The sequence below is a fragment of the Saccostrea echinata genome, unplaced genomic scaffold (genome assembly GCF_033153115.1).
Source record: "Saccostrea echinata isolate AGI-Se365-2 ecotype Australia unplaced genomic scaffold, CSIRO_AGI_Sech_v1 ptg000057l, whole genome shotgun sequence".
Classification (NCBI taxonomy): domain Eukaryota; kingdom Metazoa; phylum Mollusca; class Bivalvia; order Ostreida; family Ostreidae; genus Saccostrea; species Saccostrea echinata.
Genome location: NW_026889806.1, coordinates 6,053,997 through 6,126,085, shown reverse-complemented (window position 1 = coordinate 6,126,085; position 72,089 = coordinate 6,053,997).

Genomic DNA, 72,089 nt, shown 5'->3' with positions numbered 1-72,089 from the left:
TTCATTTATCGCCAACGAACTTGCTGAAGTATATGAAAATGACTTTGATAAAGATATTGACGACGTTGTGATTCAGTTCTTATATAGTAAATTCATCGTATGAGAAAATGTACCAACAATTGAAAAATTTTACTAAGGTACAGTTACACAATTTAAATTGATTTTAGAAAACACTTCTGTTTAAGTAAGGAACTTTTCATGGAAATGTACGAGAAATTTGTCCCAAAATTTCCAAAGAAGACACACCAAAAGGCAAAGCTAAAAAGGAAAAAAAAGTGTCAAAATAATGTTGTAGACTTTTTCATGGACGTTATAAATTTCTAATCCAGACACTGACAAATTTATGCAAAAATAATTTTCACACTTTTTCTCCTGCATGTTACTCCAGGTAAACTGAGGAGAATACTCGCGTAATACGGGTTGGCCGCTCGTGTCAACACGTCCTTTTTTATTTATAACACCAGTAATTCGTATAACTCGTGTCGCTGAATCGAAAACCCTTTTAGATAGAAAGTAAGTCTACTGAGTCTTCTAAAAATATGCAACTGGAAATCCCTGACTCGCTTTCGACTATTTTAATGTACTGCACATATATATAAATTGCTGTATTCAAAATTTAGCAGAATCACTTGGTATGGAAGGAGTTGTTGGCGAAATCATGAATTAGCGCTATACATGTCCGTGCCGTATATTGCATTTATAAATGATTTCTTGGCGGTATTCATGAATTAGCGTATCGTTGTCTGCGCCAAAGCCGCTATAATATAAAGCACGCTTTTTTAATTACACATACAGTAAGTCAAAGTTACGTACAGTTCTAATAATAGATGTCAATTAGAAGGGTAGAGATTAACATGTACGAAAATCTGGTGTTAGTGGATAAGGGCGGTGCTTATCTCTGTACAAATATATCAAGGGACGTAATTGAATATTCAATATCTATTGATATGGAATCATCTTCAGGTAGTGTAAATAACACTTTGTTCAAATCATTACCTCTGGAGATAGGGTGGGGCACAATGGGCGATCAAATTTTTACGTGGGGATGCATAGAAATTAATGAAATATGAAGATGACGAACATTATCAAGGCTAATGATCCATTTGAAGGTTTTAAACTGAAGCTACTCTAAAAATGTTGTAAAATTGGAATCAATTGCCATGGTGGAGTAAGCATCCACTGATGGCCGGCCACATTCGCTCCTTGTCATGAGTGGGGCAAGCGGAAAACTCTGTAGACAATTTAGTGTGTAACGAGAAATTGTATGCTAACAAGGTCATTGAATCGACCATAGAATTTACGAAATGTTGATTTTAACCGAGACTTTTTATATCCGTGTATCATAACTTTATTGTCAATAGCTTCCCTCGTTTTTGAAATTGCTCGTACGTAGAATATGTTCTTGCGTATCGAATCATCTGGATACATAAATTCCATATGCAGCTGATAATCATATATTAACTGCTACATAGATAAGGGAAGACGACGATAGAAAATTTGAAGTCATCAGTTTATCATAATGCTTTGTCAATCCATAAAACTTTTCTTCCCAAGAACAGCACAGGCATGATTAATCGTATTGATAAGGAAGCATTCTCAGGTATTGTAGATTCAAATTTGGTCAATCCATGACCAAAGAGGATAGGGTGGAATCAAAATACGTAATCACAGTTTTTCATAGGAATATAGGAAAAAAAAAATCTGAAAATGAAGAAAATCCAGACAAAAGTGACCCTTGTGGCCTATACACCTCTTGTTTCTTTTTTTAATTATTATAATTGCATATATGAATTAACAAATGAAAAGTTATTAAAAATGATCATTTTTTACAGCAAGAAATCTTCATATTTCTTTGGAATGTTGATGCTTTACGTGCTGTTTTGCTTACTGTGAGTGAATTATCTCTTTATTGGAATTAGAATTTCATAGCCTGTATAATAAAGTTAAACCATAAATGAATTTGTAATGACTTTTTGAAATTGATGTTTGACAAATAATACATCTAGAAGAATTAAAGAAATTCTTAGTTGCACCTATTTAAATGAGCTTTCTTATAAAAATATCAAATTCATTTCTTCTTTAAATTGTTACCCTATAATACATGTAATTGAATTTTTGAAATCTATGAAAAAATAGCTACAAAGAACAAGGTACGGTTTCAATACAAATCTTGCCCTATGTTTTTCTTAAAAATGAACTTGATGTAAGACATTAAAACTCATGCTTTCTGAATCATTGAAATTCCATGCGGAAAGATCATACAAATCATTTTTCTCACATGTCCTTCTAAATGCTAATTGTGACATCATAAACTTGTGCATTTTCCCGTATTTTCTTAAAATGTTACAGAAGACACCAATTTTCAATGAAATTTTCTTTCAGATAATATTGTCCACAGGCATCGCCCACAAAGATTTTGAGATATGTGATTTTTCAAAGAATTTTACACAACATATCCGAAAATTAAAGTGGGCGATGGCTGTGGACATCATTTTCTTAAAGAAAATAACTCTTGAAATGGGTCATTTTGAGGCTTTTTCTATTTGAAATAGAGAAATGCATCAAATTTATGACGTCATATGTCCAGAATGGTACTCATTCATGCCATATTCTTTCTTGATATATCACAGTAATATACTCAACTAATATTTAAGCCTGTTTCAAAACTTCTTGAAAACATTAAATTTTTAGGGCACAATAAAGCTAAAACCGTACCTTCTTCTTTATTGATAAAACTAATACTCAGCTGAAATACACGTGTTCGCAGAAAAGTAAATGTAGGGTAATTCCCAAAGTCAGGGTATGCACATATATCAAACAATTCAATTCCTTTCCTTACAAAGATAACATAGAAATGAAAATGATTTTGAATGTGGAATTTTCTCTTATTTCATACATATCAAGCATCTTTAGTTCAGATGACCTACTTATTTTATATACTGCTTGCAAGTTAAGGAACTATTTCATTTTAGTGAACTAATTTCTTGATTCTAAAAATAATTAGAGGAATGTACCCAGATAGCAAAAAAGTTATATTATCAGTCATAGATTCTATGAAACTTTGAATTAAAACTAAATTGTAGATACCCATGTATCATCAACATGTTTGTCAGTAGCCTGCTTAGTTAAAAAAATGTTCTTGCCAAGAACATGCTCTTGTGTATCGAATCAACTGTGAGACATAAACTCCTCATGCAGATAATAATAAAGTTGACGATAGCAAAGTTGAATCATCACGTTTATCATAAGATTTAGTTGTTGGTTTGCTTTCTCTAGTAGAGTATCTAAATACGTAGCAGTTGTGTCAGTTTTGTGTCTTCATTCTGAATTCAAATGGATATATCGAATAATCTTATTCATGAAGATAATTATTATTATTTGATAAAATGTCACCATTATTGATACGTCTACATGTCAAAATGAAGACCACAGCAAGAGACTTCTTTTTCGTGTAAAAGTTTTTGAATAAATTCTGCATCATTAGAATACAAAGACAGGAATGCTAAAAACTGGGCACAATAATTACTTATGCGAATACCAATAAATTGTTGGAAAACCTAGTTCCCAACACCACATAGAAGTACACATTAAAACTATATATCTCACTAAAAAAAGCCAAGAAATAAGTTGAAATTACGGAGGAAAAAAATACGAAGTCACAGATAATTATTAATTTATTGAACATGAGAAGTAGAAAGGCTTTCTTTTTTCCGATGCAAGAAAAAAAAAAAAAAAAAAAAAAAAAAAAAAAAAAAAGAAAAAAACCTCCGTCCTAGATTGTCACCCAACATTACATATGCTATACCTCCTGAAAACAGTTCTTAGATGTGGTATAAAGATATATGGAAACTTAATTGAACTTATTTTTTCTGGTCTTTCAGGTTTTGAATATAATCGTGATTGTCCTTGTTTGGACTTCAAAGTCCAGTATTCAACAATACAGAGATACTGTTCGAAATGTCCAGATGTCTTTCAACAAATTGGGAATGCAGCTTTCTTCCACCGTTCTAGATGATGACAAGACAGCAGCTACCATCTTAGTCGTCATAGAATCTCTAACGATTGTATTTAACATAATGCACATTATGTTATTATTCTGGATGCTCAATGATAGAACTATTGCCAGTTGGAAAATCAAAGCTTTATTTTCAACCGTAAGAATACTCACAATACGTTATTATGCGGTTCAGTCATATGAAAATTGACTTAAAAGGTAACTCAATGGCAGAGCCTTGTCGTTCAGTCACCCTTCTAGACTTTTCAGTGACTAGTTGAATGAATGGTGCAGTTTCATTTTGTGAATTTAATTGAAACAAGATTAAACGAGCTCATTGTTAGTTAAACATAGATCAATCAACAGATTTATTTTAGGCGTAATTTTTTTTCAATGTCAGTCCTATCACAAGATGGTTTTCGAGTGATGACTCGGATTGTGATGGTGAAGAACTGCAATTTTTCATAAACGTGACTGAATGTCATGTCTTAAAGGGTAATGCTAGGTCGTTGGAAGAGGAAACTTTATAATTTATATTTTTTTCCCAACAAATTTATTAAAATCAATTCATGTAATTCTGATGGTTTGTCTCTTTGTCTCTTTGAATCAATAACTGCACCCTCTCCGATTAAAATAGTATTCAGTTCCTTACATATGCAGATGGCATCCACAGCGGGAGGTTTTTCTATATACATAGAAGAACTTTTCATCAAGGTCATTTAATGTTAAGAAAAAGGTATAAATAAGGAAGCGACAAGGTCTAGCTTTCTACACATACGACCACAAACATACACAATCACACTCACTTCCTCGTTTTGATTTCACTTGCGAAATATATGTAGTTTATGTTGAAATTAATTTCGAAAAGAAACCCTTAGTTTTAACGAGACGGAAAAATTCATTGTCATAGTTTATTTCTATATATATAAATTACACTTTTGCTTGTATAACTGATTTTGTAAAACGTCCTCCAGTAACTTTTAATTGTGCAAAGCCATACTGAACTTCAGGCGAATTTTTGAATTTGGAATGTTTGTTATGAATTTTTAACCGTTATTATTAATTCCATAAATTTATAACCCAACGTCTAAAATCACCAACTCAACCTCTAAAATCATTCAAATACCCAATTAAGGCTATGGATACTTGTAATTAGAAATTCCTGTGATCATGATATTATTTTGTTAACATTAGATTGGAAGCATGCACTCAGGTTTACTCATTGCCAGAGTTATATGTGTGGACAGATTGCGACCACCAGATTTTAGCGAGGTAAGTCAAAGAGTTTTATGTAAATTAATATTTAAGGTACAGTGATTTAAGAAACATGTATCATATTATCACCTTTTTATACCTCTGTCAAATGTTTTTCCTTTAAGAAGTTAAGGAGGTAAAATTTCATAGTCTGACAATTGTTACTTTGGCTAAGCTATACAATGAACGGAGTATATATCACTTAGAATATATTTATTCATATTTTAACCGTACTTCTATAAACTGTTTTTGATTGTTTTGCAATTTTTCCAATATTGAAAAGTGGCCAGTTCATAACACTGATTTCCAGTGTCACTGAAATTATGTTGAAATTATTACTCTAATATTATTATGTTAATTGACATTTTTTTCGAAGTCTAAATTTTTTATTTGTTTTTGTTGACAAATAAAATGTTATTATAAATTAGAAATACTCTCAGATAGTGAAAGAGTTAAAATATACATCAATATTCAGTCTCAAGAAAGGCTGACAAGTATTACTACTGACTAAGATTGGGATAGCTCTTGTATCAAACCTTTAACAGAAACTACACAGACACGTTAGAAAAATTCATGGGAAATAGTTCCTGTCACGTTTTTAAGATGGGGCTGTCACACTCAGAGATAATGGATAAGTTTATACTGTTTATTTTAAGCTAAACAAAGCGACATTGCTTAAAAGCCTCCATGATGGATATAAGGATGACTCTTTTCCATCGCCTGGAAATGCAGATTCAGACACATGGAATAAAATATTTATTGATGTAAGAATCTCTCTCTCTCTCTCTCTCTCTCTCTCTGTGTGTGTGTGTGTGTGTGTGTGTGTGTGTGTTTTGTGTGCGTAATCTATTTATTTAGCAATCTTCAATAGTTATCTATCTATCTAGGTACATGTAGGTAGCAATCTGACATAACCTTTATTTGATATTAAATTGGTATTTTATTGTTTTGAAGTTCCAATGTTGTGCTGTAAATCCAGTGACATCTACAACAAATGACTTTGACCTGACTCCTTGGTGTACGACTTCCGGATCCTGTCAGCAGACCAACTCTCAGATACCGAAAGCCTGTTGTAAGGGTGTAGATATAACTACTTATACATCGGCTCCCAGTGAGTGCCATGAACATGTCAACAGTGGGTATTATAACAAAAAGGTATTTACTTTGAAAGAATTTTATTTAGAAAAAAGACTAAAATAACGCTTCCTTCTAAACCGGGATATAGATTCTTTCACCTAGAATCTTGTGCTTGTAGAGTTGGTATAATGAAATACATGGAGATAACGAACAGTATTCAAACTCAAAAGTCCATTAAACAATACAAAATAGGTACAGAGCAAACACGGACCTCCAAAACGTCAGAGGTGGGATCAGGTGCCATGGAGGAGTGAGCATCCCCTGCCGACAGGTCACACCCGCCGTGTGCTCCTTGTCATGATTGGGAAATAACGGAAAAATCCGTCCACAATTTAGTGTGTACATAATGGCCTAACAATTAGTATGAAAAAAAACGTCAGTCAGCATTTGACTCAGAGATAAATTGTATTTGATGACAAGGTCATTTTGCAGGTGATGAAGGTATATTGTTGCATAAGTAAGGGAAGTTGACGATTGAAAAGTTAAAGTCATCACGTTTATCATAAAGCCTGACTGTTAGATTACCATTAACGTCTTTTTCAAGTAAAATATCCAAATATGAAACAGATGTGTCAGGCTCTGTGGTATCTTTTATCTCAAGCTCACCGGGATATATCGTATCGACGTAAGATTGGAAATAACCATTGTTAATTGACAATACGTCGTCCATATATCTAAATGTCGAGTTGAAGGCCACAGCAACTTCAGAGTACTTGTGTGTACAATCAGAATGTTTTTTAACAAAATAATTTTGCAAATTACCAATGACAAGGTAAGTAAATTTACAAGTTCCATTTTTATTGAAAAAGCAGCTGTCAATGATATCAAAAAGTCTGGACTTTAATTTATCGTGGGGAATGGTTGTGTATAAAGTTGAAAAGTCGTAAGTGTTTAAGCTGTTGATTTTGGTAAATTCTTGTGATTTCAAATTTTCCAAAAGTTCCTTGGAATTTTTAAGCATCCACATCTGATTTACACCCCTTGTCGAATATATTGTTGCACAGTACTCTTGAAGTTTCTCCTTCACTACTGTTAATATCTTAGTGAGGAGTAAAGAAAGGGGTTTGGTTTAACATTTACTGGAGCCCGCTATGTATCTTTGTTTGTAAGGATTTTTATGAAGTTTCGGAATCCAATATAGATATGGTAATTCAAATTCATTTTGGTTGTTTGGAATATTAAAAATATTCAAAACTGACATATGATTTTGAAGAATTTCTTCCTTAGAAAGGGAACTATAAGTTTGATTACCACTTGTAGAATTAAATCCAAGTTCCTCTAAAATACATTTAATATAATGAGCCTTACAAACAAAGACAATGTTGTTACCTGCTTTGTCAGCATGGACCAGTACGTACTGATCATGTAATCTATCTAATTCTTTTTTCACTTCTGGATTATTGAATACAGAAGGATAGATGGTTCTCATATTGCCTCTCAATCTTTTAATGCGCAATTTGCTAGGTAGATTTGCTCCTAAAATGCTAGGTAAAGATATATCGTCCTAGATCTTTCTAGAGGTGTATCTCCGTGTTATTTTAAGGAAAGGTTGTAAAATGAATTTAGGAAAATAAATTTAGGGTAAAATGAATGTTCTACCTATTTCAAAATAGTTTCATTAAAAACAATTGAGGGATTGCAAGAATATTTACGGAGATGTTTGTTTACTAACAAATGTGCTTGAAATTAAAATAAATAAATAAATGATTATGAATAAACAAAAAATGCAAAATATAAATGTTAAATGGTGCTCTTGCTAAGGTAAGGGGGGAAATCATGGAACATATGTAGAATAGACAAAAATTTCTGATGACAAGAACGTTTTAAGAAAGAATTAGGATAAACGACCAAAGAACTACAGTACCTTCCATTGAAAATAGCATATATTTATTGCGCACAAAAAGGTGAGCTTTTCTCGATGTATATCTTCGTATATTTCCAATTGCCTTCTCAAAATATTACTAACAGTGTGTTCCTAACATAAGTTTTACTATTTCCACAAGAAAATATTCCTTATAACCGTTGTTAATAGCCCTCCTGGGTCTGAAATTGAAACCATTGAAAATTTGCCTATTTATGTTGCCAATTTCGGTGGCATTAGATAATTTGGTCCAACACGCTTCGTGTAGACTTCAACTTTGAGAACAGTTCATTGAGGTCAGAGGAATGTTATGTAATCGAGTTTTTATGCAATTGAAGTAAGAATTTGGAGATATAAATCCTGAATCGATCGCAACTTTTTGTGCGTAATAACTACATGTATATATATATATATATATATATATTTATTCTACGGGGAGCTAGAATTCTACAGCTACTTTGAGGAGAGATGGGTTTAACAATCATATTCGTACTTCCTTTAAAAAGGGTTGACATAACCCTAGAGATCGAACACATAAAAGCTAGTTAAAGCATTTTTATCAAGTATGTAAATTTCTTTAAAATGAATCACTTAAATATTTTGTGAAACTCATAATTGTCGTTTAATTATGAAATAATTTTGAAAACAGTCAGAATTAAGCAATAAAATAGAGTTCTCGAAATAAAAATCTCCACTAATTAGATATGAGTCACGTGGTACTAAAACGTCGTAGGTTTAAATGGTCAATTAGAACTCGTAAAGATATCGTAAGAAAAAATATATCAAATAGATTTTGACGTTAAATAAATAGATTACACAATGAGGTCGGCATTTTGAAATCGACAATATTCTTTTGCATATGGACGGTCAATCTTTTATGTATGAACGTCTAGCAGAGAGAAATAACCAAGAAAATATGCCGACAATAGGAGAGGACACCGAAGACGAAGGCGTTAACAACTCGGAACTTCGATTAAATAGAACGAATTAGTAAAATTTGACTTCGTAAATATTTATAAATATGAAAATTTCAAATTATATTTATTTTGAAAAATTATTTAAAAAATAAGGTATCATTTTTAAACATCTTTCGGGATATAAATTCCAAAAAGCCCGAAGGACTTTATGGTAAAGTTTATCTCGTACCAACCCGTATTTATATCCCAATAGATGTTTTAAAATGATACCGTATTACTTATGTTTACTTTTGAGACTTATTTATTTTATATTTGCCTGATTATAATCTTTAAGTCGTGAAATGTTTATTTTTCAAACTCAACGGCAAGTGTTTGATCCATTGATTGCGCGTCGACCCTTTACGACGTCACTGAGAAATTACATTGAATATTTATGACGTGAGGAACCAGTGTATAGACGGATATAGATACTATAAAAGAAAACATTTGCAAATGTAAATATATATAAATGTATCCTGTATATCTTCTATCTGTTCCAGTGAATATCAAGTTCTAGAACTGACACTTCTTCAGCAGTGTTCAATGGCGCCGTACGCCATTACGAAGTTCACAACATCCCTACTAGATTTTGTGCGAGCTAGTTTGTTTGTTTGTTTGTTTGTTTTTTTTGTTTTGTTTTGTTTTGTTTTTGTTTTGTTTTAATCATGTCCTCTAAATATTTCATAGTACGGAAAAGAAATCGTGATCGGGAATAAACGATTGTTCTGAATAGAGATAAAGCCCTCGCGTTTTCAGAATAAAAACCCTTTCACCAGGTCCAGGAAATGTTAAAAAATTCGACCTTAACCTTTCTTTTTATGCATTTGTGCATCATAAAGTCACAAATTATACCTTACTAGCTGTCAATTATCCAATTATGACCTGTTTATTTCCTAACAGGTTTAATAGACACAACAAATGAATCGTTTTGTATACACAGTAAGAACTTTGCTTGACCAGGTTGACACCTATGACGTCAGAGCAATGGCGCGTACCATCGGCGATCAAAATATGCAAACTTTGAATCGCTGAATCATCAACACTATTAATTTTCTAAAAAAGGATTTTTAAATATGTGATTTGAGTAACATGTTAACGTTTTCATATAAAATATTTTGAGACGTGAAAAAAATTCTTTTATATAGATGGTAAGCATCGAATTATGGATAGTATTCTTCGACCGTCCCGTAAATCGCCTTCAAAACTTCATATAGCCGTAATAATATTAGTGCACGTGCCTACTTCTAAAATTGGGAATTTTGAAATAATATCTACTTAATATTTTTCTTTGCTTAATCTAGGGTTGTGCTGTTGTATGGTCTGATGCAGTCAAAAACTATAAAGATGAGAAACAGACCGTTTTCCTCTCTGGACTTGTAGCTGCTATATCACATGTAAGTTTAGATGTTATCGTTTTTCTACATCTCGTGTATGCAAATGAACACAGCATATGATTTCTGAAGATTTTGTAATGAAATTTCAAAAACATTTCAAAATTTCAGCAATTTATTTTAAATATAACATACATGAACTTCAAAACATTATTTAGAGAAGATATTATAATTTACGGGTAACAAGGCAATTGACTAAATTGTTGATCAATTAATCTGGTGAAATAAGTGATAGTCTGCAAATGTTTTGGCATCACTGTAAAGAATTAATGTTTTAAGATGTGGAGTATTCAATAAAATGTTCGTGAAATTGAAAAAAAGAAGATACATCATAAAATAAATCATCTTCAAATGTTAAATGTCAACAGCTATTAGCCAACCCACAAGGCGCAGTGGTTAGAACGTTCGGTCTACAGGATGTTGAATTACGTTTTTTCGTACAAATTGTTAGGCCATTATTTTCAAACTGAATTATCTACGGATTTATACGTTTAGTCGATTATGACAAAGAGCACTTTGCGGGTGTGACCGGTCGACAGGGGATGCTCACCCCTTCATGGCATCTGATCCCACCTCTGTTTCCGGATGTCTGCTCTGCTCACAATTTGTATTGTTTGCTTGGAATTTGAGTATGATTACTGTTCGTCATCTTCACATTTCACATATATGAGAGAGGTAAAGAAAACGAACAGAGACGGATCTCAAATCCTGTAAATTATACAAATCGCAAAAATCATGAACTGTAGAAAACACTTACGTGGATAAGGTGTCTGGGCATCTTCCATCAACCAATCACACTCACCATGAGTCCTCTGTATTGATTGAAATAACAGAGTAATTTTTTGTCAAAAAAAAAAAAAAAAACAATGCCCTAACAAAATTGTCTTCATTTTCATCATAAACCATTATTACTTATTTAATATTTAACAAATCTTCTAAAAAAGTGAAATTATGTATTATTTCCTGCCATTTCTAGCCGCATATATTGGTATTATTCTTTTGCCATCAACTTTTCAATTTTTAAGGAAATAAACCAATATCAAAACTCACACATAGAGAGAAATTTATTTACCTATACATATACTGTACTAGTAATTGCTATTGTGTTCCCCAAAGGAACTTTGGGACTTTAGTGTTTTTACTGTCTTTCTTCTTCTTCTTGGGTAGTTTTTGATCTGCAGGTAAACTACTCATCTGATTGAGGTGTAACCTTCTGAGGGTTAATAGTTAATAATGTTGTGCACGCATGCATGAACGTGCGTGCGCGTAAGAAATGTGAAGTAACTGGTATACTCGATATGGTCGTTTCTTATATATATATATATATATATATATATATATATATATATATATATATATATATATATATATATATATATATATATATATATATATATATATGTTATGATGAAATGCTTTGCAATTCAGAATATAAGACATATTAGTACATATAGTCTAAACAAGATGACACAGTCAAACTAGCATGAACCAACGTGCATGCACGTGCGCTATACTCTGATTGGCTGAAACAAAAATCGCAATAACTTCCATGATTTTTTTTTACAAAATACTTTGAAATTTAAAATAAAGGTATATATATAAAGTACTACAATATGTAATATTCGAAAATTCTTGAAAACAGGCAGATGCACGTGTGCTGCAATTTGATTAGCCGAAAATTAGATGGCTATATTTTCCTAGGTTGTCGACAAAACTGGATCATATTTAGAATATTGATAGGTATAACGCATTCTTGCAATGTGCTACTATCATAATTGAATGCAATGTCATATATGCCTAAAACACTAATACCGAGTGCAGATGTAAAGTAAATAGAAAGGGCAAGAAATAGAGAATTATGGACAAAAACAATAAAAGGTCATCGGAGGAAACACACTTCTTTTGTCCCTTTAAAATTTGCAGGAAGAAACAGCTTTATATGTTATATGTTTCGCAGCTTATGGGTATATTTTTCTCATAGATTAAGCTCTGATGTCAAAATATTGTTCTTGTTAAGAAAAACACATCCTTGAAACCTCAAAATAATAATCATTTTAATAATAATAATAATAAAAAATCAAAAGCAACAAAATGTCCTTACATGATTCAAGACAACTTGGTCAAGACATATTATATATTCAGCCAAATAAACAGTTTTTAAGCATATGTATTGACATTAAAAAATAATACTGACTAGAATGCTTGTTTTGTTGTAAATGTTTAAATATTTATGGTTTACAAATCCTCATTCTGTGATTCGTTTTAAGGTAATGGTTATTCAGGTAATTTAATGCAATAAATTTCAATTCATTTTTTTCACTCACGGCTGCACATAACATGAACGTGTTTAACTATCTGCACTTGTTTCCTTATTAACATGTAAGTTGTGAATCTGATAAAGATTTTATGTTCCATTTTCAGGCTGTATCGATGATATTCTCCCTGTGTTTAGTTCTTGCATTATTGATAACAAACAATATACAGGTAAGACAAAATGAAGTAGAGAGCACAGAAGAAGGAGCGAGAAAAGGAATGGGTATCACAGAAGAAGGAGGAGGGACATAAGAAAGGAGAAACAAGGAACTGTATTTTGATACTTCAATGTCACATATTTGTTAAAGAACTGATTTCTGTCGAGATTGTGTTTTTGACACAACTTATTTTCATTAAAGATGACGTTCTGTTGAATTATGAATTCTTCTATTATGATTCAAACACTTTTGCTTTGAAATTACAGTAGCATTCTATATTTTAAATTTATTTGTGATGAGTGAAGGGAAATGTACTATAGGAAATATTAAGAAAAAGAGAAATATCATGCAACTAACAACTAGTTTTGTAAAACTTGTTTAAAATAAGTGTTGAAATTTGAAAAAAAAATACTCCAGTAAACAAACTACACCAACAACTCATAACCTTATGGGGAGAAGATATAGCCAACAGCCTCAAATCTAAATGGAAAAGATTTCTAGATGACTACTTTATTTTATGGGATGAAAGTGTCGAAAAATTAGAAGTCTTCCATAAAATATTAAATGAGTTGATTGATTGATTGATTGTATATTGTTTTACGTCCCATTCGAGAATTTTTCACTCATATAGAGACGTCACCATATACCGGTGAAGGGCTTCAAATTTTGACCTTTACTCGGCACTCAGGGCCATTGAGCAGTGAGGGATCTTTATCGTGCCAACGCCTGCCGTGACACGGGGCCTCGGTTTTTAAGGTCTCATCCGAAAGACCCGCAACTTTCACTCCAAAGTGCCGAGCGCATGGCGAAGGAACAGTTGCTACCTATTTTTTATCGACTTAGGTCTGTCGCGGCCGAGATTCGAACTCACGACCTCCCGATCACGGAGCGAGCGCTCTACCGACTGAGCTACCGTGAACGGTTTAAATGAGTTGAATGTCAACATCAAATTTACAATAGATACCAGTGAAAATCAATTACCATTCCTAGATGTTCTCGTTATTAAAAAGGACACACGGATCATTACTGATATATATTACAAAGTGACGGATACACACTAATACTTTCATTGTGGTTCTTGTTAAGCACATCATATCAAAACATCCATTCCTTATAATCTCGACAGACGTTTATGGGCCATTGTCAGTGAAAAAAGATACAAGGGACATTCGTTTATGTGAACTTAAAACCTATCTTTAAAAACAGAAATATCCAACTTATTGATAATGGAATACTTAAAGCCAAGGAACATGAAAGATCAGAATTACTTTTAACCAAAGGACGTGAGGATAGCGAGAATATTATTCCCTTTGTACATAAATGTACTTAATGAAATGATTTAAAATAAAATTAGTTTAACAGCGAAGTTTTGGTTTAAACCGTTTTATGAAATAATGCTCTTTGGCTCTCCGTAATTGTTCATTTTCCTCTTTTACTTATATATATATATATATATATATATATATATATATATATATATATATATATATATATATATATATATATATATATATATATATATATATATATATATATATATATATATATATATATATATATACATACATGTGTATATATATATATATATATATATATATATATATACATACATATATATATATATATATATATATATATATATATATATATATATATATATATATATATATATATATATATATATATATATATATATATATATATATATATATAAAGCACTAAAATTGACCAACGACACGAACAATAATAATTGTCAAATTTTTTTGGGACGACCTGTCCCTCCCTAAAGACAAAGAAAAAAGTTTAGAAGTCATAAAAACAAAGGAAATAGAGAAGCAAAAACAACTAGCACTACTACTAAACTACCAAACACTAAATATTTACAATGTTACATGTTTAATTTGGAGTTTATAAACAGTTGTGAACAAAGAAATCCGGAGCGCTATGAATTGCGTCCGGTCTATCGGGTGTACTCTGGTGAAGTGTGATTTACATAATTGAACGAATTAATTATCGCTAATTAATTACGACCAACAGTAAATCGTACATTGTCTTATTCTCTCAAAATAGCGTAACTCTACATGATAAAAAGAAATTAAAGAAAGATAATATGGAAGGACAATTTTGAAATATGAATTTGGATATATTATAAATTTGGAATCGGAAAAAGGAAATAAACAAAAATGTAAGCTGTAAATAGTTGGGTAGGTTGTTCCAGGATTGCTAATACGAATTAACGGTAAAGTTTACACTACATAGAGAGAATTAACTTGTTTGTTACAATCCGGGATTGGATGTAGTTCACGTTCATCCTGGTGAAGTCATTAAGTTTGTTAATACCATTAGGGCGGAATGACTTCAGCCTGTGCATCCAGAACTTTTCCTTGCCTTTTCTCTGCGCGTCTGTCCATCTTGGATTATGGTCAATAACCACTACTGTCATGTCCTCCCATTTGTGACCTTCAAGGTTGAAATGTTCCCCAACGGGTTCATTGAGTTTTTTGGTCCTAATAGTAGAACGGTGATTATTGACTCTCCTGCGGAGATCTCCTGTTTCACCAACATACTGTTTGGAGCAAACTTTGCAACTGATGAGATAAATGCAGTTGTCTGTTTGACAGGACAAATTCCCTAGTATTTTGTAGCTGCGGCCTGTAATGGGGCTGTTAAAATTGTCTGTGTCAGAGCTGTACTTACAGAGAAGACATCTTCTGTCAGAGCAAGTTTTAAAGCCCCCGTTAGGTAATGGATTGTCCAATCTGGTTCTTACTACCATGTCCTTTAGATTCCTCGGGCGTCTGTATGCAGCCAATGAGGGCTCCTTAAAGACCTCTGCCATTCGTTTATTTGAGTGGAGAATTGGCAGATTCTTTTGAAGGATACCGCTGAGGTATTTAAGGACGAGATGGTATGTGGTTTGAATGTATCTTTCATAGTGTGCTTAGTTTTATTTGATTTTAATCAATGCTTTATATTTTATTTCAGGAATTTCATTCATTCATTAATGCATCGATACATTTACAAAAGCGCTGCGCATTACTAATTATATCGTTATTTATTTGTATGTTTAAAATCTTAAACATCCCTATTTAAATAATGGTTCAATCCAAAGACTATGGGTTAAGTTAGATATATGGATTAGTCTATCTATAAATAAGGGTATTGTTTATTTTCATAAATTCTATTGGTTAGTTGGCATTGTTTGGTCAGAGATATCCATTCAGGCGGGAAACATTTGTTTTATTATTCCATTCAGAGATACTGTCTAATGAGGGTGTAGCTAGAGATCTGTGATTGCTTAAAATTTAATATTTGAATTTTGGAATATATTAAACACCCATAAATTTAAGTAAACCTTTTATAAAACACGTCTGATGATCATAAAATAAAATTAAAGATAATGAATGAAATAAAGTATTTTAAATTTAAACTTGCTAAATGAGTATGAATATGCTAGAGTGAATGTTCTAAAGTTATTAAAGTTAAGATTGATATTGTAAAGTAGGAGCATGTTATGTTTTAATCTAACTCATGTAGATATTTCGAATTAAGATCTGGGTGTGAATTATTATAATTAAATAATTTATTAAACCATTAGATCATCATGTAATAACTCTAAATCCTGATCGAGAGAATACAATGTCATAACTCGGTTCCATACAATGGTATGTTAAACTCGTATTTTCAAAGTATTGCAAATATTTCAGTATAGAGAAATATATTTTATATTATTTATTCAATTAGAGTTTCAAAGAGTTATCGCCCTTTGAATGCGTTTGTATGAAGTGTAAAGAAATGGCCTAAATGAATGTTTTATGTATTTAAAATTGTAATGGTTTTGTGTTTTAAACTGAATGTGCTTGTTTATATGTTTGTCTGTGTAGCTATATGTTGTTATTATTATTTTAGGGTTGAAAAGAAAAGATAAATATCTACTTAAATAGTATCTTCAAATTCTGTCTGTCGGCGCTCGGACAAAATCCGGAATAATTTACGTATGTAACTATTTCAATTGCATCTGTTTCTCTAGTAATATGTAGAACAGAAATTGTTTAAATAGGCCATGTGATCTTCAAAGAAAGGGTAAAACCCGACCGAGAAAAAGTTGAAGCAATTATCAACATGCCACCACCAACGGATAAGAAAGGAGTTGAGCGTCTGCTAGGAACTGTTAATTATCTTGCCAAATTTATTCTAAACATGTCGGTAATAAATGAACCAATCCGAAACTTACTCAGAAGTGATATATGTTTAACTGGGAGAAACCACAAGAGGATGCATTCAAGGCTATCAAGGAAATTTTGTCTAAGGAACAAGTCCTTACTTTTTTCAATGTGAAAAAACCTGTATGTGTTAGTGTATGTAATGCATCAAAAAGTGGACTAGGCGCAGTGCTTATATAATTATTAAGGACAAAAACCAGTTGCATATGCCTCAAGAGCATTAACAGAAACGGAAAAACGTTATGCACAGATAGAAAAAGAATTGTTAGCTGTTACTTTTGGTCTAGAAAGATTCCACCAGTATACTTATGGAGTAAATGTAACTGTGGAAAATGACCACAAGCAATTGGAAAACATTCTTAAGAAATCATTGGTTCAAGCTCCACCAAGACTACAAAGACTCTTACTTCGCATTCAGAAATATTGCTTTGAATTCAAGTACACTCCAGGAAAAGAATTGATAATAGCGGACACGCTATCTCGTGCTTATCTACTTTCAGTGAAAAAACAGAAAGAAGAAATAGATGATGAAATTGAAGCTTATGTGAATTCTGTGTTTCTTGAGGGAATTTCTATAACTAGGGATATTCTACAAGACATCAAGAAAGAAACAATGAATGACACAATTCTCAGGGAAATGATACAACATATTGAAAATGGTTGGCCTGAATACAAGAATCAGTTGTGTATATCATTACAGGAATATTGGAGGATGAAATCAGAGCCTACATGTGTTGATGGAATTATCATAATGAAGTTTTTTAACCAGAAATTCTTAGATTCTTATATGTAGGACTTTTTGGCATTTAGAAAACGAAGGCGCGTGCAAGAACTGTAGTTTATTGGATTGGAATGAATACAGACATTACAGATATGATATCCAAATGTAACACCTGCATGGACTTTAGGAAAAAGAATCCAAAGGAACCATCACGACCAACACCTATCCCAAATGGGCCGTGGCAACTAGTAGGATCTTATTTATTTACACTGAACAATGAAGATTATTTGGTGATTGAAGATTATTACTCCAAATTCTTCGAATTAGCCAAATTTGAAAACACCAGAAGCAAAACTATCATCATACACATGAAGTCAGCATTTGCTCGCCATGGTATCCCATTTGAAGTGAGGAGTGAAAAGGGACCGCAGTATATATCCAGAGATTTCAAGGATTTTGCCAAGAAATGTTCATTCAAACATACTACGCTAAGTCCTTATAATCCACAAGGAAATAGAATCGCTGAAAAAAACTGTCCAGACAGTAAAACGTATGCTGGAAAAAGCCAGAGTTGATGGAAAGGATCCATATATATCAGTCTATTGGAATATCGCAATACTCCAACAGATGTTGACCCTCCAGCGCAACTACTGATGAGTAGACAACTTAGATCTATTCTACCCATCACCAAAGAACACCTCAGACCTAAAGTTATTCCAGCAAATAAAAAAAAAAACTTATGAAAAGAGAAGAAACTCACAGAATCAACAAAAGAACTACTTTAACGGTGGATAGAAAGACCTTCCATATTTGAAACAAGGACATAAGGTGCGATTCCAACACAAAGGACAATGGATGCCAGGATATATGAAATATAAAATTCATGTCAGATCCTATAGCATTAAAAACTTGAATGGTGATAAATTTCGTCGAAATCGGAGAGACATCATCAAATCAGAGGACACTAGCTCTCGAAAACTTATCCCAGAAAATGATGATATAGACGACTTCAGTGGGACAGAAGTACCCGAGCAGCCAGTACTCAATGAAACAAATGTACCAGAACAGGCATTAGAGCCAGTGAGACCAGAAACATATAGAACGAGATCCGGTCGCGAAGTACACCCACCAAAAAGATTTTAGGATTATGTGATGTGAAGGGGCATAATAATTCCCAATATAATAGTGTCTTTCAAAGCAGTCTATTGTTATTAAATTGGAGAACCTTACCGGTATATTGAAAGTTCATGTATATATCATGTAAATATGCTATATTATAATCTCTAACTTTCAGTAAATTATAAATTTGAAATTTTCTATCAAAATTAACAGTAGAAATTTATTTGTACATTTAATCTTTAAAGGGAAAAGATGTAATGATATGTAGTCCGTTTTTATCAGATCCGTTTTTGTCAGATTGTTAATATTTATACCTTGTGATATTGGGAAATCTGGGATATAAAATAAAAAGGATGCAGCACGACTTGGATGTTGTGGTTTTAAGAGGTAAGAACATTACACATTTCAGCAAAACTAAACTTAAAAAAAAAGAATATCAGGATAATTTTACATCAAAACTCAAATGGAATTCACCTTAATTGACATTAGATATACAGTAGGTAGCGTCAGCATATCACTAAAATATGTAAAATATACATTCCGGAATTTTCAAGCCTCCATTAATTTTTTTCGTTACGAGTGACGTCACTGGAAAGAAGTCTGACGTCTGCAAGTGTCTGGAGCTAGACTAGGATAACGGTGAGGAATATATAACATCAACAGTTATTTAATTACATTATATTTCAGACTGTGTTGCATGTAAACGAACGGGTGTGTTTCTTTTATTTCAGTGTATAACATAATGTAGACTTAGTTACCAAAGAAGTAAGAAAATATTGACGAAGTCAACTATCTTGGTCAGCATCCCAGCCCAGGTGTGAATCAACACTGGCACATTATATCAAAATGCAGGTGAAGTTTAAACCATACTGTTATAACAAGTATTTATTGAAATATTTTTAGCCTACTAATAAGATGCAAATAAAACCCTTCTTGGAAAAGTTCCACCCCCTCCATGTATTTCTTTATAAAGCATGTAGAAGAAATCAATGTCCTTTAGGGCAATTAGGATGTTACACTTATTTTTCAGATATTTTTGCCTTTTCCATCCTTATGAATATATATAATGTATTCTGAGATTGGGATTTTTTTAATGTGATATTAAATGTACACTCCAGGATGGTGACTGAAGGCAGAAGCTCATCTCCTATGTAAACATTAAAAATAAAAATAGTAACATATTTTCAGTTCAAAACTTCTTTGTAAACAATGTTTTCAGTTGTGTATTGTCCATTGGAAGATGATCTCTTTGTTAAAAGAAATGTGACTACCTGAAAGGAATGAACCCTTGACAAAGCTACATACAACTGACCATGACAAAAAATCGGGTCTGAAAGATTTAGTCCTATATAGTCAAGAGTTTGGCCTTGGGCTTTGTTAATGGTCATAGCAAAAGCGGGACGCACTGGGAATTATCTATACGTTTAAGATCAAATGGTACATGTAAACCGGAGTCGGATTGAATGATGGTGATTCTTGGTAGAAAAACAGAATTTCCTGAATGCTGACCTGTTACAATTTTGGCTTCAATTACTCTCTTTCCCAAGTGAATAATAGAGAGTCTGGTTCCGTTTAGTAGTCCTTCTATTGGATTTATATTCCGTAAAAGAATTACTGGAGCATTCGTTTTCAAGTACAGTCTATGTGGTGGCATTCCAGAAGGTGTTAGTGAGTTGAGAAACTCAATTGGGTATAAGCATCTGTGGTATCTTTTATCTCAAGCTTACCGGGATATATCGTATCGACATAAAAATGGAAATAACTATTGTTAACTGACAATACGTCGTTGATATATCTAAATTTCGAGTTGAAGGTCACAGCAAGTGCTTTCTTCTTTTCATGTATGGGATTGTGGACAAATTCTGCTTAATATCAATACAGAAAAGGGTCTGATGATAACGGGGCGCAATTGGTACCCATGGAAATTCCGATAGATTGTTGGAAGACCTGGTCTTAAAAAAACCACATAGATAATGTCAATCAGAAACTCAAGCATCTTTTTAATGTCAACTTCAGAGTACTTGTGTGTAAAATCAGAATTTTTTTTTAACAGAATAATTCTGCAAATGACCAATGACAAGATAAGTAAATTTACGTTAAACTTAATTTAAATTAAGTTTCGGATCCAATATAAATAAAGTAATTTAATTGATTTTGGTTGTTTGGAATATTTAAAATATTCAAACCTGACATATGATTTTGAAGAATTTCTTCCTTAGAAAGGGAACTATGAGTTTTAGTTGGATTTCCACTTGTAGAATTAAATCCAAGTTCCTCTAAAATACATTTTATATAATGAGCTTGACAAACAAAGACAATGTTGTTACCTGCTTTGTCAGCAGGTACCAGTACGTACTGATCATATTATCTATCCGATTTTTTTTTTCACTTCTGGATTTTAAATTTAAATCTCTACATTTGTAGAGATCAGAACATTTTTTAAAATCTGTATCAGCCATTAATCGACGTATACAATAGCAAATACATGGTACAAGAGCTTTCACTAAATCCAGAGTGAAGTGAAGATTAAATAGAATTCCCGCCACCGCGAATTTAATTCAATAACAATAGCTTCTGGATTCTTTCTCGGAAATAATCATATATTTATTATAGGATTGACTAAATAAATTATTTTGTTCATCGAGAGATGAATCTAAAAAACGAATCGCACACTTTATGAAAGCCGAAGGCTTTCATGTAAAGTGTGCAATTCGTTTTTTAGATTCATTTCTCGATGAACAAAATAATTATATAGTCAATGCTTATAATTCAATTTCAGCGAAAAACATGTTACTTTTCATGTAGATACTCACTATTTAGCTAACTCAAAACATTGTGCACGAAATTTACATGCCGACTGTGGCGTAGAAATATAACGATTGGAAAATTACACGATTCTTGGGAGCGGATCTAAAAGCCTGTAGTACACAAGTCGGGTATAATTTTCCTTTTAAAAATGTTATAAAAATAAAGAATTCCCCGTTATGTTTTATTGTCTTTATAATGATTTACTAAGTTATCGATTACACAAGTTATGAAAATCTGCACGTGAAATTTTTAAAAGCGATTACACATAAAGTAGGCAAGCTTTGTTGTCAGGGAGCAAACGGTCAACGGTAACACGTCGAGTGGAGTTCAATGGAATATTAGAAAGAGATATCTTCAGGTTAAAAATATCTAGAAATAAACTTGCTTGTCGATACACCTTAATACACGTACAACTTGATTGACAATTAACATGGTTAACACCCTGTATAAAGTTGATGTGCAGACGAAATACGTGAGAATGTGATAATAACACTCACATCAGGAAAACTTTGTCTAAGGTCCTCCTTATCATTTGATAATATACATAATAATTTTTTTCTAGTTTGGTTTTCAATTTGTACTAAATTTAACGTAATTCTTTCTTTACAATTAAAAAACGCAAAACACGTGCTTCTTACCAGAGTAAGCCATCCCCGGCATTACCCATTAACAACAATAACCTCCCTTGATAATTTATTTGAATATTTTTCTTTTCTCTACTCAACAAGAATTTTTATTGTATAATTTAGAAATAGAAACATATGATTAAAATATTTCCTTTAAAGCACACGGAGAGAAACAAAAGATTTACAGAACCTGAATTTAAATCATGAAAAGATTATTATCATTCGTTTGAGAGAGTATTAGTTTATAACTCAGTCGCGTTCCTATAGCATTTGGAAAGACATAAACACTGACAATTAACGTATCAAAATGAAAAATAAAAAAGTAGCTCGGTTACTATAAATTGAATTTACATTCATCGGAAAATGAACAGAAAAAATTATCCGTCCGTAGAAATACAAAGTGATGAAATTAAGGAAAACTGAATTATATCGATATGACTATATTTTTATTTTTACATATCGACATTACTATATCGGTATGATTAAATATCTTGCTTTGATCTTGAAATCAATATTTTTTAAAGTCGATAATACATATAGCAATAAAATCAATTAAATAAGATAGGGTGCCTTTAATTGTGTTAAAACATCTAAATACAATTCAAAGTATGTTACTGTATAAATAAATAGTAATAACATTTTATATGTTGATAAGACAACATATCAGTTCCAACACGACAAGTGTAGAGTCCTATACGCTTCCGTATTTTCTACAAGGTGAAAATAAAGAATAATGATCAATCTCAAAAACTCTTCAAAGATACATATCTAATAAGTAGTAGCAAAATAGGGCGCGTCGCACAGACTCGCAGACTCGAAGACTTTGGAATGTGTGACGTCATAGGAATGTATGATATTTATATGGTATTTCATTGTGTGACGTCAAAGGAATGTCGGGTATTTTTAGCTCTGGCTGCAAGGTTTTGGAAAGGAATGCAAAGTATTTAAGTATCACGCGGAAGGTGAAAATGAGCGCCAACATTCAAGCACTTTAAATGTTAGACATTGACCCGTGGTCAGTGCAGAAGCTATATTTAACTCAGACCTTTAAATCACACCTTAAAGAATGTATATGCTACTTTGTAAGAGAACTTGAATGAAGATTTTCTTGTCATTAAAAAAAGACATAAAACTGTAAAACTAAAGAAAGCAAATCTAATAAATGTGTTCATTTCGCAGATAAACTTTTTAAAGTGTAGTTTATTGAGAATTTAGAAGTAGAAATTGTTATAAAGCCTACTTCAAATTAAGAACATAGGAACAAAAAAAAGTATTGAAGACCGGAATGTTAGAATGTATAAAAATGTATTAGAAATATGTAATTTAGGAATGGGAAGTCTGAAATATTTCACCAAGTCACGTGAGAGAATGGAATGTAAGAAAGAGTATAAATGCATGCAAGAAATTATCTTTTTTTTATCATTTACATTTATCACATTGAACATGGAAGACGTACATAGAGAAATTTTGAGAAGAAACCATTCGATGTTGGTGAGGGAGATGTCTCCTGAGTTAGTAGCGGAAAAGTTATACAGTAACTGTATTTTAACTCTAGAGATGAAAGAAGTTGTGTTAGCACAACTTACTCGATTTGCCAAAGCTAGAAAGATCTTAGAGTATCTACCGAAACGAGGGAAGAAGGTTTTTTATTCATTCTGTCACACACTGGAAGAAACAGGCCAAGCTGAACTTGCCAGTGCATTGCGACAAGGCGAATTCAACAACGCAAGAGAACCTGCCAACAATCCTACAAGTTCCAGTTCTGATGACAACAAGAAGACATCCAAGAACTATACACAATTATGTCAGCTTCATTTAGGAGGTGAAATCTATGTCACTGGCTACTTATGCGAGAACGACAAAGTTGTACAGATTCACATTCGTCAGTATGGTGGGGAAAATCAGAAACCGTATCCTACTAAGAAAGGTGTTACACTATCCTTGAAAGAGTGGCTAGTGTTAGAGGGATTTCTAAACGGCATGGAAGCAGCTTTGATAAAGTATTTCGAACGTGATAGCGAAAAGACATGGTACCTGGGCAGTAATATTTACATTACTGCTTCGAAAGAATTTCCACTATTGGATCTCCGTCATTACTGGAAACCGGATCCTAATGGAGACTTCGTACCTACTACAAGAGGTGTGAAACTCAACCGTACAAAACTACAAAATCTGAAAGACGTGACGTCTATCATCAGAGATTATATTCCTCAGCTAATGTTCCAGGAGCATGTAGAGTACCCCATCCTTCCTACCGGGATCGACTTTCAGTCTTTGGAAGGACTTCTTAGCATAGAGCAATAGAGACTATAAATATGACTTTGAACACTGCTGAAGAATGAGTGATTATTTTCAAGATTGGCTATATATTACCATACTCTATATGCGTACACTAGTACTTAGACCTTGACATTTTATCTTTGATTGTAGTAATAGCAATTCATATATACTGTTGGATTTGTTTCAAATATATGTATCGACAACCCAAACAGTGGTGTTTTCTTAAAATTGGAGAATGTTCTTACAACTAAGGCTCAAACGAAACCTGCATTTATTTTCTAAGAAGTGTGAATATATGCAGACATGTTTCAAGGTATTCAAACTTGAATAAACCCATATGAATCGCATATGTTCTCTGAATGCATATCATATATTTTCCTTTTGAACATAATGAGCTAAAATTGTTATAAATAAAAAAAAAAAAAAAAGAGTATATAACACAATTTTACAAATTAACAATTTTAATCAACAAAGTAAAATTTGAAATATACAAAATGATTTTATAAACAATCACAAAAACAATTTATAAATGCATATATAAAGTATAAGAAAAATACCTGAGTATTTGGTGATTTAGCACTTTAATACTGGCCAAATTAATATCACAGTAATTTTTTTTTAGATATTTGAGAATTTGGAATGACAAAAGATAAAAATGATAAAGTTTTAACACATAGTATGATATATGACCTGTAAAAAAATGATTTTAGAGAATATGTTGAACAGAGAATGTTTGCAAAACTCAGTCATACTGTATTTTAAAAAAAAATGTGACACAATGGGGAAAAAAAGGTGGGTGTTAAAGAAAAAAAAAGAGTGTTATAAATATATGTTATAAATATATTGTTTCAATTATTAAAAGGACTTTGTTTAATATTGCAGGAAATAATATGTATTTTTTTAATTTTAGAACTTTAGAGAGAGAAAAAAATAGTGTTTGCATGCATTAGTCTATCTTGACTTAAATTTTTAGAAGAAATATCTACCTGGCTAATTTGTTGTATAAAATGACACATAACACATTTAAAACATTATCAAAAAAAAGTCTACATCTATAAAAAATTTACATCTATAAATCTATATCTGATGTACAAGAAAAGTACTTGAGTATTTAACAATGTTTAAACATTTTAATAAAATACTAACCAAATTAATATCACAGTAATTTTTTTTAAATAGTTACCTGAGAATTTGAAATGGTGATTAAAAAAAAGTGATAAATTTTTAACACATAGTATGATATATGACGTGTAAATGAATGTTGATAAAAATGATTTTTAATAATATTTGAACAGAGAATGTTTGCAAAACTCAGTGATACTTTAAAGTGTTATAAATATTTTGTGTCACATGTATTAAAGGGACTATGTTTAATACTGTTGGAAATTATATTTGTAATTTTAGAACTCTAGAGAAAAAAAAGTGTTTGTATGCAGTAGTCTACCTTGACTCAAATTTAAAAAAAAAAAAGCAATTATATCTACCTGGATAATTATATTGTTAAAAATAACATGTAAAACAATGAAAATAAAAGTTTACATTTATAAATCTTTTCCTAAAGCATACAAAACATGAATTAAAAAAAGAGAAAATGCACACCAATATGAGTATTTTCAAGCCTAGTCTTTGGTGGGTTTTTTTCTTATTCCTTGAGAGCACCTAGTTAGCACCGAAATAGTACAAATCAAATACACACATGTATATTTGTGCTGGGACTAAAAACAACAAGTTGCAGTTAAAGGTCTAATTTTTGAGGTTTTCTTCTTATTCTTTGAGACATTCTTAAAGGTTGCACAATGAGTTGTTGATTAGGTACACTAGGTTGCACAACGGGTTGCTGATCATTAGGTACGACGGGTTGTACAAAGGGTTGTTGATTAGGTACGCGAGGTTGCACAAGGAGTTGTTGATCATTAGGTACACCAGGTTGCACAATGGGTTGCTGATCATTAGGTATGACAGGTTGCACAATGGGTTGCTGATCATTAGGTATGACAGGTTGCACAATGGGTTGCTGATCATTAGGTACGACAGGTTGCACAATGGGTTGCTGATCATTAGGTACGACAGGTTGTGCAAAGGGTTGTTGATTAGGTATAGTGGGTTGGTGGTTAGGCTGGGGTGGAACACGCTGTGCAATCAAAATATCAATATTCTCATTATGACGCCCCCTTCTGATGTTTTGAATGAAAAAGCACACAAGCAGAAGATATCGCAAGGTTGTAAGGACAGTTTTTATCCAAGAAAGGAAAACTTTCGAAACACTTAGTAGGACGTCTAGAAAGAAAAAAAAAAGAGAAAAAAATAATGCACATTTCCTATAGATTTTCCACAACTTGTAATCTGGCATAATAAATTGTATTTTCTCCACAACAGATATCTGTTAAAAGAATTCTGAGTCTGTTTCTTCTTCTGAGTACAAGGAAAGCTGACCCGAGTATTATACCAAATACTGTAATAGATACATATATATATATATATATATATATATATATATATATATATATATATATATATATATATATATATATATATATATATATATGTGTGTGTGTGTGTGTGTGTGTGTGTGTGTGTGTGTGTGTGTGTGTGTGTTTAAAAACTTACCCAGTAAAAGTGTAATGTAAAGTGTATTTATATGAGAATTCAACAGTAATGTTGATGAATTTGTTGCAGGGGTAAATTATGATCTAGTGTTGTTCGTCTTTTCTTTAGGCATTTGAACATGTTGAAGAGTATGAAGAAAATGACCATAACTGTAAAAAAAAAAAAAAAAATATTAAAAAAAAAAGGTATTGAAACAGTTATTGTACTGAAAAAAAAATTACCAAGAACAGCTATCAGCGTAATTGCTAGGGATTTCCACCATGGAGAATTTTCTGTATCTACTTTGTTGCTGTCGTCATGGTCGTGCATCGTTGTAGATGCTTTGGAGGACGTAGATCCTGATGTTGTATACTTGGGTGGTGTGAAGGTTGATTGTGTGGTGGTAGGTCTACCGGTGAAATCAGTTGATGTCATCTCATCAAGCTTAGAAAAAATATTTCGACATAAATATTTCATACTTGATGCATATAAAAAGAAGAGACTATTGTTTTCATATTTAAACACAATATTACTTACACATATTTTACCATTGATGAAAACATGTACATCGCATGGAGCGATTACATTCTTGCACGGAATGTCCCCCGTCCGAACTTCAATTCGGGTGATGTTACCCACAAACTGCTCTGGTACAAATACGCTGGAATCTTTCAACAATTTTTGAAAGAGAACAATTTCAACATTATTCATAACTTTCTTCAGGGAGTAGGCTCCTGGGCCTTTCCAACTACAGGTCAAGATCCGCTGTTTCAACTCACAGTTTCTCCCATCAATGGGGTGGGCCATGCCCATGGGATTTTGTAGGATGAAGATGATCGTGACCAACCAAACAATCATGATCACAACAGTAAATCCGTATATATATATGTATATAATTATATCTCCAGATTTCTCTTTACACTAGATCTAACATTATACAGTTACTCCAACTTCTCTGTTATTGTTAAAAATGACATGTACTTTAGCAGATGTCATCGTTAAATTGTACATGAACCGTTTCGAACCTGTGCAAAGTTTATTATGGTTGGCGGATCCAGGACATAGACTCGAATTTACTTTCATGAAAGTAGTGGGAGAAGGAAGATTTCTACCATTTGTTTGAGATTGTTAACCCTTCTCAGGGTTTTTTTTTTTGTTTGTTTGTTTGTTTGTTTTTTGTTTTTTTTTATTTTGTTTGTTTGTTTGTTTGGTTGGTTTTTTTTTTCACAATATATAATTTTACTCAGAATTTGGTGGAGTTATGATAGCTGGGGTGGGTTTTGGAAAAATAACATACACCAATTCCCCATTAATGGGGACTAAACACCCCGAAGGAAACGGATTTTCATCCGCCTCCTTCCCCCAGTCCTCTACCTCCATTTCATTTTCATTTTGTGCCATTCTGAATAAAAATGATTTATGTCACAATGTTGGTAACTTGACTCTGGTTTATATGACACCACCATAATAACAGCAGTTCTTCAACCAATGAAAATGATTCTATTCCTATTTGAAAAAATAAATATTGACCAATGGTCACTAGAGGACTTGAAATTTTGATTCTTTTTAGATCCAGCAGCTTCTATCTTAAATCAACAGTGTGAGCAAAATGTTTGGTTTTAAGTATAATACTACAGTACTTCAAAAAGGAACCGAGACTGGAGAATATGTTACTATTATACTATGTTTATCATCTAATCTGAATTGTTTGTGCTTGTTTTTAAAATGAATCTCACAATTCTTCATCTTTAATTCAAATCTTCCTGTTGGTAAAGGAACCATTCTCAATGTTTTTTCATGGGTTCACCTAATCCGGAAAAAAGAAATTCTTTCAATCCATGCCATAAGCAAAATTTTTATAATAATTTATTTTTGTCATACAATTTTTTAAGTGTGATACTACTTCAAAGAAGGAACTGTAACTGGAGGAAATCTTAATGTTATGTTAGTCTTAAATTCTTTACGTAATTACTGATTAAAAAGAAAATTCTTCGTCTTACTATCAATGTTTCATTGTGGGAAATGCAAACTTTTTACAATGATTTAATTCTTTAGAACTCTACTAATTTTTTTTTAAAGAGGGGAGGTTACTTATCGTTCTTTCCGCTCTCCAAACATTTCGCCTTTTTTGAGAAAAATGGCCAATAGTCTTCAGTATTTATGTAATGTAACCATCGCTCGACCAATAGTCACACAAGTTTTAATATACATAGTGTCCATCACTTGAGCAAAGAAAAATATGCAAATTTCATACCCAATAATAATTCGTTAGGTGGTATAAATAGCTTGAATTTTCCTCAACTTACCACTTGCAATTTACAAAATTCTGGGAAAAAAACACGATTTTTAAAAACAACAGCATCAACTAAAGAAAAACAACAACTATGAGCGCCATTTCAACAACAAGCATGGAAATGCAATATGCAACTGAAGGAGATTATAAGTTAAAACAGTTGGCAAAGAACTTTGGAAGAGAGAAAAGAGTAGTAGTGAAGTACTTCGGGGATTACAAATATGTTCACATCTTCGACAATAGAAAAGATGCCAAATTTAAAGGCATAACGCTAGGGTTTGATGAATTCATCATTTTACAGAAAATCGTAGAGTGGATGGGAAAAGCAGACGTTTTTTTCAAGGAGAAGGTAATAGACTCTTCTTTTTTTTCAATATTCTCCATATCGCATAAAAAAGATCTCTTATGTCTCCTTCTCGTTCTGATATCTTTTTAATTTAATTTGCATTTTTCAGCCTTTACCAAAGGATGAGTTTAAAAGGGCCGACATCATGACAATAGAGTCGGTCTCTGTAGACCTTTTTCTGCCAAAGGTCAAGGATTCTTCAGAAAACGTTTTGAGTAATGAACAGGAACAATCAGAACAGAAACATTCAGAAAACGTCAACATTTCGAGCAAACAACAGGAACAATTAGAACAGAAACAGGATGTTCTGGAAAAAGATGAAAACCAGGATGAAGATTTCCAGTCGCTTCTAGACATCCTTCAGAGTCTGGAAAATTCGCCCAAACCTGTGGAAGCATCGCAAAGCCTTCCAAACTCCACATCACCCAAACCAGTAGAGGTTCAGCAAAACCCTTCAACTTCTACATCACAGGCCTCCTCATCACCTAAACCAGTAGAGATTCTGCAATACCCTTCAACTTCCACATCACAGACCTCCACATCACTCAAACCAGTAGAGGTTCTGCAGAACCCTTCAACCTCCGCGTCACTAGCTACAAAAGAATGTGTGTCGACTTCACCAATATATGAACCTTTAGTGGAACCGATCACTCCAGTAAAGGTGAAAAAAGACCTTAAAACAAAAAAGCCGGGATTCAAGAGACATCGCTCGTTCCCATATCCTTCATTACCATCATATAAGTACTGACTGTGTAGCACATTGGGAATTTTAACTTTAAATGACATAAAAGTGAGTAAGAAAACAAACATTTCATCAATTTATTAATCACAATTATACAACTCATAGTGTAGGAAAACTTTGTAAGTAGACATGATATCTACTAATAATATTTTTGTACAGAAAGTCTTCCCAGAATTATCCACTGAATAAATCATTTAAATTTTTTAGAGTTTCTATATCACAATGTCCATAAGCCAAGGTCTCTACTCCGCAAGACTTTACAAAGCGTTTATCATCGAAACACGATAACGAGGTTTTATTGACTTTATCACAATAGAGTTCGTGGTTATCACTGTGGATTAGAGTCATGTTGTGGTTATATTTGGATCGGTTGAGTAAGCAGTCTTTATACATGGAATGCTTTAATTGGCTTTTGATGACAGGTTTTGAAACACCCTTAGCTGTCTTTTTCTCGCTTCCATCACTCAACAGAAGTGAGTACATCTTTGGGCGCAATCCTATAAATTCTCGAATCGTGAAACCTTGAAATTAAAAAAAAATAATAATATTAATGCAGAGAGTAAAATTAAGAAAATAATAACAATCAGATAATCGCTTACATAAAATCAAAGCATTTACCTGCTGTTTCGTTTTTGAACTTCAAGACAGCTTTCTTGTTGGTATTGTCATGTAGTGGGTGTTCTGGAGGATAATTCGATAGGTCAAAAAGGTTTCTTTGCTTTGAAATGTCTCCATCTAGGTCTGGTGTCTCGATCTCGTACATGAGACTATCCGTGTCCGTAAATAAAAGATGAATGTGATCACCATACATTTTTTTCATAAAATTGTAATGAAAGTCGTACATGACGAGTTTGGACAAATCCAATATGGTCTGTCCAATATAGACGGGTTTGTTTAAGAGAAGCTTAACTTTTTTGTTTTCAACTCCCACTAGGTCCTCATTGAATATTTTGAATCGATCGAAAGAGGGTTTGGCGCATAATTTCTTTAGCTTTTTTTCTGTATGAATTAATTTAATATCCACACGATTTCTCAGGTTTTCCATGGTTTTTCCAAAAACGGCATTGTTCATTTATTTGAAAAAATCCTTCTCAAAATCATTTTGAGCGTTTTTTCTCTTATTGGAATTGAAGTCAATGTAGGTCATCAGCCAGGGTTCTTGCCGAAATTCTAAAATTCTATGTACTTTGGAAATTTTCATTCCTAATGACAAATAAAGTTGTAAATTTCTGTAATGAAGGATATAATGTTTCTTATCCTCTAATGTGGGAATTAATTTTGATGATCTGCTGCGCTGTCGCACTCTTAACCCGTCTACAGCATACAACTCCTCCCAAAGTTGTTGACTGTAGGGGGAAAGTTCATCATCATTCACGACTTTGTGTTCTGGGGCTAGAGGATAACAGTTGTGATCATCATGCAGTTTGACTGGGTTTTCTAAATCAACTTCTAATGTATAGCCTAGTCGACCGTCTGTAGGTATTTTCATAACATCAAAACAATCTTTTTCTTTATTCTCTAACCATTGCATGAATCCAATGGGGAGGGGAAAACGCATAACACCTCCATACAAATTATTAGCATCTAAGTAAATAAGTTCTTTAATTGGTTTTGCGGAACTGTACTTTTCCAGGTTTGGGTGGTTTGCTACGCTGTACTTTTTGCTGATCATAGAAACCCCACCCCGTAATCCTAGTTCGAAGAAATTATACATGAGGGGGTCTGTGATGAGATCTAATGAAACCTTCGTCATTTTTAAAGCAGCATCCCAAGCGAGTCCCGGAGACGTGAATTAATGGCAAGCATCAAGCTTATAATAATCTAGAGTCATGTCACGAAATCGCTCAAAGACATCTGCCAATAATAAGACATCAGTCAAAACGTAATGATCGTGAAGATCTCCGAGTGTTGTCATATTGAATTTTGACCACACTGCTTGAACATGAGCATAATCCTCATCTGAAATATGCTCTTTTTTAAGTCGATTGTAAAATGCTTCCCTGGGAGGTAAATCAGTCTCTTCAAATCGCTCATAGTTGTCGAAATAATCATAACAGTAGACATTTTTTCTCAATAAAAATTTTGCAATGTCCTCATCTTTAAAAATGTTAGTGAAATTTTTAAAATGTGAAAGTCCTTCACACGCTAAATTTTTTACTAACGTTTCTAAAGAACTATTCATAAATTGGAACGAATCAATAAAGCGTAAATCTCCTACGGAAAAGCTGACATAACGCTCCATGTTTTGTGCAATGACTTTTATTTTCTTATCCTTTAGTTTTCCAATACGCTGACAGAGGAGGTGTCCATCAAATCCGCGTAGATCATGGAAAACAATGGGGATAAATTTGGGTTCTTGAAAATTGAAATTACAAGAGTTACAGGCTGCACCTCGAAAATTACTATAAGCGGGGGAATCTGGACCCCCCTCGACCCCAATATGGAAATGATCACGAACTTTTCTAATTTTATCGTTGAAGGGTTGCTCGCAGATGTGACAATGGCTTGCTAAACGGAATTTCTTTTCTGTTTCTTTATTCATGAATAAGGATTCGTTGTCTCCTAAGATGTCCTTGATGTTTTCTTCTTCTCGTAGTAATCTATCGAGAAAATGCTCGACTACATTTTCCCCTAATTGCCCTCTGTGTACGACTGGGGGTTTCGTGTACTTTGAATTGGTGCAAACGACTTGATAAGCATAGCCACAGGGGTTAAAGTGGGCTTCATGTGTGGTACTAGCATTTTTAGGGTCAGGGGAACATGTATCCACTTTCTGGACAAGCGTTTCAAAATCACAATAAATGACGAAAGGTACTCTCATTTTTTTGTGAAAGTTTTCGAACTTTAAAATGTTATCTTTGCCTTCAGTAGGGTATTCTACTTTCTGACAGTCAAATTGTTTACAGTAGGGCTTATGGTCATAAAGGAGATCTTCTCGAGTAAATCCGTGTAAACACCGCCGACAAAAATAATGCTTAATTTTTGCACGTTTTGTTGACCCCAAGACACGATTCAAATCCCTAATTAAGCAGTAGTGGCTATTTCCATCGTCTTGAATGTAGAGTAGATCTATTTCTATAGTAGCTTGATCTAACTGGGAAATGTATAACGGGAAAAGATCCTTTTCAAAAACAAATACATTGATGGAGATCTTGTTTTGTTCTTCAAACTTTTTGATTTGTGAAAATGGTGTAGGAAATGATATTCCATTTACATTGAGTTTATTTTCAAAAGGAAGGTAATGATTGACTCGTTGTGGGTTGAGACTTATTGGATGTAATGCAGCTAAAACACACCACAAGAAACACTTTTCGTCATCGTTTTGGATGTTAATAATACCTCTTAGGTGTTGAATTCTTGCTGGGAGAGGACTGTATTTTGCCGCTGTAAAAGGTTGGTAAGGCACTATTTTTATTTCCAAACCCAACACACTATCCATCCTCCAATTAGACCCTCGATGTACAAATTCTTCCATAGCATTTTGCATCTGTTGAAAAGCTTGATTGAGGAAATGATCAACATTATTATCACTGAGCACTTGAAACGTATTGCTTCTAAAATGGGGGATAATAAATTCTTCTTCATTCGCCTCTCTCTGTCGCACCATTCTTACCCGAGTGTTCAGATAAAACTTAATGTTGCGAAATTTGTTTATATTCTCCGTTAGAAATGATTTTACTTTAGTTTTCAACGCACTGTAAAAACGAAGCAAGTCAAATTTTTCAACTTCATTTCCGGGTCGAATTGTTATTTCCTGAGCTGTACTGTTGAGAGCAGATCGTTTTACTACATTATTTGAAGGTTCTTTGTATTCTGTTTCCTCCTTAGAAGTAGATGCTAGGTTTGGAGATGATACATCCTCTGCTCCTATGGGTACTCTTCCTCCTTTTTGTGAGTGCACAGTGTCTACGTGAGATTTTAAATCTTGAAGTGTTTTGAAATGTGCATCACATTGATGACAAATAAAAGAGGGTTCTTTCTTGATGCACCGCTTTTGATGAGTGTGGAGGTTTCTCTTGTATCGAAATGTTTTCCCACAGCGACAATTAAATGTACAAAAGTGTGATTGTAAATGGTTGTTAAGACTTTGATTATGCTTAAATTGCTTTCCACACACGTCACATAAAAAGTAATCCTTAGATTGTTTAAATTTCTTAAGTTTCCGTTCGGTAGAATCTAATTCAGCACATAACACTTCATCATCACTACTGTTAAAATCATCGATTTCGTCTTTCTTCCTTTTGTATTTAGTTTTTCTTTTTTCATGACTTGATAGCTCCATGATTGGTAATAAAATTAAAAAAAGTTTCACTCCAAATCACTATATATACTCTATGTATCACATTCCAACATAAGGAATGTTGCATATGCGCAGTGAAAGTTTTTTTTTTTTTAAATATGTACCACATTCCAGCGCCATAATGATTGGAAATACCATGCATACCTTTCCACTTTGCTATCATATTCCGCGCTAAAATTGTTGGCTATTGTAACTAACGCATTCCTCACGACAGAAAAAAAATATTTTTCACTCTAATCAAGTACACATTATTCAATATTTGTTGATTCCTAAAAGTAATTCTATCTAGATCATGTTAAGACTCTGTCTCAATTCATGTAGACATGTGTTTATAATGTAATGCTCACGGAGAAGTCTGGGAATCAGTTTGTTATATCTTTCTAGAGTCCTCTTCTTTCTCGTGAGGGAAATTATTGGGCTACTTATATGTCGTAAGACATTGCGGTTTTCCCGAAAAATTCTTTGATCGTAAGATAGAGTAGGGACTGTGTTATTTAGTATGAAGGCTATGACTTTTGACAGTGCTCTCATAGTATCTATATGTAACTGTCGTATGAGCATTATTCTGTTGCGCTCGTTAGGTTCTCCCCCCAGATTTTTTAAGAATTCATAGTGAGCAAAAACAAATGATCCGGCCATGTCTACCTACATCAATGAAATAATAAATATCAAACACAATCAACATATTTATTGTGAAAAAAAAAGATTATCTTAAATCTAATCTTTAATATAGGTCATTGAGAGATGGCATCACATAGGTAAATCACTTTACTGAATGTTTCGAGATTTAAAAGTTTGTATTAAACATAGTCATATATCAAATGTCAGCCATTTTTTCTGTTGCACATTTGTGGACTTCTTTGCAAATGTAGCTGGCTTCATTTTCACATAGCTAGATGGTTTGTTATCTTTTAATTTATTAACTTCCTTTTCAAGGCTTTTATTTTCCTCACTAACACGAGACTTCATCTCTGAAAAATTATCGTTTGACTTCTGTGCTGAAAAATTATTATTCGACTTCTGTAGTGAAATATTTGACTGTTCGTCTGTCTCCAATCCTTCAACATGCTGGAGTAGATCTTCATATTTTCTCTTCGGTATCAATACGAGTTCTTTTGACATGTTTCAGGTAGCTTTGAAGAATGATAGGTATTAAGTGTCTAGTTTTCCACATTAGTTTCTTCCTCGAAGTCCACTTACGGTCTGGTGCGATGAGTTTTCGCAGGATGGTTTTATGTTTTTTAGATTTTTGCTTATCTTCGTTAGAAATAGCGAGTACACCATTAGCAACATTATAAAATATTTCAAGGATAATTTGCAGTTGGTCTTTGGTGATGGTTTTTAATATGTATATGACTTGCTGCTTTGGACACGTAGTTAAAAACAAACAAAGAGACTTCATTTTTTCCTCATTCATTTTGGTTGAAAAACTTTAGTAACCTGTCCAGGTAAAATGTCAGTGCGCAACTGATACGCTTTATCAGAATGTGGATTTAAATCTACAAGTAAATAACCGTACGGCTTAGATGTCGCCTTATTAAAAGCGTCCATGAAATATTTACTCTTCCCTGGAAATAGCTGTTTACCAAATGATTGAATCTGTAATCGATCTCTGTAGGATGGGAACAGTATAAAATAATGACAGTTTAGGGAGGCTGTGCGCATAGCTTTACCCTTATGAAATAAGTTTTGCATTAAATGAATGACAGTAATATCGTAATGATGTGATCCAACGCAAAGCAAATGCACCATGTCCAAGTTGTCAGCAGCATCGATCATGAGGTCATCTAGCACTAATATTTTATGCCCCTTGATATTACCCCATTCCTGCATTTCGTCTGCTGGTGGAAATCCTTTGTAAAACTCTATGAAAGGAATTTCTTGTTTCCTTTGTGTGTACAGGTCTTGCCACACACCATAGCAAAACATGATTCGAACAACTGGCTTTTTGAACATTCCATCAGCATGTTTCAATATTTCTCGGGTGAAGTAACTTTTACCACAAAAATACTTGTGGGTGCTTCTAAAGGCACCAAACTTTCTTTGTTCCACCATACGTCATTCATCGCTGATCACATTTATTGAAATGCATCACAACCCTTAGACAAAGCACAATATAAAATGTTTACAATATTTTATTTTCGGAAACACTGCATTGACCGTGATTACAATTATACAAACAACACTCAAAGTTTCTTTTAATCACATTATATACAAATTCATCATTGATGCTTGTTTGATTATAAAATAAATCTAAAAAGTAATCTACCGATACTCCTCTACATCTACACATTAAATACAGTAAGCAATATTGTCCACACACATTAGTATTTCCACTTTGTAAATGTTTTCGATTAATGCCTGTCTTAGAAAATCTATTCATGAACTGTTTCAAATAAATGGAGTAAACAGCCGGTGAATTCCCAAACGAATCAAAACATTCCAATTGATTCTGCTGATTAAGATAAAAAGCGATCCAGTGACGTCCAGGTAAATGAGCTGGATCCGTATTAACGATGACCCCGGTACCAAGGGGTATATGGGGTGGTATGTGATCGACAGGAAATACTCCTAAGACACACCTCTTCATGTAAACATCACACTGTATGATACGTTGTAATTGTTCAGTGTTCATTCTACAATGACGTCTCTGGAACTTGTGATCTTAAACAGGGCGGGGAATGTAGCATAGACAATACACGTGACGGTATTTGGTAAGGCTTTACTAAACTGAGCTTCGATACGCGTATTTCCTTGTTTTAATAAGGTAGTGTAATTTTCTTGTGATGTGATTCGAGGCTCAATGTCGAAACAGTAGATGGCATATCCCTTTGCTATGTCGTCTCGGTTTAAATGGTTTCCCGAGTCTTGCATCCATTTCCCCATCACTTCAAACATACTATCAAAGGCGGGGAGAATGGTCTGTCCACTAGAATCGTCATAATTAAGCTTAAGAGGATTACCTCCAACGGGAATGTTGTCGACATACAGACCTATCCGATTCAACCCATAATGCTTAAAATTAAATGGGTTGGTTGAATAGGTCCCTGCTATGGCGGCAGAATCCACAAAAGCCACAACCAGTTTATTAGGTCTTATACCTTGAAACATGTTGTCCCAGGTGAAGGTGACTTGTCCTGTTGGAATGGCCATCATTTTGATTTCTGTTCTAGTGTAGGGGTATAAGGCTGGGTTTTTTTGTAGAATTTCAGCATGTCCGTAGATGAGAGCGGGATTGATTTGCAGTTTACAGACCCTTAAGAGGATGTCATCTATGACTACTTGAAAGTCTGCATCGGTCTCATTGCTGATGAGGCAGAATTCCCCCTTAGAACGATAGAGTCGAACACCAATTGATACTTGGTTCAGTATGTAACGATCCATTTTGAATACATCTGAATAGAGGGGCCCTTCTAAATCAACAGTCTTTGACTCTTGGAAATATACAGATCGAGAATACAACCCATTATTTTGACCATTTTTAACATCATCATCATCCATTGCGCCAGGGGTATCCTTGATAAAGAGCTGGGAAGTTAGCTGGGATGTTTTTGCTTCTGATCCGTACGAGAGTAAAGTTTCAAACATGCACTTGTAAGGGTAATGATTTGTTGTAGAGGTTATTGATTTTCCTTGAAGTGTGACATCCACTTGAGAAAACATAGAGCCTGCTAGTAAATTGATGGGGCCTACATATTCTGTTCCGTTTAAATGGGAACCATTGCTGTGAACAATTCTGGCTTTGATGTACAATTTACTCTGCTTCAAGTCTACGTATTCCATTCCATTCTGACCAGAAATGATGAATTCTATCGGTGAATTTCCACTGATTTGAGATATGGGCCTAACTTCTTGATAGTAAATCTTCTCAATAGCAGTTTGGGTAGGAGGTAGGGAAAATAAGTCAAGACTGCTTGGCTGAGCATCTTGAAAGTGTTCGGTTGTCATTATGCAAATATATCGTCAAAACTCCCAAGCTTGTTCTTCTTAGATGAAAGTTTTTGAATTTGTTTTGGTTTTCTTGACTGCTTTGTTTTCTTAGATTTCAGTTGACGGGATTTTTTAGATTTCTGTTGACCAGCTTTCTTGTATTTCTGTTGGTGTTGTTTCTTTTTTTGAGGTGGTGTTTTTTTACTAACTTTTTTAGCTTTGCTCAACTTACGCACTTTAGACGTGTTGTGTCTCCGACGTTTCTGGGTAGAAATGACGATATCCTCACCCTTTTTTCTTTTTATACCTTTCTTGAGCTCGTCTTTTGCTTGCTGTACAACTTGCTCCGCAGGAGATACAAGATGTAATTTCGGCAAGTCCTGTTGTTGTGGTGGTATCACATGGGTATTGTTCTCTATAGGTATCATAAACTGTTTTGTTGAACCCATCAAAGCTCCCCCAGTTTGATTTTTATTCCCGTAAGCGATGTATGGATTTATATGTCCACTCGATACATTTTTATAGTAGTCAATCCACTTTTTAGGATCTGGTACATACATTTTTTTCGTTAATAAATCCATGTTTAGATGAATGGGAAGGCTTTGAAATGAAGTGTAATGCTGGACGGGTGATCTAGAAATGAGGCTAAAACGCCTTCTCTAGTGGTTATATAGATGTCGATATCGGAAATGCTGTTTATTTTTACTGGCATATAATGTCCAACATTAAAGATAACATCCCAATTGTCAGGTGAATTCCCCATTAATTTTCTGAGGATGGGCTGTTTGTCACCATCTACAATTGACTCTCCGCATATATTGGAGTAGACATACAACGCTTTAAGCACTTTCAGATGTTTGGTAGAAGAAATATTTGCTTCCAGTAAAGCAACTTTCCATACCCCTTCTAAATTTAGAGGTGTGTTTAAATGACACTTGAAATGATATGCCTTACTTTGAGGAAAATATTGTAGGGAAGAGTCACTGCTTACAATTGCGTAAACACTCATGCTGATTGCTCTGTATCTTTTAAATCATTGATATCACTAGCAGGGATCCACATGTTATATTTACTCGGCCACCCTTCAAAGGACACGAGGTATTCAACCTTTCCATTAACAGTGCGTTTTCGAATTTTTTTGTCAATGATCCAGAGGGAGTCTTCATTTTTATCAACTTTCTGTAGCTCTGACTCGTAAAAATTTCCCTTGATCGACTCGTTTGAAAAGTCTTTTATCTTATACATTGGAATGCCTTGCATACGAAAGCGTTGTGCTACTTTAAATATCTCCTTGGAAAACTGCTCATTGTATGCTCTTTTAAAAACCGTATTTTCGTGAGATACTCTTACCATATCACCGACTTTCAATTTGTATGGAGCAAGTTTAACACTTTTTGACTTTGTAGGTTTCAAATACTGGTGGGCCCAAACATCAGCCTCATTCCTTTTGGTCACATCTTTAGGTGCAATGTTATTTAAAGATATATGTGGGGTTTCATTATAACTCTGCACTGTATCTGGTAAAACGTTCACATATCGTTTTGTTCTATTTTTTGTAAAGTATCTATATATTCTATACTTCAAAGTCTGTATAACACGCTCTGAATAATTAGCTTTAGTATCCGAATTTTGTGTTGTGAAAAAATATATATCTTGAGATTTTAGATATTCTTGCAACAAACGATTTGTAAATTCACTACCTTTGTCCGTTCTGAGTTTTTTACATTTGCGACCCTTTCGTTATATCTCTTTAAACCCTTCTACCACTTCTTTACCAGTTTTATTTTTTAAAGGTTGAACCCATAGAAATCGTGAAAATATGTCAATCACAACCAGTAAAAACTTAATACCCTTATTAAATTTTGACAGAGAAGACATATCTGCTAAATCGGCATCCCACTGATTGTCAATACCCGATACAACAACTCTTGCTCTTTTGACAGGGTGTCGAGCTGGTTTTTGTAAACTGTAATCATCTTGATTATTCAACCATTTTCGTATTTTGTATTTTCCAATATTGATTCCACGAGCCTTTAAGGATTCATGCAGTTTTGATGGTCCAAAGTAAGAACCTGACGACTTCAAATTATAATACTCTCTCTGTAACAATTTGTCAATTGCATTCCTTGTATCAAGACCTGGAAAGGTGTGAAATAAAAAACACATTTGAAAGTGAAAAAAAATATATTACAATAAAGTACAACTGCAAACATAGTGATATTTACCATCACTTGAAGTCATTTTAACAGTCCATACACCAAGACAGTCAGATTCCCTTTAAAAACAAAAATTATCTTTGAATATATATATAAGATATGTACAAATCATATGTTTTCAACAAGTTCATATAAAAGCACCCCATCCCAACTATCGTGATTTCAACTTCACCATCTTTTCACAAATTTTGATAATTTCTTCTCTCCAGGATTCCGTGTCCGGTGTATGTCTTTCTATCCATTTGGAGGAATTGATTGCATAATTGTCAACGTTTATTGAATCGAGTGTATTCCAGGTTGAGATTTCCTTCAACCATTTCTCCATAACGATTTTTTTGTGGACTTTTCCCACTACTATATCGAAATACATCCACAAGTGCGTAAGCGGAGTCTCCATAATACATGAGTGCTGTACTTGACTTGGGTGATCGACAGAACATCCATAACATTGTTCATATACAATTTCACTCAGTAAGTCAACAATTTCCATCGCATAAATCATATTGTAACTCTGTATCATCTGTCTGCAGTTTTTCTCGCTCATTCGTTCCATGTTTTGAGCTAGTATAGGCAAATGATTTGGTTTAAAGCTTTTCGGTTATATATACCCTTTCAGAAATATTTCAGCAATTTATATCTGGAATGTTAAGAAGTCCCTCCAAAGTCCAAGGGAAGTCACACATTCTATATAAAATACCATACAAATATGAAAAAAGGTAGCTTTAATAAATGGGAATACTGGATTCTTTTCTCATTTCTTCCTCCAAAGCATCACTTAAAAAATCATCGCTGGCTATGCATTCATAAAAATCTATGGGGATGCTATCCAGCATAAGAAGTTCGTTCCTATGTTCTACTGTCGGAGAATAAAATGCTTCTGGATGCTCGTCGTAGAATACTTGAGAGGCGCTACAAAAATACTCCATAGCTCGGCGAAAATCTTCTAAGTGGGTGAGTATCCGATCCTCTTCCTCCTCTTCATCGAGCTTTGGTTGTGATTTTAATTTCCAAGAGAAACCACCTCTGCGTATTACGTAGACACAGCTAAGCAAATTCAAAAGTTCCTCTGCTTTTTTCCATGCTTTCATACAAAGTCCAACAACACACTTCCTTTCATGGATAGATCTGTCTCTCAGATTATAGAGTTTCAAACATTGACAAAGTTCGCAAGGTCTGTAGTCTACTAACATTTTGAGGGCTACAACATTATTAATGTACTTCTCAAAACGTTTTCCAAAGTTCTTTTCGGAATCGTTTTGTTCAGTCATAGTGCAGAATAAATGCTAATAATAAAAAAAAGATAATTTCCTGCATTCATTTATAATCTTTCTTACATTCCATTCTCTCACATGACTTGTTGAAATATTTCAGACTTTCATTTGTATTCGCAATCCTTTCCAAAACCTTGCAGCCAGAGCTAAAATTACCTGATATTCCTGCAACGTCACACAATACATGTTTTATTTGAACCCTGGTTGTAAGCATATGACACTTCAATATTGAATACATGACACTGCAGTTAAGTTGTCGATACATATATTGATAAAGATTGCAATATTTTTAAATTGTCATAACTACTATCAAAAACAAAGTGTCAAAGTCTAAGTCACAGTATATTGAATATAGCAATAAAATAATCCATTAAGAATCATTCTTCACCGGTGTTCAAAGTCATGGATTCAAAATACTTGTTTTGTAACCAAGTATGATATAGAGCTTGAAAATAATCCCGAGGTAAACATTTGGAAGTCGCAAATCCATCACGCAAACAGATTCCACGACTTATATGTAGATCTAGATAGTCGTCTATCAATAACTCCTCGCATAAAGTGTGACTGTTTATTTCGTCACCTAATAGATTTTGATTTTCACAATTAATGTCTTGAGCTAAAAGACAGAACTTGGTCATGTACTTGTCCGCATCCTCTCGAAGTCCTTGGACGCGTCTATATTCATCCTCACGTTCATGATCCTCTACTGCCCATAATTTAGCTTTAGCTCGAAAAAGGTTCATCATGAACACATGGTTAGCACGATCAAGAAGTTCTCTCATCTTTTCCCATGCCTTTGTACATAATCCCACGATACAATTCGTCTCGTGAACGGTTCTTCCTCTTATGAAGTACAGTTTCTTACATTTACAAAAGTTAAGAGAATTTTCCTCCTCTAAATTTTGATAAATAGCCATCTTGACTTTTGAAACCCTTGTTAAAAACACAATAAAACCATCCATTTCCTTCCAAGTTATCAAAAAATGATTTACTTAAAACTAGGGATTGTTTATCACTGAAGTTCAGAGTGATTCTGGTGAAGTAACTACAACCATGCTGGTACTTAAAGTTTCTATTGCATTCGGGTTTTTTTTGGTCACGTGTTTAAGTTAAGGTATGTGCTAGACTTTACATTCCTGTCTATTCCGTTCCATTTACAGTTATATGTCCTTTTTTTTTAATGACAAGAAAATCTTCATTCAAGTTCTCCTACAAAGTAGCATATACATTCTTTAAGGTATGATTTAAAGGTCTGAGTTAAATATAGCTTCTGCACTGACCACGGGTCAATGTCTAACATTTAAAGTGCTTGAATGTTGGCGCTCATTTTCACCTTCCGCGTGATACTTAAATACTTTGCATTCCTTTCCAAAACCTTGCAGTCAGAGCTAAAAATACCCGACATTCCTTTGACGTCACACAATGAAATACCATATAAATATCATACATTCCTATGACGTCACACATTCCAAAGTCTTCGAGTCTGAGAGTCTGTGCGACGCGCCCTATTTTGCTACTACTCTAATACATGTGTAACAAGACATAAAAATCTCTCTTAAATTATTAAATAAAAATTAAAACAAAGCCTTCATTCTTTATTTTGTACGCTCATTCATTATACATTATGATATATAAACCTATTTTTATGTTTTATTGATATTAAGGGAAAAAATAGAAAAATATTAATAAAATAAATAAAATCTATTTTAAAAAATTCTCTGCTTATAACTATGATATATACAAACTGCCCTTTCGTATATTCTCTCCCCTCCAACAAGTTGTGATTAAGAGTAGATTAAAAGATGTCGACGATTTATTAGACTAAATTATAGTGGCAATGCATTTTCAACATATTTAAAAAATAATTAGTAAATTCAGAGAATAAAATATGCTTAATTTTTGGAAATTTATTCTTTTAATTTACTGTCGGGTTGCAACAAGAAATTTGACATAATAAGTTTGTACAAAAGATAACGATATCTTTTTTTTTCCTTATACAATAGCGGTCAAAATGGCTACTTTATTTGGTTTGCTTTATGAAAGCGCCGGAATTTAAAACCGCCATATAAAGGCTTCCATTAAATATTGCTTACTTTAGAGCATATAAAAACATTCATGCACAATATCATGATAATTTTTATACATTTCTGAAGAGATTCAGACGGAATACCTTAAGTTTAAACAATAGCTTTAAAACATTTCATGCAGTATTATAGCAGTTGTGCAATAATAAATCGAAAGTCTTACTGATTAAAGCCTCTTTTTCAATTTCAAGGCAATGTTTTGGATTTACATACTGCGTAGAAATTGAGGATTCGTAAACATTAGTTTATAAACATTACAAAGGTCGGAGATTTAACTTAAAGGCCAGGTATTTATTTTCCTCTTTTCCTGCCAAAGTTGTTATTATATAATACATAACATTTTATTTTATAGATATCAAAACTGAACAAGAAAAAGTATTTATTGTCTAAAAATGGATTCCATTTGTCAGAAATCAAGGTCATGAAGGATTTTCTGAAACTAATTTTATCCATTTCAAAATCCTGGAACAACGACTTTTGCTCTATGAGCGTATATAATTTTATTATCATGCATTCTATCAAACTTTATTTTGATTTATCATTCTTTTAAATGAAATGTTTTCACATTTAATCTTTGAGAAAAATATCCATTATTGCTAAGATTTAGGAGACGCTGTGTTAACAGTCAGTCACTAAACACAAAGCTTTGTATTTGTGCATTCTGTCGAAGATATTGTGTATTTCAAAGCGCGACATTAAATCTTGCGAATGTGTCTTTGGACAGGAAGATATTTAATGTTATGGTGGCATATTTCTGCCAAACTGTTGATGTCGACTTGTGAAATAATATCTGTGATTACTAGAAATTTGGTATCTTGTTATTCAAGAGTATTGTTTTTATTAACTGACATATTCTTGTTATTATGATATCTGAAAAGTCAATATAATATTCTGACAAGACGATAAATGTTTTCTAACTGTCAACAGAATTTTCTGAGGAGTCAACATAACTTCTTAAAATATTAACAAAATAATCTGACAAATCATCATTTTTATCTTACATCTCGACATTTTATCTGACAAGTCTTTATAACTATTCTGAAGTTAGTGTAAGATAATGTTGTCGACTTTTGAGCTGTTATGTCGACTTGTAAAGTAAATATGTCAAATGTAAGCTTATTTTGACGACTTCCTTGAAAGTTCTGTTGAATTTTCAGATTATTATAGTGACTTGTCCGTTAGTTCTTTATGTCGACTTGACAAATCCTTAAGTTGATTGTCAGAAAGATATAAATTTCGGCAATTAATAGACATGAACAAGTTTTCATCTTGAAATTTTTTAACACTTAATTGACAAGTCAACAAAAAGATCAAACATGTCGACAAAGTTATCAGGCTACTCGACAAAATTATCATATATGTTTACACAAACATCTAAAAAGTCGGCGTAAATACCTAACAAGTGGTATCTCAAATATGCCACCATACAATGTTGATCTGCAGAATAAATAAAGAAACTCAGGAAGTGACTTATTCATATAATATTATCTCGGTTTTATTTACACAAAAACGATCTTCTATTTGAAAAAAATATTTACGAACAAGGATAATCCTCAAAAATATGAAATTGTAATTTCATTCATCGACGAATACCTATAACACAACTCAAAATATCAATTGACACTCATTACCAATTGCAACAATGAAGGGAAAAATGAGACACAACTAATGCCAGTAATGTGTGTATTGATTATAAAGTCAGAACAAATGAAACAATTTAGTGTGTTGCAGCTCATATTAGCCATTTTTTTCGACTCAGCTCAGCTGCAGGCGGGATTTGCTCCCATGATCTTTTGTTCACTTAGCTCTCCGTGAAGGTCGTGTGTTCAAACCACGGCCGCGACTGATATAAGTTCGTGACATCAGTTACTAAGTCTCCATATAGTTTCCATTTTATGGAAACCACATAGTTGTTTCCACGAAGATTCCTGACATGGAAACAATCAACTCGTGGTTTTCCGTAATTTTCCTAAAATATAGGAAACATGCTTTAGTGGTTTCCACTAGATTCCGACATGGATGCAAACATCCTGTAGTTTCTCCAATGTTTCTCAGATTTCCACCTACTTTTCATTTAAAAAAAAAAAAAAAAAAAAAAAAAAAAAAAAAAAACGCATGCTGTGGTTTTTCCCGAAGAGAGACATTCTGGAAACGTATATAAAAAGAATGGACTTTAATTTCCCTTTGATAAAGCTGTTAGTGTAATTCTGTATAATAAAAATTATTATTCTGTGACCATAAACCCAAATTAATTGCAAATTTAATTTCACGCTTTAGTGTCAATAAAATTCATATAAATAGGTACATAGGTACTAGAATCGGAATTAATAGAGAAGACTTTATACAACTTTTAATTTTATCAAATTCCATGTAAACTGGTCACGATAGAAAAAAAAATCAATCATTGCGCTGACCCTTGTAATCGCGGGCACCTGTCCTCACGTGCCACAGATAGATACACGTGTCAATGGAGTTTGGTCAAGCATGTACATACACATAGTCTCCGCAATCTCTTTTTAAATTTATAGATGATAATTGCTGGTCATTGATTCGATTTGATATATATATATATATATATATATATATATATATATATATATATATATATATATATATATATATATATATATATATATATATATATATATATATATATATATATAAATCTTCATAGAAAAGAAGACAAATAATTTATAAAATAATCTACATCAATTTTTAGATAATCAGCGAGGGAAGAAAAATAAAATTAGGTTTCAGTTTTTATTTCTGATTAAAAGAGAAAATTTCCTAACCGTTTAAAAATTATATACTTTTCTATCGGTCTAGAATAAATCTTAATTCTCGTTATATATTAAATCATATTTTTTTAAAGATAAATTTGTAAGTGAATAGATAAATGAAATTAAATTTCTTAATCGGTATTTAATGGTCGTCCTTGTTTAACATCAATGTAAACTTCAAATATTGAAAACATAGAAAGAATTATTAATCATCAACTTTGTTGCCTGCTTAATTCGCATATTGTTTATGAGGAAGGATGCAGATGGATATTATACAGCATAACCACAAAATTACGGTAACGCTGCACATCAATCGAGTATTCTATGACTTTTGATACAACCTTGCCAATCACCTAACTATTCAAATGGGGATTTTTTTTCCAAATTGTTACCAGTCACAACTACAATTCTGAATGTAATAGACATGTAGGGAACATACTGATATAATCTTGGGTATTTTCATTATGTGTTTTCCAAATCAAAATACTATTTTCCCTACATTTTCTTAGACATTGATTCATTTTTCTTTACCTTGTTTTTACTCTCTTTTTAACAAATCAATTTTCGAATTTAATGCAAAACATTCTGATATATTAAAATGGTGTGGGAAATTTATCTAACTAAAGGCGAAGATGTAAGTAAATTATAAAGCACATCGAGAAAAGTCCAACAATTTCGTCCACTCGTAATTATCGATATTAGGCTCAAAAGCAAAACAAATAAAAAGGAGGGGGTTCAATTTGTAACAAAATCTAAAGCCGACCGAGAAAAAATTCAAATCTTTATTATTCTGGAACCATTCTATATGGTAAATTATTTCGCCTTGATTTTCACAAATGTATACTAGTTTACAATAGTTTACAATACCCTGATTCTGTCTACTAACAGCTTTAGAAAGTTTTGACATCGTACTTAACCATGTCACTAAAAATAAAATACTGTTCTGTATACATGATATTATATAGTTCATTTGCATGCCAAATGCCCATCGAAATTTACCGTAGACTTCAAAGGACAACAACATTGTCACAAAATAATAAACAGCTGATAAAGAGTCATCATACGTTTATATTGAGGGACACAATTGAGGGATAAGCCTTGTATTCTTTACTGCAAAAAATATATTTAGGGACGCCCCCCTCCCCCTTTTTTCTAAAGGCGTCAACTAATATTCATTTTCTGCAGGTCGTTCTTTCAAGGGTTACTGTTGAAACTTCAAATTTTAAAACATGTATAACATCTTTCGGTGTAACTTTATACATTACAACGGTCTATGAAAATCAAGCCCTTAGAAAGCAGTGTGGGAGGGGGCACAACCAGACATTTTCTGTTTGGATGGGCACTACAAAGCCCCTGCACCCTATCCTAATTCAAATCAATTGAGAGGTCACATCGGAAAACATAAAATGTCTCTGATCACACTCATAAAACGCCTTGTTTCCTACAATATACTGTATATCGGCAAAATTATTAAGGAGCAACACCCCGTCACTTTCCATGAGGCAGGGGAAAACTTTATTAATTAAAGATATGAACTCATAATCACCGTTGCAAGGAAACTATTATGTATAAACACTATACCCTGTAACAAAGTAAACAAAAAACAGGTTTCGTTTCCCATCATGCATCGTTCTGCAGAAGCTTTAATTTCATTGGTCAATATTTCACGAGGCACCACTTTTCGGGTTGAGCAAGACTGAGAAGAACTCGGTTGTAAGGTACAAATGTGAAAAAGTTAAAGATGTTTTCGACACCAAATGACTTTAAAACTGTGAAAAATGCAACGATCAAAATCCAAGGATTAGTGTACGTAAATTTTTGCTTACCTTTTTAACGAAAAACGAACAATATTCATGCTCAAACGTCCATGAAACGTTAAAAAATAGAAGCGGAGCAAAAACGGACCTCCAAAACATCAGAGGTTGGATCAGGTATCATGGAGGAGTGAGCATCCCCTGCCGACCGGTCACACCCGCCGTGTGCTCCTAGTCATGATCGGGAAATAGCGGAAAAATCCGTCGACAATTCAATGTGTAAATAATGGCCTAACAATTAGTATGAAAAACGTCAGTTAGCATTTGATTCAAAGATGAAATAAGAAGATAACGAACAGCATTCAATCTCGAAAGTCCAATAAAACGATACAAATTTCAAGCAAAGTAAAGCAGAGCAACACGGACCTCAAAATTTAAAGGTGGGATCAGTTGCCATGGAGGAGTGAGCATCCCCTGCCGACATGTCACTCCCGCCGTATGCTCCTTGTCATGATCGGGTAATAACGGAGAAATCCGTAGACAGTTCAGTGTATAAATAATTGCCTAACAATTGGTATGAAAATCGTCAGTCAGCATTTGACTCAATGATAGGTTGTATGTGCTAACAAGGTCATTGTATCGACCATAAAACTTGCGAAAAGATGACTTCAAACGAGACTGTTGATATCCTTGTTTCATCAACTTGTTTGTTAATAATTTACCTCGTTTTAGAAATTGTACATACGTGGAGCATGCTCTTGCATATCGAATCAACTGAGAGATATAAACCCCGTATGCAGGTGGTGAAGGTATATCGCTGCATAAGTAAGGGAAGTTGACGATGGAAAAGTTAAAGTCATAACGTTTATCATAAAGCTTTGTTGTTAGATTATCATTAACGTCTTTTTCAAGTAAAATATCCAAATATGAAACAGATGTGTCAGACTCTGTGGTATCTTTTACCTCAAGCTCACCGGGATATATCCATTAATATTGTTAATTGACAATACGTCGTTGATATATCTAAATGTCGAGTTGAAGGTCACAGCAAGTGTTTTCTTCTTTTCACGTATAAGATTTTGGACAAATTCTGCTTCATATGAATACAAAAAAAGTCTGCTAATATCGGGGCGCAATTGGTACTCATGGGGATTCCAATAGATTGTTGGAAGACCTGGTCTCCAAAAACCACATAGATATTGTCAATCAGAAAGTTAAGCATCCTTTTAATGTGAACTTCAGAGTATTTCTGTGTACAATCAGAATGTTTTTTAACAAAATAATTTTTCAAATGACCAATGGCAGGGTAAGTAAATTTACAAGTTCCATTTTTATCGAAAAAGCAGCTGTCAATATCAAAAAGCCTGGACTTTAATTTATCGTGGGGAATGGTTCTGTATAAAGTTGAAAAGTTTTTAAGCTGTTGATTTCGGTAAAATTTTGTGATTTCAAATTTTCAAAGTTCAAAGTTCCTTGGAATTTTTAAGTATCCACATCTGATTTACATCACATCTCGAACTCGTACTGTTGCACAGTACTCTTGAAATTTCTCCTTCACTACTTTTAATATCTTAGTGAGGAGTAAAGAAAGAGGCTTGGTTGAACATTTACTGGAATCCGCTATGTATCTTTGTCTTCTTTTTCATGTGTGGACCATCGCCTGGAGTAACCCTCTACAAAATCCATAATATTTATGAAATCCCCAGTTGAAGGACTGGGGTTCCCTATATTTAGGACCTTTTAAATTTAGTGATCTAAGGTCCTCATCATTAACTATATTTACGTCACCAGTAATAACGTGTCCAGCAGGACTATAGTTATAGGGTGAAGAAGAACATGAACACGATGGAGGATTATGTTTCAGATATTCGATATCCAGGCCCTGTAAAGTTTTCTTAATATTAAAAAGTTTGGAAGCAATAGTCGATGTATATCTGTAGGAAATACAAGGTGTAGTCTTTGACTTGAAATATGGTGGAATACAAGACTGGACCCTTTTGTGATTAAGAATATTATTTATATTAACAGCGTCAATTCCTTTGTTGGCATATTGAAGTTTAAGGAAAAACGGACTGTTTTAGTTGCTTTTTCTTCAGTAAAACGTGGAGGTTTAAAAAGCCTATGATTTGCAATATCAATAATCACAGATCCGAGCCTATATTCTGGTGTCGAGGAATCAAAAAATGGACTTTCCTTGACCTTTTCAAGAAGACTATATAAAATTTTCAAAGGGACAGAGTAAAGTTTGGTGCGAATATGATGTAGACCTAACTGTTGATTTAGTGTATAATCTTCATATTGATTGACGTAGATTAAAAATGGTTTGCAGAAGACATTTACTGCTGCATTCATGTTCATGCACATGTGATTGATAAAATTATTTATGGAATTCAACTTACTTTAATTTTCTTTATTTTTTTTTCAAAGAAATGCTTAGATGCTCAAAATATGGATAAGGAACATATGATCAAATACTGGTATGCGCAAAAGCATGCACACAATAAGTATATGTATACAATGAAAGATGTTTTCAGGTGTTGTGTGTGCATTTTCGTGAGAAGATTGACACTCGAACTTGATGGGAACCAGAAAAAAACTTCATTATATCCGGTGATTTAAGATATCAGGGGTAAAATACTCAAAGAATACTTCCAAATTACTTCAACATATCCAGTCGCCCGCGAAGCGAAGTGGTTAGAACGCTTGCTCTGGAGTTTGCGGAGTAAGGAGTTGATCCTTACGTCACTGGTTCGAATCCCACTGTGGGACGTGGAAACCGGTCCTTTGATGAGAACGTATAAACCGAGGTCCTGTGTCGCAGGAGATGCCGGCCCGAAAAAAAGATCCCTCACTGCTTAATGGTCCAGAGTGCCGAGAAATGGTCAAAATTTCCAGCTCTCCTACGGCGAGTTGTGGCGTCTCCATATGACTGAAAAATTCTCAACAGGGACTTTAAACAACAAACAAACAAACAATCAGCATATGCATGGTAATTGTTATCAGTGTTCGAGATACCCAAGTTAAACTGTATGAAATTTTTGGAGAAAATGCGAGGAAAGCTAATGTTGAAAGAAGTTCTTAATGAAGTTTATGAATGGACTTACATGTGAAAGACTATTTCATTGTTTACGACGATATATGATTTTATTTGTTCGATATCATTTTAAAATAAAGTCTTTGTACATCAAATGAATTATTAAACATTAAATTTGATAATGCTTTTCCTCTTCATACATTTCTTAATAGATTTTGAAAAGAAAAAACAGTTTTCCAAGGAAATTAATAAATATTTATTATGATTTAAAACTGCTATTCTCTTTTCACAATCTAGACAAGACAGACTTAGCAATACATGGAAAATACAGGGATCCTTGAGCTTCCAGTTGCTTGTCAATCAATTCCCAAAATTGAAATGCTCAACCTACTCTATAGTTTCTATGGTATGGAAACTATTAACACCACAATTCCAAATTGCTTACCGTCTCAGAAAGAAGGGAATCTTGAATTTTTCCTGTAATTTTCCTTTATGGGACACCAGATAAATAGATCAAGTTTCCGTCACACGGAAACAACTACGCAACAATTCCCTGTAGTTTCCTGAGTTATGGAATTTTGAGGAATCACGAAGTTTCCCTAAGTTTTCGTTCATGGGAAACGTGAGGATTCCACCAAATTTCCAATCCACAGAAACCACCACGCTCCGATTCCATGTAGTTTCCAGATTATGGAAACCAGTGGAATCTTCGGGTTTCCCATTACGGGAAACTTCATGGAGGCTTGGAAAGGTTCATGTTTCCCAAGATTTCCGTGGTACGGGATACCTAATGGAATCGGAGTGTAGTACTTTCTGTGCCACTGAAACTTGAGGGAATTACCTGACATCCGCTGCGAAAACCACTGGGAAACATGATGTAAACGTGAGGCTTTCATGTGGTTTCCATATAGTTTCCCATGATGGGAAGCTGCTTATTTCACCCAGTGAACAACATTCAACTCTTGACATGCATCATTCTGATCCTATATCTGATAACATTTTCATAGGTTTTTATTGAAATTTTGATATCAATACATTAATACTGAGCAACAAATTGAACACACCTATACTATAATGATATTTATAGTAAATTAACTAAAAAGATAAAGATGAATTTGATTATCGATATGTTTGTCATTATTTCCTGTAGTTTTGGAAGTGTAATAAATGGGATGAAACTCTTTTTATATGTTTAAATTAGACTACAGATGAAGAAAAACATGTAAAATGCATAATTAAGAAGTGTGTTAGTTTACAGTCATAATAAATAGCAAATGTAATAAAAAGTACTAATTCTGATATATATTTATATGTTCAAAAGAAAGGCACAGAAAATGAATTTGCAGAATCAATAGTTTGTAAATCATCTCCATTTTATGTTCTATATATTCACAAATTATTCAATTCAGTTCTTAAGAATGTATCTTTAAGATCAATAATAGATTTTCTTCCTTTTTCTTATACACAGACCTTTTATGATGACCAGTACTAATACAGCTCAAGGTATGTTTATTGCTTTTGTTTTTCATGTATTTCAATTTATCACAAGAAATATTGTTATTTTGCATACATTTTTGTTCATTTTATCAAAGAAACTAAATGTCACTGGCATGTCAGTTCACAAAAGGTCCATCTGTCTGTTAACTTTTTATATGTTTTGAATTCCTTTCAAGAAGTACTAAACAATTGCTACAAAACAATGAGGGGAAGGGATCAAGAAAAGGCAAAAATAGGGTTGGTGTCTTAAAAATCCTCTTGTTAAGAACCATCAAGTTAGAAAAACTGAATCGGACGTGGAATCATTCTGACAAACTACAGATTCACATATGTTCGAAGTTTCTCCATGAAAAAGGTAGAATAATGACGAAGATTCAACAATCAACATAGGACCATCTTTAAAAAAATCAACTGTTTTCTAGCCATGCTTTGTCATTTAAAAATGTAAGCAATCTCAGATAGTGCAGATTTTCATTTCCTCAGATCATACCCCACTGGTTAATGGTATGGCAACAGTGGATCAAGGTTTCACATGAAAATACATCATCAAATGAAAAACCTTCTTCTCAAGAATGCATGACCATGATAAGTGATATTGATTTGTAAGTATATATCTTAAAGCTGCACGGATTTAATTTTGTTCAACTCATGGTACCCGGGATAGTGGAACCACAATAGTAGTTCAAAGTTTCACACACAGAACTATATATAGGAAGAAAATTTGAAAAGTTTTCTTCTCAAGAACTGCAGGATCCAGAATATCCATATGACACATGGAAATAACGAACAGTAATTAGGGTCAAAAGTCCATTGAAACACTACAAATCGGGAGAAGAGGAAACACTGACCTCTAAAATATTAGAGATGGGATAAGGTGCCATGGAGGAGTAAACATCCCCTGTCAACCGGTCACACATATATTTTTATTGGCGACAACACATGCACTTGATTGGTCAATTTGATATAGTGGTTATCACTACATTTCACAATACAACAGACGACATTATGTACAGATGGATATAATGACCTTGTTTGTAACAACAACCTATCGTTGGGTTACTTTGTCTGAAATATTCATACAATTTGTTAGGTCATTGCCTTTATACTTAATTTGACAGTTAATTATTTCTTTTACATGATCTACCTGATACATAAGGCTCAAGGCAGGAGTGACAGATCGACAACGGATAATTGCTGCTCTTAAGCACCTCATCCCATTTGTGTTGCTTCCGGAGTTTGTGTTTTGTTCTGTTGAGTTTCGTTTTGTTAACGGGATTTTTAAGATTGATTCCTGTTTCTTATGTTCACCTTTACAGTTTTGTCAGCAGTAAAAATTCATGAAAGACAAAGGAAATCATTATCCACCTACATTAGCTTTCCACTTTTTGCAATCATTGTTCAAAATAGCACAGCATATATGGAGACGTATTTTTAATTCCTGGAATGGGTCTTTAGTCAATTTTACAAAAGTGAATGTCGGGACCTGTCTTACGTACTGTTGCCAACACATTTCCTTAAATTATATAGAAAAGTTTACAGATAAAATCCATATACCAATTATATAACATGTTGTTCATGATATTTTCATATTTTAGGATCCAGAGATGGTACGAATTCGGGAACTCCACGCACTAGAAAAGTAAAAAAAAAAAAAAAAAAAAAAAACTTTATCACTCTACTTTTTTATCAAAAGAAATATATAAATTAATTCAGAATAAATTTAGAAAAAAATAATTTAAACACATGTAATTTAAAACATATTCATCGGAAAGTACTACTATATTAGTTTAGGAATGTTCAAAAAGAGAGATGATCTTACTTAAAATATTCTATATGGTTTCAGTGGTACAACTTTTTGAGACATAAAACAATTGCAATGTCTTTACCTATCGCAATTTTGATTTTCCATGGCTAATGTTTTGATTATTTGTATTACAGGAGAAACTATCCATCATTCTAGTGGCCCTTTGTTTTGGTTTAGCTGTTTTGTTGATTGTGAGGCAATTTTACTTCAATAGAAGTAGATTTTAGTACTCTGCATAATGATTTTCCAAATATTTTTATAAAAATAGTTTATATACTATTCATTTAGAATCACCAAAAACACTCTTGTTGTTCCACGTATTGTGCAAATTAATAGATTGCATTTTTTAAAAAAAATAAAAAATCAAACACTAACGGTAAGTTGAAGATATGGATAATACTACCGCTTGTATTTGCCTTATTCAAAAAAAATAACTGAAGTTTTCTGTTTCTTCCAGGCATTGGATATAACAATGATTGCTTTCTGTAAGAAACCAAACATTAAAAACTCTGTGGATACTGTTATGAATGCCCAGATCTTATTCAACAAACTTGGAATGCAGCTTTCCACAAACGTTTGCGAGAGAGACAAGACGGCAACCCACCCACTGGTTAATATAGGATCAGTAACGATTGTTGTCAACGTCATACTCCTGTTATTCTGTTGTATCTATGGCATATACTGGAAAAACAGGAAGGAAATTGTCGTAAATATCCAATGGAGGGGAAAAGCATTAATCATACTAGTAAGATTAATTTCTTGAAACTGTAATAGGCAATAGATTAAGAGTGGATAAAAGGAGTAGCAGAACACATATGCATGTCGCATGACTCATCTGACTACGTCATGGTCTCTGTAAATGTAGATGCTGCACGTTGTTAAATCTTCAGAATTTGTTCACGGTAGCTCAGTCGGTAGAGCGCTCGCTCCGTGATAGGAAGGTCGTGAGTTCGAATCTCGGCCGCGACTGACCTAAGTCGATAAAAAATAGGTAGCAACTGTTCCTTTACCATGCGCTCGGCACTTTGAAGTGAAAGTTGCGGGTCCTTCGGAGGAGACCTTAAAAACCGAGGCCTCGTTTCACAGCAGGCGTTGGTACGATACAGATCCCTCACTGCTCAATGGCCCTGAGTGCCGAGTAAAGGTCAAAATTTGAAGCACTTCACCGGTATATGGTGACGTCTCTATATGAGTGAAAAATTCTCAAATGGGACGTAAAACAGCATACAATCAATCAAACAATCTTCAGAATTTGTATAATTTGTAGAACTTGTTTAGTTTCAACGTGTAAAATAAACATTTTTAAAAGTTTTCACGATCATGACAATTTTTACAAATTATGAAATAGATTGATCCGTCCCTCGGTTTCTATACAATGTTTTACAAACAAGTCAGTAACGTTATAAGTTATCTGTTTGTGCAGTTAAATCGAGTACTCAATATGATTAAACTTCGGTCTTATTAAAACGGTTTACAATATGTCAGTGCATCGTAAGGATTTTTGTTTTTATCGAACACGTTACAGTTTTTTTACGATGTCCTGTAAAATATTTAGGTAAACTTTCCCTGTCAGTATTACTATAATTAATTCTTTAAAAATGAATAACTTCAGCTCAATCGTAAATTTTTAAGCATTGAATGAAAAAAAGAATTCCAATTGAGTTTTCTTTTTTTTTTTTTAGAGTGCAATATCCAATATCCAAACGCAGAGTGATATAACCAAAGCAAAACACTTTACATTAAGAAATAAGCTCAGTTTATTTTCTGATCAATATTTGAAGAGAGGTACATGTTCCCATGCATATTTTTTGTGCTTAAAAATCCCCGCCATTGACTCATGGACTCAATAAACTATTTTGAAGAATGAAAACAACATACAACTTGTAAGGTACATATCTCTTATGCAGGAAATTTTTAAGGACTGACATGCAAAATTTATGAATAATCAGCCAAAAAAGTCCAGCTTCTCATTCAAGTTGAGGTAGCTGTGCACTGAAATGACACACTTGTAGTACAATTTGTGGTAGGTACTAAATAAATGTTGCTATGGACGGTCAATTTACAGATACAAAGCTATTTGTGACCAAATTGCCTGGGGTATTTTCACATTGGTTAAAGAACATGCTTAGAAGGCCACACGGAGAAACAAAGAAGATTTTTGGAAAAATAAACTTCTTTTACCGTAAAAGAAGGCCTTTTTAGCTCACCTGATCTGAAAGCTCAAGTGAGGTTTTCTGATCACATTTTGGTCGCCCGCGTGGCACAGTTGTTAGAGCGTCTGCTCTAGAGTCGCGGAGTAAGGAGTTGATCCTTACGTCGCGGGTTCGAATCCCACTGCGGGACCTGGAGACCGGTCCTTCGGATAAGACCATACAAACCGAGGTCCCGTGTCGCAGTAGTTGCTGGCACGAAAAAGATCACTCACTGCTCAATGGCCGTAAGTGCCGAGTATAGGACACAATTTGCAGCTCTCTACCGGCAAGTGGTGGCGTCTCCATATGAGTGAAAAATTCTCGAGAGGGACGTTAAATAACGTACCAACAAATCTGAGATAATTAAGAAATAGTGAAAATTTGGTGGCAGTTTTGAAAACAATATTCTTCTCAAGAACAGCCAAGCCAGGATAAGTCATATTGGAAACATCCTCAGGAAATGTAGATTCAAGTTTGTTTATATCATGACTCCCGGTAGGTTAGGACCACAATGGGGGATCAAAGTTTTACATAAGAATATATAGGAAAAATCTTTTAAAATCTTCTTCTCAGGAACAGCAAAGCCCTGATTGGTCATATTTATATGGAAGCATCCTCATGTAGTGAAGATCTAAAATTTGTTCAAATCATGACCCCATGGGATAGGATGGGGCCTCCTTGGGGGATAATATTTTTAGGAAAAAATCTTCTCAAGAACAGAAAAGCCAGATTTAGTTATATTGCTATGGAAGCATTCTTCGGTGATGTAGATTCCAGTTTGTTCAAACCACGAACGTTGTGGGGTAGGGAGGGGTCAAAATGGAGTAACCAATTTTTACAAAGGAATATCTAGGAGAAAATCTTCCGCTTAAAATTAAAACAGCTTAATCATTTGTTATATTTATATGGGAGCATCCTCAGGAAATTTGAAATTCAAGAACCCCCCACCCCCGTAAACTTTTCAATACTGAACTGATTTTTGCGTTTTCCTAGCCAATGTACTCAGTTGAGCAATGTGGCCCATTTAACTCTTGTTGTTAAAATGACATTTAAGTGCTATTTATTCACTACAGTATTGAACTAATAAGTTCGAGTGATGTCCTGAAAAATCATGGACACGTGTTTTATTTTTAACTATAATAAGACTTTCAAGTGTGCGTTATTTAAAAATAGACCATGATTAAATAAGACCACAACACACTACGTAACACATTTTTGAAACACAAGAACTTTGTATACAAGACACACAACCAAATTCATTACCAGATTTATGATAACATGATAAAACGATTTTTTTTAAATTACAGTCACTCGAGCTGTACTAGTGCCATAACAGCAAACTTTTATTCTCTAAGAATCTAATATTAAAGTGACTGATGACGTAACGATGTAACACATCAGTTAACTGTAGGTCAAACTTGGATGACTTCTTTTTCTAACTTCTGACAGGAATTATTGAACCAAGCTTTGCAAAAGTAGACAATGGAGATTCCGTCATTTTTCATAAATTTTGTTATATTTCTTGTTTGTCTTATTTGTCGAAATGTAAAAGTTGAAAATCAAGAACATTGATCGATCTCAAATAATCTATAAACAATATAAATATGTGAAGAGGATAGAAAGCACAGACCTCTGGCAATTCCAGAGGTGGAATCAGGTGCCTAGGAGGAGTAAGCAACCCCTGTTGACCGGTCACACCCGCCGTGAGCCCTGTGTATTGATCAGGTAGACGGAATTTTCCGTAGTCAATTCAGTATAAAAACAAAGGCCTAACAATGGGTATGAAACAAGTCAGCCAAAATACGACCCAATGATAGATTGTTTTTGCAAATAAATTCATTATAACGCCATAAAATCTACGAATCGCCGACTTTAAACGTTGCGGGAATCCCTGTTATACCGGTATCAACTTATCATTGAGTAGCCTTCCTCGCTTTGAAAATTGATCGTACTCCGAGCAAGCTCTTGAGTAGCAAATAAATTGGGAGATGTAAACACCAAAAGCAGGTAATAGTTGAATATAACAACATAAACAAGGAAAGTTGACGATGGAAAAGCCGAGTTCATCTCGTTTGTCATACAATTTAGCTGTTAATTGGCCTTTAATGTTTATAGTCAATAAAACATCTAAATATGAAACAGATATGGCAGACACTGTGGTATCTTTTATTACAAGTTCACTGGAATATTTCGAGTCGACATACAAATGAAAATAACTATTGTTAATTGATAAAACATCGTCGATATATCTGAATGTCTAATTGAAGGCCACAACTAGTGTTTTCCTCTTCTCGTGTAGAAGTTTTTAAATAAATTCTGCTATATATAGGAATATATAAGAAAAAAAACAGTCAGCTAATAAAGGAACATAATCAGTGTCAATCAGAATTTCAACAGTTTGTTCGAAAACGTTGTCTCCGAAGACTACATAAATGCTGTTAATTGGGGAATTCCAGCATCTTTTAAATATCAAATTCAGAGTGCTTGTGTGTACGGGTCAGATTGTTTTAACTAAGCAATTTTAATGATGACAGATGACAAGATGTGAAAATTTCCAAGTTTAGTTTTCATTTATGAAGTAGTTGTTTATGATATCAAAAAGTCTAAATGAAATATGTGGACAGAACAAACAGTATTCAAGCTTAAAAGTCCATTAAATATTACAAAATAGGAGCATTGCAAACACGGACCTCTAAGACTTCAGAGGTGGGATCAGGTGCCATGGAGGAGTTAGCATCCCCTGCCGACCGGTCACAACCGCCCTATGCTCCTTTTCATGATCGGGAACTAACGGAAAAATCCGTCGACAATTCAATGTGTAAATAATGGCCTAACAATTAGAATGCAAAAAGGTCAATCAGCAGACTTAATTATAGATTGTATTTGCTGACAAGGTCATTGTTTCAACCATAGAACTTAGAAAATGATGACTTTAAACGAGACTGCTGATATTCTTGTTTCATCATCTTGTTTGTCAATAACTTACCTCGTTTTAAAAATTTTTCATATGTAGAGTATGCTCTGGCGTATCGAATCAACTGAGATATCTAAACCCCGTATATAGGTGATGAGGGTATATTGCTGCATAAGTAAGAGAGTTGACGATTGAAAAGTTAAAGTCATCACGTTTATCATAAAGCTTTGTTGTTATATTACCATTAACGTCTTTTTCTAATAAAGTATCCAAATGTGACACAGATGTTTCATACTCTGTGGTATCTTTTATATCAAGCTCACCGGGATTATATCGTGACGACATAAGAATGGAAATAACAATTGTTAATAGATTACCATTAACGTCTTTTTCAAGTAAAATATCCAAATATGAAACAGATGTGTCAGACTCTGTGGTATCTTTTACCTCAAGCTCACCAGGATATATCCATTAATATTGTTAATTGACAATACGTCGTCGATATATCTAAATGTTGAGTTGAAGGCCAAAGCAAGTGTTTTCTTCTTTTCATGTACAAGATTTTATACAAATTCTGCTTCAGATGAATACAAAAATAGGTCTGCTAATATCGGGGCGCAATTGGTACCTATGGGAATTCCAAAAAATTGTTGGAAGACCTGGTCTCCAAAAACTACATATTAGATATTGTAAATCAGAAACTTGAGCATGTATTTAATGTCAACTTCAGAGTACTTGTGTGTACAATCATATTGTTTTATAGCAAAATAATTTTGCAAATAAACAGTGACAAGATAAGTAATTTTACGAGTTCCATTTTTATTCAAAAAGCAGCTGTCAATGATGTCAGAAAGTCTGGATTTTAATTAATCGTGTTAAATAGTTGTATATAAAGTTTTTACTTTGTAGATTTTGGTTAATTTTGTGATTTCAAATGTTTCAAAAGTTCCTTGAAATTTTTTTATGTATCCACATCTGATTTACACCACTTCTCGAATAGATTTTAATTTATCTTGACGAATTGTTTTATGAAGTGCAGAAAAGTCGTAAGTTGATAGAATTTCGATTAACAATAATTTCTTCCTCTGAATGTTTTGAAACAAAATATTTGAGGACAATGTGATAAGATACAGCAATTTTAACTTACTTTTTGTACATTTTTCTCAAATTCTACACTGTGAGAAAGAAACCAAACTAAAGATAACAAGAGGCCCATGAGCCACAACGCTCACTTGAGTTAGTTTGGCCATACTGTTCTTCACCAGATGTTTCCCTTGTAATAATACTTATTGTGGCTATGCCCTACCCCCGGGGGTCATGATTTGAATAATTTAGAATCTACACCACCGTAGGATGCTTCCACATAAGTTTCAGCTATTCTGATCCAGTGGTTTCTAGGGGAGAAGATTTTTAAGATTTTTTCTATATATTTCAATGTAAAAGTTTGATTCCCTATTGTGGCCCTATCCTACCCCCGCGGGTCATCGTTTTAACAATTTAAAATCTCCACTACCCCCAGGACGCTTCCACATAAGTTTCAGCTTTTGTAGCCCATTGGTTCTTGAGGAGAAGATCTTTAAAAATCTTTCTATATATTTCAATGTAAAAATTGGATTCCCTATTATGGCCCCGCCCTACCCCTGGGGTCATGATTTGAATAATTTAGTATCTACTCTACCAAAGGATGCTTCCACATAAGTTTCAGCTATTCTGATCCAGTGTTTTTTTTTTTTTTCGGGAGAAGATTTTTAAAGATTTTTTCTATATATTTCAATGTAAAGATTGGATTCCCTATTGTGGCCCCGCCATATCCCCCGGGGTCATGATTTCAAAAATTTAAAATCATCACAACCCTAGGATTCTTCCATAAGTTTCAGCATTTCTGGTCCAGTGGTTCTTGAGAAGAAGTTTTTTTTCAAAGAAAAAAAATTCTATATTTTTTCAATGTAAAACATTGATTTCCTATTGTGGCCCCGCCCTACCCTGGGGATCATGATTTGAACAATTTAGAATTTTCCCTACCCCAGGATGCTTCCATATAAGTTTCAGCTTTTCTGGCTTAGTGGTTCTTAAGTAGAAGATTTTTAAAGATTGTTTCTAAATATTTCAATGTAAAACTTGGATTTCCAATTGTGGCCCCGCCCTACCCCCGGGGTTCATGATTTTAACGATTTAAAATCTACAATATCTATAGATGCTTCCACATAAGTTTAAGCTTTTCTGGCCCAGTGGTTCTTGAGAAGAAGATTTTTTTAACCCTATTTTTGATTTTTTATTATCCCCTTGTAAGCGGGCTTGGCCCTACATTTTAACAATTTGAACTCTCCTTTACTCAAGAATGCTTTTGACCATTTTTGGTTAAAATTGGCCCGGTGGTTCTTTAGAAGTTAAAAATGTGAAAAGTTTACAGACAGACGAACAAAGGTGATTAGAAAAGGTCAATCGAGTTTTCAACTCAGGTGAGGTAAAAAACTTAACAAGAAACTATTAAGGGTCCTCAACACCCCGTGACTTGTGACGTATAAAAAATTACTTTTACGTCTGGTTTTATATAATTTGTGCATTGACGATTTCCCTGACACCTCCTATAAGAGAGTCTTATAAACCCTTTAGAGATGATGGTTTTGTTAAAGAAAAATTATGCAATAAACTGAGTGCGACACTCTTAGGCTGTTTAAAATCAATTCTGCGTTTAACGTCACCTGCGCGTGGATGTTTAGGAGAAATCCGTGTTTGAAAAAGAATTTCATATATCCGTTCCGGTTTAGTTCTACATTTAGCGACTTAATTCTGCAACCCGTAGTGACAGAAAATGTGCTTTGTTACCGCAGTTGGTGTCTTATTAAAAGAAAACCAGTGAATTATACAGTATGGGATCATAAATGTAAGTAAAAAATAGATGATTTTTTGATTGAAGTTAATGACAAAATCTAGTATATTGAGCTTTATCAGTCTTCATATCACAGACTCTCAGTTCGTAATTATGTTGGTTGAACTATTCATTGTATTTGGAGAGAATTGCAAAACTTTATACAGAGTGCAAAGTGTGTCAGAAACAAAAATTTTATAATATACAGTGAGATGCATCATTTCAATTTTATTTAATAGTTTTATCTTGAAGTTTTTCTGTAAAAATTTAAAGGAACATTAAGATTATTGATTTCTTCATAGATGTAGCATTCATGTATCTACAAATGGCGACAATTTTAGTGAAAGATAATATTAGTTATTACCATTTAAGCAGGGATAAGCTTAGAGAAGATAGGGCCTTTCAAGCAAAGGAGAGTAAGGAAAGTGATTGGGATATTCCAAGAAGGGAAGAATCCTGTTGTGTGTGGAATTCAAGATAAAATAATCTCACATCTATGGTCTAAATATAGTATTTACACTTTCAAATCTAAATGCTAGTAGATCTAGTACTATGAGTAAAAATACAGCAGAATTCAATTTCGAGATATTTTCAATTTTAGAATGTATTACATACTGTCAATATAATTTTAATTGTAGATATCGATCAACTATCCCCATAAGAAGAAGCATTTTCCTACAGAATACCATGGACGTGTGACAATATAAATCCAAAGGACAAACATGGCCAGTTAAAAGCCACTCTCCTGTACATTCAGTCTACATTCTTTGCTCACAAAAGGATTCGAGCCAGTATACAGACTGAGGAAAAACTCTGCTTAGGAAATTAGACTTAGATGTCATATCCGATACTCTTATTACTCAATAGTGTTTTTAACGTACTGAATATGTTAATTTGAATGAATTCACAAAAGTTTAAAATTTTTGTTTGTTTATTTTTTCCTCCCTTCTTTTTAGGTTTTGAACTTTAGAGGTGACGTTAAACGTAGAATTAACTTTGATCAACCTTATCATAAACAGTGAACACATGGCATGATCATATCGTGACGGAAAGTCAAAAAAAGAACAGCAGACCTTTAAGTTTTTTTTAGCATAATAATTCATAACAGGTATATCTACGAGAAATACGTTTTAGTTTATTTATATTTTCAGACTAATCAATCCAATGCGATATCGTCAACAAAGTCTGTTTTGAAAAGGTGATGTTTTTGCACACTGATTTGTGCGTTTCAATTACTATATATATAAATATAGACAAATAGTGTGCATTTCTAGTTTTGCTCATTTGTATATGCCCAGCGCATAACGAGTAACTTGAGTATGATGGCGTATGCGGAAACTTACCAAAGTTTTTGAGTCCTTGGTAACAGGAAAGATAACTCTAACAAGAGGCCCAAGGGCCTGAACGGTCACTTGAGTACAACAATTTAGAGGATCCATAAACTGATAAATGAAGCTTTGTTGTCCAAATGAAGAAAAATAGTACGATTAAGATCAACAAAATAATTGGTCTAGTATCTATCTATCTTTCCCCCATTCATCATTATTACCATGCAGACTTTTAACAAAATAACGATTTTTAACCCCATATTATTACCTCTCACATTGGCCTCACTTGGCCTAATTGAAGAACATTTAAAAAGATAAGTTATTTTTGTTTCATTTTTTTCATCTATTATTCCAAGTCTACCTGATCAATAAAACTATGAAAGTACTTTTTGTATTATACAATTAATGTTCTTGCATAATTCTCTTATTCTATTAACCTTTCCAAATACATTATCTACAGTGATTAATTATCAAAGGTGAATGGCAAAGGGGAATAACTTCACTCAGAAGAATACAAATTAATAGAGCCCTGGCCAGGACCAGAACACTTGACCAAATGGTCCAGATGTTTAAAATTTTGGTAAAAATACCCTTGTTTATTAAAACTTTTACTCTGTTTGCCTCCAATATGCCCAGGAGCAGAGAAGATTTTCAAAGAAATAATGCATTTTCACTATTTAACACAGCCCTATCCAAACACCAGAACCCATGACCCAGGGTCATGAAATTTACAAATTTGGAAGAGGTACCCTCATCATCATAACTATGCAATTAGTCAAAGTTTTTCAAAGAATTCACACATTTCCACTATATTATCAATAGAGCCCCCCCCCCTCCCTCTCAAAGAAACAACAGAACCCCTAGGACCACAAGTTTTAAAAAAAGTTTGAAAAAACATCCTTGCTCATCATAACTATACACTTGTTTCTTTGCTTTATAACCAGGAGTAGAAAAAAAATATTTTGAAAGAAATTATGAATTTTCACTTTATAATCAGTAGAGCCCCCCCCCCCCCCTCTTTTTATCAGAACACCTGACCCTGTGGCCATGAATTTCACAATTTTGAAAGAGGCATTCTTGCTTATCATAACAATGCACTTCCTTTGTTTAAATAATACCCTGGAGCAGAGAAGATTATCAAAGAATTGATGCATTTTCACTATACAATCAATAGAGCTCCGCCCTAACACCAGAACCCCTGATCCAGGGGTCATGAAATTCACACTTTTGGATGAGGCACTCTTGCTCATCATAACTATGTTCTTAGTTAGTTTCTTTAATACCCATGAGCAGAAGAGAAGATTTTCAAAGAAATAATGCATTTTCACTATATAATCAATAGATCCCTCCCCCCTTTTCTGCAGAACCCCTTACGCATGGGCCATGAAATTCACAATTTCTGAAGAGGCACTCTTGCTCATCATAACTATGTTCTTAGTTAGTTTATTTAATACCCATGAGCAGAAGAGAAGATTTTCAAAGAAAGATTGCATTTTCACTATATAATCAATAGAACCCCACCCTAACATCAGAACCCCTGACCCTGGGGCCATGAAATTCACAACTTTTGAAGAGGCACTCTTGTTCATCATAACTATGTACTTAGTTACTTTACTTAATACCCAGGAGAAGAGAAGAAGATTTTCAAAGATTAATGCATTTTCACTATATAATCAATAGAGCCCCGCCCTAACACCAGAACCACTGACCCAGGGGCCATCAAATTCACAATTTTGGAAAAGGCATTCTTGCTTATCATAACTATGTACTTAGTTACTTTATTCAATACCCAGGAGCAGAGAAGAAGATTTTCAAAGAAATAATGCACTTTACTATATGATCTATATAGCCCCACCCTAGCCCCAGAATCCCTGACCCTGGGGCCATGAATTTCTCAATTTTGGTAGAGGGATCAATGCTTATTACAATCATGCCAACAGTTTGACTGCTTGATGTCCAGGAGTAAAGAAGAAGATTTTTTTTTTTAAGATTGCACTAATTTTAGTGGCTTTTGCCCCACCCCTCAGGCCCCGGGGGGGGGGGGGCAGGGACCATGAAATTCACAAATTTTGTCCCCCTTCACCCATAGATGCTATATGCCAAATTTGGTTGAATTTGGTTGAGCGGTTTCAGAGAAGAAGCTGAAAATGTTCAAATATTAACGCACGACGACTGACGAAAACGGATAGCAATAGGTCAACTGAGTAAACTTAGGTGACCTAAAAAAGAACTTTGATACCAAAGATTTTGAGAATAGTTTTCTAAATCAATATGATTTTAATTCAATTTTTGTTGTAATTAAATTCATTCATATTTCTGTTATTCTATTGGGAGTCTTCCCTAATTGTTTTTTTTTTTTTTTTTCATGTATCTTAAAGAAATTGAGTTTTATTTCTATTTGATATCTTTTATTAATTCCTTTAAAAAATATGTTGACTTATAAAATTAAGTTTTTATTGTTCTATTCTGACCTTAATAATATAAGCCAGGTAAAAACAAAATTTGATGTGCTATTTATCAAAACATTATGGGGGAAATTCTTGAAACTTATGAAATTAATTTAAAAAAAAAAAAAAAAAAATATAAATTATATTTCAATTCTAAGCCAGTTTTTAAAGGTTGATATGCTTGTTTATAGTGATTCTAAGTAATATGAAAATATAAGCTGGGGATGTGTGGAGGACCCTTAAATATATATTTGTTATGCAAAAAGGATGCACATATTATATATAATATATATATGTATAGAAAGCACAAAGAAATTCACTTTTATAAGGATACCCACTTCCGCCCCAGCCCGGGGTTGAACTCTTGACCTGCGGAATCTGTCTCCTAGCAGTACAGGAACAGCGCGCTAGACCGCTCGGCTATCTAGGCAAGTCAAAAAACTTGCTTTCGATGCCGATGGAATTCTCGCGGCGCTGCTCTACACTCTATCGGCATCGAAAGCAAGTTTTTTTCTTCACTTAGGGCAGTTATGTTAGTTTAAGAGTTGTTGTAAAATGTGCTTTATAAATATATAATAATTTCATTACAACGTGTATTGGTAACGATCCTCTAATAAAACTAATGTCCAAATATCTGTATCTCACTTCCATTCTCAATGACCGTGTAGTGTAGAGCAGCGCCGCGAGAATTCCATCGGCATCGAAAGCAAGTTTTTTGACTCGATAGCCGAGCGGTCTAGCGCGCTGTTCCTGTAGGAGACAGATTCCGCAGGTCGAGAGTTCAACCCCGGGCTGGGGCGGAAGTGGGTATCCTTATAAAAGTGAATTTCTTTGTGCTTTCTATATTAATATTTCTTCACTTAGGGTAGTTATGTTAGTTTAAGAGTTGTTGTAAAATGTGCTTTATATATATATATATATATATATATATATATATATATATATATATATATATATATATATATATATATATATATATATATATATATTTTTTTTTTTTTTTTTTTTTTTTTTAAAAAACTCTTTCAATTGTATTGTACAAAATAAATCAACAGCAACCAATAAATCAATTGACAAAAAATGCATTTCTATAAAACGCCTTTAGAAAGAAAAAAAAATAACGAACATGACATTTTCGATAAAATTCAAACATCTCATTCTTTTGTCGACTGCACAGCAGAGTGGCACTTAGGGATCCATTTACCCAGCGTCTGTCTGTCTGTCCGTCTGTCTGACCGTTTATTACACATTGAATCTCAAGAACTGTAAGAGATACGAATTTAATTTCTTGCACATATATTCCTTGGTTTTTGTGCCTTGCCATGGTTATCGACCTCATGACCCTTGACCTTTGACTTACTTTATAAAATAGTTAATAGTACCAATATGCAGCATATTTTTGACGTTTAAGAGGTAAGACTATGCTATTTAGCATGTGCCCTGATTGTCGTAGAAGATTCTGAAAAATACCAGCGTTACAATCTACTTGGCCTTCATCTTTGACCTAATTTGGGAAAAATACCGTGGACAGTATAATTTTTATTTATTCTTTTGAATTCGGAGAGGCGGGGTGTTCATAATTAGAATTTATACATTTATGAGCTCATTATACTGTACTTTGGAACTGTATGGTATTCAGATACCACACAGATATTTAAATACTGTGAAAATACATCGGGATGGGTATCCCAAGATGGATCTTGTAGACTGACAATTGGAGTAAAGACTTTGAAACACATATTTATACATGTAAAATGATAAATAATTAAGAGGCAGTCCACCAAAAAAAAAAAAAAAAAAAAAACAGGCAATAGGTGGCACATCGCATGTCATGGATTTTATATCTATTTTTTGCATGTAGACTAATTAAAGCAAGTGTTTATACATGGCAACATCAGGATTTTTTATAGTGTTCCAGTAGTCTTATTTTTCGTAAGTGCTTAATTTTAAGCAAAAAGGTCAACAGGATGGTTAAAAATGTACTACGTTTTTGTTTTGTATTATATGAAACCGATACTCAAAAACTAGATGTGTCGATCAATATTTTCTTTTTAGTATAAACCTTTATCTTTTATTATATTAATGAAAAAGACAACAATTTATATTTCCTTAGAAACAATCAGGTGGTCCAAAATGGAGTTAACCAGGTGACTCTTTGAATTCAATATCCAATTTTCATTACGTTGTAAAATCCAATACAATTCAATGTCCAAACTTTCTCCTCATGTTATTATAAACACAAAGTACAAATTGTTAAATCAATAAAAAAAAAATGGGAAAAGGTATATTGAGAGAAATAAGAGGAGTCAAATTATCTACTTTTTATAAATCTATCCAAATTCAACCGATCCCGACCGGATATATTTAAAGAAGAAAACTACTGTGATTTCATCGTGAAATTTGGTTGTTTTATTGTCACATGGTTTACAAATTAATTGATTTATTTTTAAATATGTTTTCTAGGTGGTACTTGCCTTTAGTTTGATTACTTAATAATTTTCCATTATTTTCGATCGGGATCGGTTTTATTTCAATCGGGATTGGTTTGTATCTCAAAAATTAGAAATATTTCCTAAAATCGGCTCTTCATTGTAATTTATCATAAACATGTCTGTATTTTATTTCTTTTCAGTAAGTCACATGTTTTTAGATGATTTTATCCATAGATCCAAATATATATACATTCAATTTACTAAATGTTTTTCACATCTTTTAATTACATGTAAAGCATATGTTTGATTTCTTGACACACGTATTTAATAAGATATTAATATCATGCAACAATTAAAAGAAAAATTTTAAGCTTAATAAAATGTCTCATTTCCAAGCAAACATTTTTAACAAAATTTTTCTCTGGAATAAAAAGATACTCTCAAAAGTTAGTCTTTCAACGGCGACATTATACATCAACGCACTAGAATCCAGCAAATATTTATTATGTGTATAGCCTTGGCTTTAATCCAAGTTTTTATCCTGCATATGTCACCATATTAAGAATATATTTTCCTGCCCTAAGAAATTTAATTTGAAATAAATAAGAATACTTTACACTTACAGTGTACATACATATAATCATGATATTAGAGCCCAGAAATGATCGTACGGAAAAAAAAGGGGGGGGTCTGGTTATCATTTTTGAAATGGTTTGAGAAAAATGAGATATTTTGGAAATTTACCAGTATAATGCTGAATTTTAACTCCATTTAAAGTATAAGGGTAGGTTGAACAATTGCCAAATTTTAAAAAGTGAAAATAAAAAAAAAAATGTTTCACTGAATCATCTTCCGTTTTAGTGCCAGCTTGAAGTGGGGCGTCATGCAGTAGTTTTAGCAGCAGTTTCCTCATTAAGTTGTAAACTTTATAGATCTCTATAATTTTTTTTCTATTTCAGTTTTTATATTTTAAAAAAAAATTAATCTAAACAGAAATTGAACCACCGACACTAATTGTAATCAACCATTGCTGTTTAGGGAAGCGGGATGAAACGAATACTTCCGTTCTTACAACTGTTAAAACTTATTCGGTCCGACAGTCGAGCAATCGTAAGTGTAGTTGCTGACTGCATATTTGATATGACTGCACATAAGAATATATTCAAGTAATAACAACACTTCATGAAGTAAACATCTCGACTATGGTGAATCTAATGTTGCGTAAATCTAGAATATTCATCATTACTGAAAAATAAGAGAAAATTCTTATCTTTTCACATCCCAATTTTATCAGAAATGTTCATTATAAACACTAGAAAAAATATTTTTAGCAATTATGAATTACCAGTTCATGCAAGTGCTAGTAAATCATTTAAAAAATAAAACAATTTAATCTTATTGTAATTACTTTAAAGACTTTTTGTACACAGTAAAATTACTTATCAATACGGACTTGTTTTAAAACATCTAGATGGCTTAGGTGCCGCCCATGAATAAAATACATTCTGGATCACATTATTTAAAGCTATATATAGCGTATCTGAGCTAAAAAAAAAAAATGAAAATACGAGATTGAGTGTAGATGAACATGATATTTGTTATTTACGTTCAGCTTAAAATTTTCACCGATTTTAAACTTGAATAATCCAATATTTCTATAGTTAAATTGACTTTAAACTGTGTCTGATATCTAAATGCAGAGTCGGTAAATAAATCGGTTATTGTTTTAAATTTCTAATATCTATGAAACGTGATTGATTTAAATTGTGCATTTACAGAAAAGTCCTATCTTTATATAATGTAATAAAACAAATAGAAAAATCTTTTTAATTTCAGTTAGTCTGAAATTATCAAAAATACGCCATATAATTTTTATGACTTTAACATCGCTCAGGATAAAGCACTCTGAAAGGTAAATGGACAAAAAGAGAAATTATTTAACTTAACTTAATAAAAATCTTTTTTTTTCTTTGCGGAATATTTGCAACGATTGTGACGCAATATTAGATAGGTATTTCACGTCACTGATACATCACTGGAAACGTGGATTCAACCTGAATAATAAAACAAATTTTAAACTAAATATTATGTTTGGAGGGGAAAATGAATTCCTTTTTTGATAATAAACCAATAATTTTTTGTTGAATATATTCTTTAGTGTATCAGTACTAAATATTTCACAGGGATTCCCATAGTAAGGTGTTCAGCCGATTTCCCGATGCTACGGGAGATAACTCTTGCATCGCTAAATTTCATAAAAACGACCGTCTATTTTGCAAGAAAACTACTAATGAAGATATTTTTTCCCAATGATTTTATTTTTTAAACTGAAAGATGAAATATTTCTTGATTTAGTTCGGAGTGAATTATAGATCTATTGAAATTGTATTAGAATTTACAGTTCTTTGTTTCCGACCTACATCAATGGT